Genomic DNA, 72,089 nt, shown 5'->3' with positions numbered 1-72,089 from the left:
CTCTATAATGGGAACAACACCTGTTTCTTAGCTTTAGGAACAGAACAGGAGGGTTTTGAGGTAGAGGGAGGGATAGGATCATTTTGTGGTGCTAGGGTAGAGGGTGAGGCAGATTTTTGTGGAGATGGAGGAAAAGGAGGATTGGTTTCCATGGGAACAGGAGTCGGTTCCCTAGAAGGAGGTAGGTTAGATTCATAATCTTCCTATCAATCACCTTAACTTCATCTTCCTCAAAATTTTCCTCGGCATCAAGCAAAGGAAAATTAAGCACTTTCATATTTTGAACCCTTTGACTAGCTCTAGTGCTTTTCAAACGTTTTACCACCTCATCAACCACCTTCTTCCCTTTCTTCTTAGCTTCTTCTTTTTCTTTTTCAATTTTCTTTTCTTTTTGATTTTTCTTTTCTTTTTCTTTTTCGCCTTTTATTTTTCTTCTCTTCAACTTCTTTTTCTTCTTCTTCTTCTTCTTCCACTTCATCATCATCCTCATCATCATCAAGGTTAGCCCTACCCTTGATAACTTCTCCATTCACAACACAAACATTCAAGTTATTCAAGGCACGCACATTCAACATATTTCCCATAAATACTCCAATGGACTGAGTTCCCGAAATTTTCACATTAAACTTAAGTAGAATTTCGGTTACTAAGCTCCATATCCAACAACAAATCCATTTTCAATGCAATGACTCAATGTTGAATCATTAAAGAGGGAAAGTTTATGTGTTTGTGAGAGGCTAAACAATGAATGTAAATTAAATCCAACATGCTAACTTGAGCACGTTTGAAAGACGAGGCAATAAAGCTTTCTTGAGGATGTGAAACAAAATTTTGTGATAAGGGGAAAGAAGATTATGATCAAGAAATGTTTTTCCCTTTTGACCACCATACTTAACAATCAATTGATCAAAAGAAATGTCCGAAAAGGATATGAACCACGTTGTTTCTTGAAATAAACATCTGTTCCTCTCACGGGAACATCAAGCAGTTTACCCAAAATTTTGGCATTAAAATATATTTGAGTTCCCTTTACCAAGGTGGAACAATTTCCTTCTTCATCCATGGAAAAGTTTTCACAAAATTCGTCCATCAATTTAGGAATCAAACTATTTCCATAACATTTCACAAAAAGATTTTCCACCCTTGAAACTTAATCATATTAAGCAATTGACGAAAATTTACTCGTTTGCACCATGAAACATCAATAAAAAGTCCATGCACATACCTAGTTGCCTGGAATTTTTTCGAGCAACACGATTGTTCCTCTCTCGGGAACATCTGATTCCCCCTCACTAGTTGCATGAGCTTCTTCAACCTCCATTTCAACCGATTCTTCTATTTTCTTCCTTTTCCTTAGAATTCTAGATGAAGAATTGGGAGAATATCCATGGGTGTTGGTGATTCAATTTTAGTGGAGGAAGGAGAGGGTTTTTCGGCTTTGTGGGAGGAGAGAGAGTGAGAAGTGTTTTTGGTAGTCATGTTTTGTGGAGAGATTTTCGGTTTTATGAGAAGGAAGGAAAAAAAATTTGTTTTGGTTTAAGGAAAGAATAATATAAAACCGTGTATGTACACGTTTTTATGAAAAAATATCTTCTATCTAAAAATATCTTCAACTAACTTGAGAGATATAAGGAAAAATCAGATTTTTAGGAAATAAAATCTGAACAGAATATTTTTGGTTTTTTCGAATTTTGAAAGAAAAAAACTAATCAGAATACCGTTGGGAACAGCGTTTGGGAACAATGAATGGAAACAATGAAATTTTGCTACTTTGGAACTCCATTAATTCTTTTAATCCTTTGTCATCACTTAAGGCATAGAATTGTCTTATGAACAATAAGGGGAATATTATTGGACATTGGTGAGCAGTTTTCAGACATTTTTACTTATAACATGAAATAATCATATAAAGGATTGTGATGTATTTAAGCAAATAAAAACATCGATATGCACATCCAGACATAATGCCAAGAATTAACACAAAGGGGAATATTGTAGCAATCATTTCAACTTGATTAAGCCAAGTTCAAGTCTCAATTTCTCAAACCTATCTCTATTTAAGGGCTTTGTGAAAATGTCTGCAATTTGACGTTCAGTCTCACAGAATTCCATTTTAATAAGACCCTTTTAACATTATCTTTCAGAAAGTGATGCCTAATATGGATGTGTTTGACTCTTGAATGATGCACGGGATCTTTAGAAATACTAATAGCACTAGTATTATCACAATAGATGGGAACACATTCAAAGTAATTCCATAGTCACGTAGTTGTTGTTTTATCCATAGCATTTGGGAACAACATGCTGCTGCTGCAACATATTCAGCCTCTGCTGTAGATAAAGCAACTGTGTTTTGCTTCTTGGTGCTCCAAGAAACTAAACTATGACTAAGGAACTGAACCATACCTGATGTACTCTTCCTATTGACCAGATGATGTGATTTTTGTTGGCGGTTCGAACTCTTTTTGTGTTTTTATAAATTTATGGACGAACAACAATAAAAATAAAAGGGATAGGTTCTTAAATCGCAGTTTAAGAGGTTCTCTTGTGAGTCTCGGCTCCAAGATCACACAAAGTCGCGGTTTGTGTATTTGAACACTCAGTTCTATGCAAGCACAAGCTTAACACTTTTCTTAAACTCAACAAACTGATTTTATTAATGAACGAAATAGCCTTTATATAGTACAAGTAGTAAAGCTTAAAGGATAAACAAAAATAACCAACAAACTTACCTATCTTTATCTTAAAGGATAAAGATAAATAACAACCTAGAACTTATCTCTAATTCACACGCCTATTTTAAAGATAATTATAAAAATAAAACTCCTAATTAGACTCAATGACAAAGGAATTAGACTCCTAAGTATAATAGGATTCCTTTATCACTCACACCACTGAAATTAAACTCCTAATAAGCAACTAAATTACATAGTCTCCTAAAAGAACTAGGACACTACGTACAAATCCTAATAGAACTAGGACTCCGGCACATTCTCGCTCAGTGGTTGGCACTGTCTGGCTAACAGCGACCTATGCTTTTGAACTTGATGCTCCTCATATGCATCACCAGATCCGCAAATCCTTTCAATTCAAAGGTATCACTTCTCGAATAGAATAGGCTTAAATCATCTGTTCCCTTGAGGTATCTTAGGATTCTCTTCACAGCAGTGAGATGAGATTCCTTTGGATTGGCTTGAAACCTCGCACATAACCCTACACTGAAAGCAATATCAGGACGACTTGCAGTTAGATATAGTAATGAGCCAATCATACCTCGATACTTGGTTTGATCCACACTTATTCCTATAGAATCTTCATCCAATCTGGTTGAAATTCCCATATGTGTATGATTTACTTTGGATGCTTCCAAACCATACTTTTTCAATAGTTCCTTTATGTATTTTTGTTGATGGATGTAGATTCCTTCTTCTGTTTGCTTGATTTGCAACCCCAAGAAGAAGTTGAGCTCACCCATCAATGCTCATTTCAAATTCTTTACTCATGAGATTAGCAAAGTCCTTGCACAAAGATTCATTAGTGGCACCAAATATAATATCATCAACATATATTTGAACAACTAATAAATGTTTACTTTTTGATTTTAAAAACAAGGTTCGATCCAATTTTCCTCTTTTAAACTCATTTTCAAGAAGGAACTTAGAAAGTCTTTCATACCATGCTCTTGGAGCTTGCTTTAACCCATAAAGAGCTTTGTCAAGCTTAAAGACATGATTAGGAAATTCTTTATTTTCAAAACCTGGAGGTTGTTCTACAAATACCTCCTCATTAAGATAACCATTTAGAAAAGCACATTTTACATCCATTTGATACAATTTGAAACCCATGAAGGCAGCAAAAGCTATGAAGATTCTAATTGCTTCCAATCTTGCAACTGGAGCAAAAGTTTCTTCATAATCAATGCCTTCTTGTTGATTGTATCCTTTCACAACTAACCTGGCCTTGTTTCTTATGATAGTTCCGAATTCATCTAATTTGTTTCGAAACACCCATTTTAAACCAATAACCTTGTTATTTTTAGGCTTAGGTTCAAGGTGCCAAACTTTGTATCTTTCAAATTGATAAAGTTCATCCTGCATTGCGACGATCCAATCAGCATCAGTGAGTGCTTCTTCATGATTCCTAGGTTCCAACATAGAAAGAAAAGCATGAAAAGCACAAAAGTTTTTCAATTGAGATCTCGTTTGAGTTCCCTTATTTATGTCACTGATTATTAGTTCCACATGATGGGAACGATGAGTTTTCCAAGGCTTAGGTTGGAAATCCTGGATGGAAACTTGGTTTCCTTGATCATCTTCATTTCCCTGTACTTGGGAACCAGGTTCAACAATAGTGGATTCATTCACTAGTGCATCGTCACTTAGTTCCTCTTCTTCCTCATTGGGAACAGGAACAGAATGTTGTTCCCTTGGCTTTGTTCCCATGACTTCGTCTTCCAAAGTCTCATCAATGAGACTTAGATCTTTTGTCAATCCTATTTCGAAGTCATCTTCATCCTGTGTGCTTGCATCACTTTTATCTGTTTCATCAAAAATAACATGCACACTTTCTTCTACACACATAGACCTTTTATTATACACTCTATAAGCCTTGCAACTAGAAGAATATCCTAAGAATACAGCTTCTTCACTTCTAGCATCAAATTTTCCTATATTTTGTTTCCCATTATTATGAACAAAACATTTACATCCAAATGTTCTGAAATATGTAATATTGGGCTTCTTACCAAAATACAGCTCATAGGGCGTTTTATTTAATAAAGGTCTTACCATGGCTCGATTTATGATGTGACAGGCAGTATTCACAGCTTCTGCCCAAAAGTTTTTAGGAAGACCACTAGCTATCAGCATAGTCCTAGCCATCTCTTCTAGTGTTCTATTCTTCCTTTCAACTACACCATTTTGTTGAGGTGTTCTAGGGGCTGAGAAATTGTGATCTAATCCGTTGTCTCTGCTAAAGTCATCGAACTTAAAATTTTCAAACTCTTTGCCATGGTCGGATCTAAGGTGAAGTAACTTATGACCACTCAAATTTTGTACTTTCTTTGCAAAGACAAGGAACTCATCATAAGTCTCGTCCTTGCTAGAAAGAAAAATAACCCAAGTAAATCTAGAGAAGTCATCTACAATTACTAACACATATTTCTTTCCACTCCGGCTTTGTATCCTCATAGGTCCACATAAATCCATATGAATTAACTCTAAAGGTCTTGTGGTACTTACCACATTCTTGGACTTGAAAGAGGACCTAACATGCTTACCTTTTGTGCATGCATCACACACATGATCTAAATGAAACTTAGTAGAGGGTAAACCTAAGACTAGTTCTTTAGAACGCAGTTTGTCAAGCAAGGAAAAGCTAGCATGACCTAGATACTTGTGCCATAAATATGAATCATCATCAATAACACTAAGGCATGTGAATTTGTTTTTTGGGAACAAGGTTGAGATCCACAACATATGTGTTCCCTTTCCTTGTTCCTTCCAAAATGATATCCTTTGTGCTATTGTTGACAATTAAACATTTTTCACTATTAAATTTCACACAGTTCCCTCTATCACAGATTTGGGAAATACTTAACAAGTTATGCTTTAATCCATCAACTAGAAACACATTATCTATGGAATGTGACGATGACTTACCAACTTTGCCCATGGCAACTATTTTACCTTTCTTGTTGTCACCAAAAGTCACACTTCCACCATTATAGGCTGAGAGTGAGAGAAATCTTGATTTATCTCCAGTCATATGCTTAGAACAACCACTGTCTAGGTACCATGTGTTGTTCCCCCTCACTCCAACCTGCAAGAAAACTAATTGTTAGAGTTAGGAACCCAATCTTTCTTGGGTTCCTTTCCTTCAGGAACAATAGATTTCTTTTTCCAAATTACTCTACTTGTTTCCAAGTTCTCATTAATGCGACCAAGTCTTTTAGGACAAGGGTTCCTAACATGACCAGTGTTCCCACAAAACATACAAACTTTATCACTTGGTAAATCAACTCTCTTTTTAGGTTTTTCAAATTTCTTTTTGTGATTAAAACCAAGACCTTCAGTTCGTTTTGTTTGAGGGTTCTTAATCCAGTTTGGAATTGGTAGCATTTTCTTTTTCATTTCTCATTTGGTGCAGTTCCCCTACAAGTTCATTATTTTCAATTTCCAAAAATGAAACATGATTTTTCAATTCGTTTATTTCAGATTTGAAACTTTGCAAGGGAACTGACTTAATGTCAAATGAACTTACTTCAGGAACAAACTCTTTTAGTTGTGATAACTCAAGACTTAACAAGTAGTTCTCATTTTTAAGATTTTCGAAATCCTCTTTTAAGATCTTGAACTCAACAGGGTTTCCTGAATATTGAACTCAACAGGGTTTCCTGAATATTAGAGTTCCCGCTCTGATACCAATTGTTGTATAATATGAGCACTATAAGAGGGGGGTGAATTATAGTGAGAGAATAAGCTATACTTTTTGCGGAATTAAAAGTAAACTTGGGAACAAACAATGGGACATACGAGAGATTTTACGAGGAAAAACTTCTTAGGCCTAGTAGGAAGAAACAACCTCGACCACAAGGGATTTTAAACAACTTTCCACTATAATAGGCCAAAACAACTTTGATTACAACCTATTACTTTTCTCTCTATTCTCAACTTAAGTCACTCAACTCAAGTTCCCAACGACAGTTCCCAACACCTGACGTTTTCTCTCAAACTTCACTCGAAGTTCCTTTCTCTTTCTCTTTCTCTTTCTCTTGCTTCACTCAAAGCTTTCTCACACTTACAAGAGTTCACTCAAACCCTTTTTCTCAAAAATACACTTTATAAAATAATGGAAGAGTAATAAACTCGATTAATGTAAGTATGAATTCTCTTAAGGAAAAGGCACTGACACTTTAGATAACTTAGGACAAATTAACTAAGTCAGACACAATTTTACTCAAATAAATTAGGCGCCTATTTATAGACAATTAAGACAAGACATGATTTCCACTAACTTAGACCATTATCACATGTTCTCCATGATGTTTAATTTATTAATTAATTAACTTAAATTAATTATTCCATGTCATGTAAAGCATCCACTAATCCACTACTTCACTTCATAGAAGCAGTAACACATTACGTGGTTTTTGCAAAACTTGGAGAATATTAAACTTATTTAATTTAATTAAATACTTGGAGGATAATTAACTTAAGCCACTAAATCCACTAACTACATAAAACGTGTAGCAGTAAACCTTAGGCGTGTAATCTAGATTTTAGGAAATAAATAAATAAAATACTTTAGCTAGTTTTTAGGAAAATATCTTTTTCAAAACCTTTTATAAAACCGGAAAACAGTTTTACAATTTAAAAAATCCGAAACGTTTTGAAAACCGGAAATAATAAATTTTTCGAAAACTAAATCTTTTAAATAAAATATAAAAGATAAAATATATATTTTAAAAAGATAATATTTGAAAATCAGTTAATTTAAAATCAGAAAATCTTTTTAAAATCTTTTCCTAACAAACTTAAACTAACTTCCTAAAATAATGGATCTTAGTCAAAATATCCCTAAAAACTCTAACAACTATATTGGGCACACAATTAACTTAGGCGCACAACATTAGTCACTTAGAAGTTCCTGAATTAGTTTTAAGTCTTGTTCCCTAATTTTTAAGTCTTGTTCCTTAGCCTTGTTCCTATAGTGCCAGATATGTTCCCTTCGTGGGAACAGAACCAAGTTCCTTTGAAAATTCACCACGAACTTAATAAAGCTTTTACTCAACCTCAACAAGAAGATTAATAAATACCCTAATGTATTCTAATCTTCATTCTATGCTTGATTCTTCATATCTCGAACATCTTTACTTCGATCTTGATTAATTCTCCGCTTTAATCTTCAATCAAGTATTCTCTTAGCTCGAGCATGAATTACCTTGCAACAACATAAATAAAATATACTATGTATTTTGTGGTTAGGTCATCTTCAAAACTCAAGGGTCAACAAATTTCTTTTGGATCTCTCTTTATGTGTCCTTTTTGCGACACATAAAGCACTTTTATTTCTTCTATTTTTCTGCTTCACTCTGCATATTGCTACATATCTGCTGTCCATATTGTTGCTTTCTGCCTGCTTATTTTTTTGTCCTTAAAATGGCTAATATTATGAGATCTGTGTTCGAGCAACTTGTTTGATGCCTAGATTGTTGACTCTCTAGTGCTGCAGGGTCATTTCTTGGTTTTGATCATGACAAAGGGGGAAGAGATATTGTTGTATAAATTTTTTATTTTTTATCTTCTTTCCTACTTAGTTCCTATGCATGTTTTCTCATCCCAGTTCCCAGTAGAGCCTGATCCTGTTCCCAGTCTTAGTTGAGTCTACTTAGGTCTGTTTGTGTGATTTTTTTTGTGAGTTATAAAAAAAAATATAAAAATTTTCAAATTATTTGTCATAATCAAAAAGGGGGGAATATTGTTGTTTCACTATTTTGATAATGACAAATAATTAACTTTGTTTTACTTAGTTTCGTTTTTTGTGTTCTTAGTTTATTTTATTAAAACAGGTTACTCGTGTCTTAACTTAGTTTATAGTTTAGATTTATTCTTTTTATTTTATAAACTCTTAGATATCACAAATAATATGTCTAATAACTTATGAAGAATTGATTAGGAGAATAATCAAATTTAAGTTGTTAAACTTTATTTTGACAAACCGTTTATATTATGGATGTAAAAATTATGATATGTTGTGATTCCATAATATTCTGTTAAGTTAGTTTGTGTGCAGCCTTTTGGATATTCCATAACAAAGGAGCCGTCAAAATCTAACCTAAACAAGCGCCTAAGAAGGACGCATTGTGGTAGTTCCTAGATTTTAGGAACCACAACAACCCACCTACTAACAAGGCGTGAGAAAATGGGAACTTATGTGTTAGTGGTTGAACTTGTGGAAATTAACCAACTAACTCCCAATGGATATTTGCAATGGATAGATCATGGTAGAAGTGGCTGAATACAAAGCTTCATTTTGATCGTGGAGAAGATCGTGGAAAAGATCGTGGGAAGATTGTTCTCTACAAATAAGTTTTTGTAACAATCTTTCTAAGTATGCTATCAAAATTTTAAGTGTAATATCTTAGTGAAAGTGTATTCGGTTTTACTCTTCTTTCATTATTACTTAGTGCATTATAGATTGGGTTGAGTGAATCTAAATCTATAATCATTTTAAGAGAAAAAGAGAAAGAAAAAGAAAAGAGAGAAAGAGAAAAGACTTTGAGTGAAGTCAAGAGAGAAAGTCAACTGTTCAGGTGGAACAAGTTGACTGGGAACCAGTACCTAGAGGAACAGAGTAGGTCCGAGTTTAGGTTGTACAAAAGTGAGTCTTTTGGCCTAAAGTTATTAAAGAGAATTGAGTCAAAATCCCTCGTGGTCAAGGTTTTTCTTCCTTTTTGGCCTAGGAAATTTTCCTTGTAAAAATCTCGTGTTTTTTTTTCTTTCTTGTCTATACATTATTTCTTTCTTAGCAAATCATTCTTTTATTTCCGCAAAAAGTTTGATAATCTCTCCAACTACAATTCACCCCCCCTCTTGTAGTTGCTTAAGTGTTCGTACACGACTAACAAGCACATCCCACTGCACCTGCACACGTCGCAACGCACACATTGCCACTTTGGCATTCCAGTCTCTAAGTACAACACCCACCCCGACGCCCTCTTCTCCCAGCATAGCAGCATCAGTGTTACGGCGATAACACCCTTCTTGAGGAGGCATCTAACTCGCTCGAGACAAATGGAATCCACTCGAACCACTTCTCCTCAATACCGCAGCAGAATAGGAGTTATAGTCTTTCACCAACCTCAAGAAGCCGACAACACCAATTTCTACATTCACCCATGGCTCGTTATGTACTAATGAATTCCGGAATGACCAAGCGGCCCAAGCTAAGGCAGTGAAAGAAAGAAAATATTGAATCTCTAGCTTGGACTTCATCCATACCAACAACTCCAAAAAAGAATTTTTCGAACCATCTACAATATAGTGAGCAAAAGGGGACTATTGCCATATTTGAGCATCTATAGAACACTCAAAAATAGCGTGTATAATGGACTCCCTAGCATGAGAACATTGTTGACAGACGCCATCATCTAATATGTGTCTATCCTGCAATCTCCCTCTTGTAGCAAGCGCTCCCACACAAGCTCTTCATAAGAAGTGGATAATTTTTGGAGGGCCTTTCAAATTCCACACCATATTCTAAGCTTCACTGTACACCCCACCAAAACACACAACCCAACCACGCAAATGCCCAAGTCGGCCTAGCTAGTAACCAAATTTGGTTGTGAAAACATCATCCTTCGTCGGCCACCAAAACTGGACATCAAATGACCTCCTCTCACTCAAAGGAATTTGTCTAATTAAGCTAGCATCATGCCGTCATGCGCAGTAAATTGAAAGTTTAGAGCATCGTTGTTCCATCCCCCCTCAATGTCAATCAGATCCGTAACACAAAGAGCAGTCGGACTCTCGATGTTAGGAGTGGGAACCTTCGACACATCTTCACTCGGTAGCCACGCTTTATCCCAGACTCTAATTTTGGTACCATCTCCAAATCGCCACTTCGAACCTTCTAACAACAGAGCTTTTGCCCCCCATATGCTTCTCCAAACAAAACTAGGATCATATCCCCTCAAATCCTCAAGAAAAGTCCCATTCTTAAAATATCGAGCACTAAGCACTTTATAGACAAGAGAAGTATTATCACATAATAATCTCCAGCCCTGCTTAGCTAACAGTGCTTGATTAAAAATTTTAGGATCACGGAAACTCATACCTCCAAATGACTTGGGCAGACATAATTTTTCCCAGCTCACCCAATGCATCTTCCGCTCTGTCACACGCCCCCCTAAAATCTGGCACACATAGAATTAATTTCATCCAAAATACCATCCGGAATGCCGAACATTCTCATCATATAAGTGGGGATCGACTAAACAACTGCTTTCAACAACACTTTCTTGCCGGCACAAGACAAACACCATCTTCTTCGATCTACCAATGACAGTGGGAAGCCCTAGATATTTTTCATGACATTGTACTTCCCCAACACCAAACATATTTTGAATTGCCAACCTCCTAGTATCATCAACATTCTTACTAAAAGACACTTCATATTTATTGAAATTAATTTTCTACCAGATGCTCTTTCATACAAACTGAGAATATCAACTATTGTAGAGCATTCCTGAAGTGTAGCTCTAGTAAATAATATACTATCATCCGCAAAAAATAAATGAGAAATTCTAGGAGCATTGCGCATACCTCGGCACCATGGATCTCCCCATTCTGCGCTGCCTGAACCAACATAGTAGAAAAAGCTTCGGCACACAGGAGAAATAAATATGGGGACAACAGATCTCCCTGCCGAAGTCCCCTCGATGGAATAATATTGCCTTCAATGCCACCGTTCAGCTTAAAAAAAATATGACACGGTAGATAAACAAGTCATAATACGCTGAATCCATTCATTACAAAAACCCATTTTCAACATGACCTATAAAGAAAAGAGTACCAAGGACCCTTGGGTCCAATGGTATGGCTTCATACCTCCCACATAGGAGACCAAAGTTCGAATCTTGGTGGAAGCAAATTTCAATATCATAGAGGGCCCAAAAAAAATAAAAATAAATAAATAAAGAAAAGAGTAGATAATGTAACAAATAAAAAAAAAACTAAAAATGAAAGTGTAATAATTTGAAAAAATTGGAGTAAATACTTCCATATTTTAGCCTAGGGGCCAGGAGAAAGACGCGTATCGAGTTCTCTAATTACCCGATTGCGCCCTATATGTCAATTACTGTGTTTCTGGAATGTGCACAGTGTTGAACCTGAGCCTGAGCAGCAGAGATGGTGAGTACCTTAGTCCGCTCCTTTGCTTCTTCCATGTCGCAAATTGGGTTTGCTCATCATTCCTCCAATCGTAGTATTCCTGTTCCTATCATAAAATTCAACCATGCCCTCAGCTTTAATTTCCCCCAGCTGTATGCCCGCAAAAAGACTCAGAGATTTTTACTTCAGGGTCAGTCAATTTCTTCTATTTCTATATATCTTTCTCGTACTTTTAATATTCTTCGTTATTATAATTTACCCAGTTTATCTATCTTTATTGGTTTGATTTAGCTGTGTTTTTCATACCTTTTTGAGTTGGGTTTCTTGTATTTTGTTGATTGTGGGTGTTGTTCTTTTGTTTGGTAATTTGGGTCAAGTACACTTGCGTCCATTAAACAAGACTTGGGGTTTTGGGTTTAACTTTATTAAGGAAAAAAAACCGAAATGGAAGTTAGCTATTTTCTGTGGTTGTGATGCAGGATCGAACTATCGTTATTTGCTTTCTTAGGATCATCGCATAGTTTTACTTTACTCTTAACCTTTACAGGTAACCAAAAATATGCTTTTATTGTTATTGTGAGTTAAGTTAGGGCTCTCGTTATCGTTTTTTGTTTCCAGTTTTGAGTTATTTTGAAAACCAAAAACAAAAATATGGAAATTAGAAAAGGTAGTTTCCAGTTTTTAGTTGTCAGTTTTTAATATTGATATGTTTATTATAAGTATCACTAATTTTAAGTTTAATATCCATATATATATCATGACTTTATATTCATAAAACCAAAAACTGAAAACTTACCGTGATGGGGAACAGACCCTAGTTAGTTAAAGTAGCTTAATTGAATAAAGGTCCGAAAATCAGCTTGTAATTCATTTACTTAGCCTCCAAGTAGATTAGTTGTCATGAGTTGTATTAAGGATGGAGTGGCCATGTGTCTTTTAAGGGTTCATGGAAAGATTTGTATATCTTTCCATAATTCTATACTTTCCTTATTTTGTGTTAGATTCTAGGTTAGTTTTAAGGAAAATTTCCGCTTTGTCTCTTGTAATTCGACCACGTTGATGCTTGGGAGAGCAAAAATTTTCTTGCTCATGCATCCTCTATACATACACGCCTAGCCTCCAGAAAAGCTAGAATTTATTTTGATAATTGTGAGCGTTGCTTATTTCGGTTGCTAGCCAAAACCAATACTTGTTTCGACTTGTATTCGTCTTCTAATTATGATTAGGAAGAGACCCTCTAATTCTTGCAAGAATTAGAGTATTATTTTTGTTTTCACTTCTTATTTTCAGTTTTCCTTCATAAAAAAAACATAAAAATGTCACGAGATTCTAGAGCAACCATTGTGAATTTTTTGGACTAAGATTCACATCAACGTGGTATCAGAGGGCGCATGGAAGTTTGGATCGTGCTGAAATATTATACGGTGAAAGTAGACATATTAAAGTTTGTTGTGTTAAAATTTTGTGTGAATCAAAGCTATGACGAAGTCACAACAACCAGAAACATTTGCATAAATATTCTCGCAGATTCAATCAGTTGTAAGGTAAACTTTGGGTAACTCGTTCTCCTAGCATGTAACGAAATTTTGAGTGTTTCTGGGCTTCAAATTGGACTGCATTATGTCTAGTTTCATACATTCAGAATTTTTGAAGATCGTTTGCTAATGAACATGTTTTGAACAGTTGGTCAAAACTGAGCTATTCTGGACCAGTTTTCAAAGAATTGAAACTGGGAAGAATTGGCTTGGTATTTTTGAGTGAAATTTTAGTCGAGTGTTCCACACACACATAGGACTACTTGCTCACAAAATTTCATAATATTTTGAGTAGTTTTGAGTGAATTTCGAAGCCTGAACTTTCAACAGAATATCTGGGAAGTTTTGTCATTTAACGAAATTTTGCTCTTATGATGGATTTGGTATGCAATGATGTATCAACTTCCTTTCAAGAAGCTTATCATAAATTAAGATCTTAGATACCCACCAACCCTTGAAGAAAGATTGACAATGTAATACCCCAAAATCCATACATGTCTAAACTACTTTGCATCGACTTTGAGAGTGTTACCGCCGCGGTGAAACACAAGGCTTATTTAAATTAAAAATTAACTTACTTTTTATTATAAAAACTAAATTGCAGCGGAAATAAAATGTTAACAAAACTCGGGAATCACTATTGTCCCTTTTTTATTTAAAACCATTAACTAATAAATCATAAACAAACTTTAGAAGGTTCAACCAAATCACTATAAAAGGTTATAGACCAAATAGTATCCCCGTATGCCCGAACTCATGCAGCATCATCAGCATACCTAATCTCATCTCCATTGAATATCAATGGTTCATCACACGTCAACAAACAAACACTATGTTGAGTACGTACTTAAACAGTTAAATAATACACTAAGTATAAGGAAAATAATAAGAATCATTACTAGACATAATACTACGTGAGTTAATATTTCATTACTTTTATAATTTAATTGGCAACGAACGGGCACCGTCATCTTTCTAGAATCATACGGGTTATTTAATCCTTAATAGATAACTTGTCTATTAGATCGAATATAAATGCGGTTTCGTTTCGCTTCACAACCATCACCTTAGTAATGCATACCCCCAATATCGTACGGAACCTTCTGCCTACTTGAGTTATCAAAATTTATAAGGACACTATTGTCAACTGTATTCTTTATATTTTCTTACTTACAAAATTGATTTCCAAAAATACGGAGTATTAAATATACGACGTCAAAAGGGTAAAGTGGAGATTGAGATGTTGTTTTAACAACGAAAAGGAAAAAACATGAGGAAAACTCTAAAGGTCTAATTCTTATTGATGATGAAATCACGGAATAGGTGTTAAAATTTCTTCTTGATGTTGAAGAAGAAAAGATTGAATCTTTTGATCTTGGAGGTTCCAATCATTCAAGAACAATTACATATCTTATATTTTCCATCTGATTAAAGTTAGATAAAGTATTGCAGAAACTAGTTAAAGTTATATTCATACGAATGTAAGTTTTGGAGACATAGGGTTGTTTGATCAAGGTCGCGTGAGTCGTTGTTAAATCTTTGATCTACTGTAGTTGGTGATCTTATTGGTGTCCATTCGTCTTATATAGATGATCTCTTGGTGGTTTGTTGTACATGGCAAGAACTTGAGGTTAAGTTTTTTTTTTATTAGGAGGAGAATGATGCAAGATCGAACCATCGTTATTTGCTTTCTTAGGGTCGTTGCATGGTTTTACTTTACTCTTAAAGTGAAGGTTGTACACGTAACTAAAAATATGTCTTCTATTGTTATTGTTAGTTAAGTTAGTTCGTTAAAGTAGCGTAATTGAATAAGGGTCCAAAAATCAGCTTGTAATTCATTTACTTAGGCTCCAAGTAGATAAGCTGTTCTGAGTTTTATTAAGGATGGAGTGGCCGTGTGTTTTTTAAGGGTTTTTAATGCGATTTGCAAATCTTTCCATTAATTCTAGACTCCCCTTATTTTGTTCTAGATTCTAGGCTAGTTTCAAGGGAAACTTTCCTATCATTTTTCTTGTAATTCGGCCATGTTGATGCTTGGGGGAGCAATTATTTTCTTGCTCATCTTCTATATATAATACATGCCTAATCTCCTAAAGAGCTAGAGTTGGTTTTGATAATTGTGAGCATTAGCTTAATTCGGTTGTTAACCCAAACCAATACTTGTTGCGACTTGTATTCATCTTCCAATTGCTGTTAGGAAGAGACATTCTTTTTCTTTCGGGAATTCAGAGTATGATCCTTGTTTTCACTTCTTATTTTCAGTTTCCTTCACAAAAGAAACATAAAAACGTCACTTAGATTCTAATTTTTCGGACTAAGATTCACATCACGCTGTTTTCTTGGAATTCAAGAGGGAATATCCTTTTGTGATTTTAAGACAGTGACAAGTACATAATTGGGCCCGTAGACACAGGCCTACACCGGAGGAGAGAGTGACCACACACAAACCTAGATGAGGTTCCATCCTAAAACCAATTGGCAATAAGAGGAGTAGCCTATTAAACTTATATGTGGGCAAGCTCACTTGTGAGTTAACACTTTAACACTCCCCCTCACATTCGAGCTCATTACACCCCTACATGGGGTAAACACTATTGTTGGGCTACATGCTTCAAAAAAATTTCTGGGCCCTCCATACATGGGAACAACAATGGGTCATGATTGTCTAGATACCATGACAAATATTGAAATACATCATTGGGCCTATACACATGCCCACACCGGAAGAGACAATGACGAGAGACAAGCGTAGATGAGGTTCCATCCTAAAACCAAATGACGATAGAAGGAGTGACGCATTAAACTTATATGTTAGTCATCCTCTCTCTTTTTCTTCAATGTTGGACTAGCTCACATGTGGGTTAACACCTTAACAAACAAATCACTATCACTATTTTTGCTTTTCTAGTTTAAGTGTTTCGTAGGTTTCTTTCAAATTATATTGCTAGCTTTTTCTATAAATGAAACAAGTTGTAGTTTGCGAAATCTTACAATGTTCATGGCTGGTTATAGAAATTTGCATCCCTTTCGTGAGGATAGGGGAGCTTATGAGCTATTGGCTCATTTGTATAGGGTGATAAATTTAAAGGAAGAGTAATGAAGATTATGTGGAAATTCACATGCACGTTCCAATTCTCAAGCGAGCTTCGATCTACTGGGTTGTACTTTTCGAGGACAATCATTCATTGATTTTCATTACCACCTATTACATTCTAGAGATATGAGTCAAAAGTGATAGGATGATTAAAGAAAGATAAATTAATGTTTTATAATGGAGATGTTTGATGTAAAAAGTTACACAACCTTCACAAACAAGAAATCACTACCATTGTTTTTTTTTTCTTTTCTTCCTTTGCAGTATGCAAGCTAAGTGAGCCCACTTTTGTTCTTGGGGCGTTGTTTCACATAGAGTTTAAATTAATTACCTATTAATTATTTTTCTCATTGGGAGATGGTGTTTCGGTTTCGCCTTTGGCAGTAAGGTCAATAGCTACTCCAGTTGAAACCACAGCTGGATTTGATGAAATGGCCTCAGGGACCAAGAGGAAGTATTACATGCTAGGTGGGAAGGGAGGTGTAGGGAAAACAAGTTGTGCAGCATCACTAGCTGTGAAGTTTGCTAACAGTGGCCATCCTACCTTGGTGGTTTCAACTGATCCAGCTCATTCATTAAGTGATTCTTTTGCACAGGTTTGCTACTCTGCCTCTTTGACATATTACATTTTGATGCAAATATCTGGTTATTCTTCACTGAGCTATGTTCTACTTGGATCTATGTTTTTTTATGTTCTTAGGACTTGACTGGAGGATCATTGGTGCCTGTTGAAGGGCCTGAGTCTCCACTATTTGCTCTTGAGGTATATGTTACTGCCGTACTTATATTGCGACTGATTGTTTTTAATGTGATTGTTATACTGTGTGTATGATTCTAGTTGTTACCTTAAAAACATTTGCAGTGGATACGCACTTAGAAATTTAATTTGTTTAGCATATAACAGATCAACCCAGAAAAGGCAAGGGACGATTTCCGTAGCTTGAGTAAGGAAAATGGAGGAACTGGAGTAAAAGATTTCATGGACGGCATGGGACTTGGCATGCTTGCAGACCAGGTAGATTTCATTATATTACCTGTCGCAGGGAGCTATCAACCTTGCGTCTTGTCCTTCTATTTTTGCCGTGCAATGAATTGACATTACTATATAGGGTGTTTCCAGTACTATTAGTCGTTTTTTCATTTGCCAGGCTGGCTTTGACCTGCTGTGTTTATTTTGATTAACAAAGCTAGGGGAGTTGAAGCTCGGGGAGCTTTTAGACACACCACCACCTGGCTTAGACGAAGCTCTGGCAATATCCAAGGTATGAGTTTTCTACCTGTTCTTCGTAATGACTTTTGGTATTATTCCCGTTCACGAGTGTTGATATATTTTAATAAAGTCTTACTGAAGGTTATATTGTTTCTCTAGGTGATGCAATTCCTAGAATCTCAAGAATATAGTATGTTCACCCGAATAGTTTTTGACACTGCTCCAACGGTGAGATATTGTACCATTTTTAACTTAAATTCTATTTCAATATTTTGATTTAGAGAGTAAATGAAGTCAGCTTAGTCTATAGTGTAACGTAAATTCAGTTTGTATAAGTACAATTAAAAACTGTGTGGATCACCAAAATTAGAGGGATGACAATGTCCGAAACCTTGACTAGTCTAGACTAGGAGAGTGGCGGACATACCTGAAAATTAGTTAACATAAGAACAGTTTATTCACAAATTTCTTTTGAAAAGACGCTTATATCTTCTGAATTGTTTTAGATAACGTTTGAGGATTCATCGCCAAAGTTTAATATGTTTGCTACCGAAGCTGAAAGTAAGTCATTGCCCTCATATCTCTTCTTTTCCAAAATATTTGCAACATAGGGGTAGGCACAAACCACAATGTTTAAGGATCCATGTGATAAAAGAGAGATAGAGAGACAAAAACAAGGATCCATATGATGAAGATGGAGATAGAGAGAACAGGTAATGTTGCAACTATTTTGAAACTTCTAGAAAAGGGAAGTGTTACACTTATATCGGAACCAAGGAAGAAAACTGGTGATGCTTTCTTGTTTGTGGTAATAGATGTGATGAAGTGGAAGGGAGCATTGTTGTTAAAATCCCGATCCAGATCTTACGATTCTACGATTTTACGATCCTGGAGGACCTCACCGATCCCGATCCTACGTAGAATCTTAATTTTATAGGATCTTTTGATCCTGCCCAACCAAAAACAATCACATGGTAGAATCTTAACACGATTCTACGATCCTACGACTCTACGATCCGATCCTATCGTATAAAAATCATAAAGTAATTTCACATATTATATTTCTCCTATTAGATTTTGGTCGCATGTTACTTCAATCTTATACTATTGAAAAACTATCATCATTTGCTAATTAAAAAGTTCATTATTACTATGTGTAAATTTTTAACATGATGTTCTCACCATATTTTAGTATAATTATCTCTATTTCACCGAATCGTAGGATCTTACGATCCTACGATTCGATCCCACCGATTCGATTCTACCAACCCCTACGATCCAAAGTAGGATCCCGATCCTGATAACATTGGAAGGGAGTTCTAAGATATGAATGCAATGTCGCAGTTGGCGTGGGGCAATTTTAAAGAAAATCACAATAGTGGATTTTTTATTTCAACTTTTTTTATTCTTTTTAACATAATATTACCAAACTTATCATATTGGCCATATTTGGCAATTGACGGATAGCTAATAGCTGTTAGCTGATTTAACTAGCTAATTGCTGTTTGTATAAAGGTGCTTGGTAAGTAGCTGATAGTTGATTGCTTCATTATTGTAAAATGACCATAGGATGTGCTACATCATGTGCACAATAGTGGATTTTGATTTCAACTTTTTTTTATTCTTTTTAACATAATATTACCAAACTTATCATATTGGCCATATTTGGCAATTAACGGATAACTAATAGCTGTTAGCGGATTGTATTAGTTGATTTAACTAGCTAATTGCCGTTTGTATAAAGGTGTTTGGTAAGTAGCTGATAGTTGATTGCTACATTATTGTGTAAAATGACCAATAAGGACATGTGCATAATCTAGTGTTGTACCTTTTATTATTTATTAATGTAATTTTTATCAAGTTGAGGACATAAATGTAATTGGTCTATTCATTCTCAAACCTCTAATGTCAATAAGCTCATGTTAGAAGATTTGACTAGTCAATCCGCTTATTTGAGTGTTTGATTAAAAGAGGTTTGAATTTGATTGTTGAGCTGAAAAAGCTCTTTTAGAAAAATTTGGGGGGAGGAGCTTTTTGACATTAGAGGTTTGGGAATGAGTGGAGCAAAATACATTTATGTCGTAAAGTTGTTAAATATTACATTAATAAATAATAAATGGTACAACAATAAATTATGCACATGTCCTTATTAGTCATTTAACACAATAATGTAGCAATTAACTATCAACTACTTACCAAACATCTTTATACAAACAACTAATACATTAGCTATCCGCTAATTGTCAAACAGGGCCTAAGTCATACGTTGCCCAACTTGAAAGCGCATATCAAATTCTTCTCGCTTCTTCGTGTGCATATTGTTTTTCTAGTTGGAGTAAATGTTTTCCCTTTCTCTTTATTGGCCAATTCTGACAATTGACAAACGTAATGGAAAAAATAGCGTTCTAATGTGGCAAGTTGCATTGCAGCAAGAAGACCTTGAATTTTATCTTGGTGTTAGGTAATGACATTTTGCGAAACGGCAAATTCAAAATTCGTATAATAATGGCCGTTACGTAATTACATTGCTAAGTTTAAATTCCATGTTTGAAACTGACGAAATGTTATTCAATGACCTATATTTTTAATTCCATTTTGCTTTTTTTTTTGTTTGTATCAGGGTCACACGTTGCGACTCTTATCATTGCCAGATTTTTTAGATGCCTCTATTGGTAAGATACTAAAGGTATGTTACTAATTCATTTATCAGTATTTCATTGGAAAGTATTGACACCACCAATGCTGGCACAAATTGTCTGACTTAAGTTATACAATTCATCTGGTCTCCAGTAGGATATAATTGTTGTCTGTCTAGTGTCTATTATATTCTTTTTATTTCACTTGTGTGTTTGGCCTAGGTCTTCAAAGCTTCACTTTGCTAGATAAAAGTTATGGAACACAGACTGTAAATGAAAATTGTGAACACTAGACCTCTCTGTTAAGATATGCATGTAAACTTACTCTCTTCCTACTTATTACAAGTATGAAATTTTTTTTTTTTAAGGAGAAATTTCATTAATTGAAGGCCAAACGGCATCTACAATAGATATTAAAGAAAAACAAGATACAATCAAACAAGGTTAAATCAAATTCGTCTTTGAAAAAACTACAATGAACGATTGAGCAATACACGCAACCCCCTTGTATTTGCTGAAATCAAACAACTATTGATGAGGAAGTCTATCGTTCTGACATAGTTTGGGAAGAACAATCTTGATCGAGCCATGTTTACCGCATCCGAGATTCCAATACCTTCATGTTGAGTCTCGAACTTCAACCAATGAGAACAATTTCTCATACCCAAAAACAACAAAACCATACTCAGAACTCCCATAGGGAAGAAGGAGATCTCCACAACAGAGAGTACAAAAAAAAATCCTATAAAGAGATACTAATTTATTCAACAAAAATAAAAACTGAAAATAAAAGAGGAATAGGGGCTTACCATGGATGAAAACATCCATGGCAGCCCCCTAACTGATGAAGAAAGGGTAAGGGAGGCTAGGCTTTAGAGAGAAAAAGAGAGAGAGGGGGAAGGGAGCTGCTATTACAAGCACAAAAGTTTAACTCTGTATAAGTTCAACTTGTAATGTAGGTTTTGCAGCTGGGTGTCTGCTGATTAGATAATATGCTGATGCCCAATGTTTTATGTTCTGTCTCTATAGATTGAGAGGAAACAAATTTTGCTTTCCATAGCAAATATCATGTGCTAAGGAGGGAATCTAGAGTGATGGACTTTGTGTTTTACTAGTATTTTTTTTTTCTGTTATGGGAATTGACTGAACTGAAGCTGCTCAGGATATGCCTTTTTTCCGTATCTTGATTTCTTTTATTTAATGAAATGTTTCTCTCAACTTTATATTTTACTTCCAAATTTTCCTTTTCTTGGTATATTGCCTGATTTTTCTTCTCTCATTTAGTTAAGATCTTCATACATATTAATGACTCTTAATTTCATGTTTAGCTTGCTTGTAGTATGACAAGTGGAAGCAAGTTTACCAATTATAAGAGATTTTTGGGACTCCACGTTATGTTTAGTTCATTGTCAGCATACTGTCATCTGTACCTGAGGGTGATGCAGCATTCAGGCTTAAGCCAAAATTTATGAGGAATCGCTAACGCTTGATAAAGTGAATAAGCTGGTGGAGCACCATGATCTGAAAGCGATGTAGATTTGTTATTGATGCTCTATTGTCAATTTCTTATAAGAATGTTATTTTTAGTGTTTCTAACCTGTAAAAGTACTTGAACAAAGTAAAGTATCAGTATGGGATCAAGGTTCAATAGGTACACCTGTGATTAGAAACAGGTTAGAAAGATCAATTTTGGGAGGGGATACAACAAAGTTTTGGTTCACTTTTGGTCATTTTGGCAGCTACAGAGCCCTGCATCCCAGGGAAGAAAAACTCGCCCGTTCCGTTCTAGAACGGGCGCTCTGTAACGGGTTTGAGAGTTGCCGTTTCGAGAAAACCCGTTCTAGAACGGTGCAAGGAAATTCACACCAAACTCGGCCGTTCTGCCGTTACGTAACGGATTCGCGGTGTTCTAGAACGTTTTCTTGGCCGCTTTGTGTAAAAACGTGAGGGAGAGAAGGAAATATGAGAACAAAAGCATAAATCTGACTTAAATTTCTCAAATTAAACCTTACCTGGCTTCTTTAAACTCTAATTCGACACAAACCCCTCAAGTAATTGCATTGAATTACTTCAGATTGCAGTCTAAAATGGAAACCCTAATTTTATAGAAAACCCTAATTTTATAGAAAACCCTAATTGCCTGTGGGAGGTAAATGACATCCCCTACCTCGCCGGTCACACCAAGCAATGTCTTTGACATACCTGCGGCTGCCGGTGGACGGCGGTAGTCGTTGAAGCAGGTTAGTGATCTATTTCGCTCTTTGTCGATCTGATTCTTCCTCTTCTTTTCTCTCTCTTCTTATTTCTTCTCTTTTTCTTTTTATTCCTGTGACTGCCAGACTCACGTGAGAATTGAGATAAAATATCTCTTTCTCTGTCTTCTTTTCTTCCCTTTTTTATTTTTTATTCTCTTTTCTTTTTGTTCTCTTTTTCCTTTTATTCCCAGCCTCAGTCACACATTTACTATTTTTTAATTGCACTATTCTTTTTGGTAGTGGTTGTCTTCCATTTTACTTATACATGAGCTCTTGTAAAGGATTGTATGCTCAAATATCATCAAAAGTACCCCCAAAGAGTGTATTTAAAACTGTTTTGGACATGATATAGTATAAAAATAAAATATAAGAAAAACAAAGTTAAAACAAAGCTTGTGTGAATTTTTTAAAAAAATTCACGCCGCGACGGCCGCGAAACGTTCTATTCCCCCGTTACAGTCCGTTCCCGCGAAAACGCGACCGTTCCCGCGAACGCGACCGCGACCGCGATTTTTTTCCCTGGTGCATCCGCATCGTTGTTGCAGCTCGAGTTGACGAATTGGAAAAGTTGAGATTCAACTTAATAATATTGACCAGGTGTGATATTAAACTGGGTCAGTACTCCAGTTATTGTTCAAAGTAGGACATAGATGCTGACAGCCATGGCCTGTACTTTGAACTGCAGTGACATCAGATAGCAAGAACCATTCTGGTTGATTCGGAGTCAAGAGATCTGAGATGAGAACTGGGGGTTTTTCCTTTTATTTTTTTAAGGGTGGGGGGAGGATGGGAGGGTCGAGGAAGTGTTGAAGGACTGTGGTTCAGTATGAGAGATACAGGCATTGCCACTGCTTACTATAGCAGCCTTATACTAGTTACTGACAAATATGATAAATAGTCATCTGAGAGCAAGTCTAGCGAGCTGATGAACGAGTTGGGCAATTATCTCCTGCACCTTGTTCAACAACGAGGTCAACGCTGAATGGGATTTTCTAGCATGTTTGTTGGTGATCTGTCAATTACTGATAATTTGGCTGGGGGTGGTAGTGGAAGTTCAGTGGGTGATGTTGATAATGTGACACGGACAATTTAAGAGGGGAAGAGTGCTTTGATGAGTCCCTATGATATATTATAAGCTTGTTGTCCTTGCTTTTCTTTCTTTTATAAGATGTGTTAAACCATTTGTGTTCTTATTGTTTCAATAATGAGTATACCAATTAAGTTGTAGTAAAAGGATCTAGGTGTGGTTAGGTTGAGTAAAATGAACAAAGATGGAGGTCCTGTTGTAGAAGACACCTCTGTTAAATTAAGTATATGATACTTTCAAGTTCTCTGTGTTGAATTTTTATGATCGTTCTGAAATTAGTTGTGAATTATGATGATTACAAACACAATGATACGTTTTTTTTTTTTGCTTCAACTTTTTTTATTTCATAAAGTCGACATGAAATTCGGATATGTTATATATTCTATGTATGAACATTCTGGGCTCACAAAATCATTCTTATTATGGCAACGACACCTTGCAAAATCGCTTTGTAGGGATCAAGCTTTTGAGTAACTAACTTAGAAAGTAGAAAACAAAAGGTCAACCATGTGAAGGGCAACTATGTGTCTTGAACATAAAGCTGAAGCAGAAAATGCCATGTTTTTGCAGGGCTTCTAAATACAGAATTGTTTTCTTTTCCGCAATGTCCTCCCCTCCCCCTCTGTCTTGGTTCTCTCTACATAGCTCTTTCTTTCCCTCTTAATGCTTTGTGCCTCTCTTATGCAGCTAAGGCAAAAAATTACATCCGCTACTTCAGCGCTTAAATCTGTTTTTGGGAAAGAACAACCACCACAACAGGATGCTGTAAGCTCGACCTTTTTTGTTCTCAGCTGCCATTTTTACAACCTACTTACGCAAAGTCATATTTAGGTGCATTAGCTTTTTTTTTTTCAGGCTGGCAAACTGGATAAACTACGGGAAAGAATGGTGCAAGTGCGAGAGCTATTTCGGGATACAGAGTCAACAGAGTTTGTCATAGTTACTATACCGACGGTAATAGGGATATTACTTTACAGGCAGAGTGACAGTTATAAATAGGATTTGGATTTATTTTCGAAGTAAAACATTTTTTTGTTAGTTTCAAACTCACTTTTCCTAGAAGAATCTTTCATTTTACCAGCAAAATCATCTTCTCCAGTGACCTACTATCCTTGGTCACACAATTGGAAAAATCGGCTACCCCTTATCTCTATCTCCTCTCTGAAAATCCCTCCTGTACATTTGAGAAATTCTTTGAATATTGTCAAATCTTGCTGCTCCGAATTCTGTAGATTTGATAACTTCTTTGAATATTGTCAAATCTTGCTACTCCGAATTCTGTAGATTCGAAAACTTCTTTGAATATTGTCTAATCTTGCTGCTCCGAATTCTGTAGATTCGAGAACTTCTTTGAATATTGTCAAATCTTGCTGCTCCGAATTTCTGCTGTCGCTGCCCATTTTACTGGAATCTCTTGCAGTCTTTTCCCTAGGCGTCTTTTTCCGGCCAAGTGTTCTCTATTGCTGCTTTTGACCTCCTTTCTGCTCTCTTCCACCATTTCTCTTTATGTGGTTTGACTATCATTTGTTAATATGTGGCAGTTCTCAGACCGTGTTTCCCATTATTGATTCTATTTCTTTGCTTGGTTGAGTATTTGTGTATTGACAGACCTATGTGTGCTCCCTCCATACTTTTTTCTCTTTTTCCTAAATGAAAATCTCCTCTTTGGGAAATTTTGTTTCCCTGTTATCTTGTTTCAACATTTCCATCTCCTGCTTTCATCTGCCTGTGACATAATCCGTCTTTGTCGTATTTGTTTGTTTTAATATTTATGATACAGACATTAAGTCTGGGGCGACTGATGAGTGGTAAGTAAAGAATGTAACCTGTAGGAATCTTGTGCTACAGTATTTGAGCAGTGCAGCTTGTAACCCTTATAGCTATTCTTTTGTCAATGTAGGTTATGGCTATCAATGAATCAGCCAGACTCTGTGCTTCTCTGAAGAAGGAAAATGTGCCTGTCAAGAGGCTTATTGTGAATCAGATTCTGCCACCATCAGCATCAGATTGTAAATTCTGTGCAATGAAGAGGAAGGTACCAATGAAAGTTTATCAGTTCTTCTGTTTGTGTTTAACTTTTGAATTTTACCAATGGAGCTAACATCTTGTATTAAAATGAATGGAAGTCTTTTCACCAAACTCACGCTCTATATATAATTTTTAAAAATCTGACAAGTCATAAAATAAAACAACGTCAAGTTTGACACACTCTCAGAATAATCCTAAGTTCGATATGGCCGCCACATGGGTGATCTTTCCCTCACTTCTCCAGTTTTAAATTCCTAAAAGAAACCTCCTCTGTTCATATTGTCCACGCCCTCCACCACTATATATATCACACATGGTAATATAGGGGTTTTTCTAGGGTTTTAAGTCATGAAAGAATAACAGAAGAATAAAGTCCATTCATCATTACTTTACCCATGTAAGTACATAGAATTTTTAGATTTCTTGAGTGTTCATCAAACATGGGATTATTTTTGTTTAGGAAAAAATGACATGCATAATCCCAACTTTCTCCATCTTCGCAAAAGGATCTCAACTTTTGATTGTTCAGTATCAATCCTACTTTCTTGGGAGGACTTTGTAAAGAAATCTGAAGTGTTTACTTTTCTTGTCGTTGTTGAGCCCTATTCGGTCTGTTATACATAAGGAAAACAACACTTCAGGTTAACTTGAAGGTATCCCCAAAACTTGGATATTTTTCTAAATAGTCAAAAGTTGGATGATTTTGAGAAGATGAGTGGAACCTGAGGTGTTTCATGTCAATTTCCTTTAACGTCACGTAAAAACGTAAAACCTCGCCAAATTTGGTGCCATCCCCAAATATTTGCAGCAGCAGTTGTGCTAATAAGTTTCTTTTCTTTTGTGTATTTCTATATACATATGAATCCATGTTCTAACTTGGCAATGTTCGTGTGCAATTTAAAAAATCTCCAGGATCAAACGCGTGCTCTTTATGTGATACAGAGTGACCCTGAACTTGCTCCCTTGACTTTGATCCAAGCACCACTTGTTGATGTCGAGATCAGAGGTGTTCCAGCTCTTAAATTTTTGGGTGACATTGTGTGGAAGTAAAGTTGCACGCCAGAAGTAGAATCACAGAATGATCTCCTCAAGCCTCACATTGGTGACATCTTCTCCATTAGCTAGTGATATCAAATGGGAAAGCTTAATACTTGCATCACATTTAATGCGTGCTAATAGTGATCACTGAACGTTCATTTTAGTTGTCTGCAGGTCCAGCAATTTAAATTTTCAAATGCCAACTTGGAGTTTTATATCATAAACGCCATATAGTCTTCTGTATGCCATAGAAATCTGTCCTGCAACAGTGATGTGAGGTTTTGTTTCATCTTATTGATCTAAAATGTTCTAGTTAATTATAGAAGATAGAACTGAGCAATTCCTTGAGAAAGCTTCTAACTTGTTTGGTCCCACAATATTTGCATACATTTCAGTTTCTTACAAGCGTACCTTATTATTGAGGGTGATTTGAGGGGCTAGATCTGGGTTTGTTCATCCAGTTGGGAATGAATGCAATTTGAAACCTTAATTAGGTAAGAGTGGACATACGAAGAGATCTTTAGTGCTTTTCGACTTGTAGTAAGGAGATATCGCTACACCTACTCACTGGGTAGATGATCATAGAGCATTAAAAGAATATTAATTATATTGAGTTAGATTTCATTATCACAATCCTCAACAAGTCTTTATTTTTTTTGAGGGGTGAATAGGCAAAGTTTTGTTTGTGGTTATTAGGCTTGTTAGCGTTTTGTTTATATCATAGGGAAAGGAGAGTGGTATTACAATGTTTGAAACATAAGCCTACATTAGTTTTAGTTGCAGCGGAGTCCAATACTGTCACAAGACAATTATTTTAAAGTCCTTATATGTGTAAAAAATCGTATACTTTTAACTTTTTTTTTCAATGACTATCTTGACCATAGTTTTCATGAAATAGAGATTTGAAAAATAGATCTTGTGGAGTATCGTTATCAATCTAATGACAGACTAAGTTAATGGCTAATGGCACAGGCCATAGAGTAATCATTATAATGCCATCTCATGAATCCATTATCATGGTGTTCTTTTGAGAAGTGGAGGATGAAGAGGTGCTATAAACTTACTTCCCATGGCAGAAGAGTGCTGGGACGCACGAGCAACATGTGCACACGTCGGTAAAGGAGACACGATGCGAGTCTAGTTTCTGTATTTCGCGGGCAATATGTGCCCTTGGGTACATTGTCTCGAATAATTCTTTTGCCTCCTTTATTAGGTGCCAACTTTACATACTATAGGTTATAAGGAAGAATTCAAAGAAGACCATCCTTGAGAGAGTAACAAATCAGAAATTGCAAGAAAGCCAAAGAGAAAAATGGGGAAATTGAGGAGAGAAAATGAGATAGAAATCCATCCTAGAATAGAAATTAAACAATTCATTTATGAGATGTACAAAGAGACAAATAGATTACATCATATATCATTTTCACGAACCATTACAAACTTAAATATGTTACACTCCACCTTGACCATCTTTTTGATCACAATAACCTTCACAACTGGTTTCACAACTGGGGATACTTGCACCTTCGACTCGTAGGCAATTTGGCATACAATCTTTCGCACAATCTGAAATTGCTTCACTCATGTTGGGGTGATTAGCTAAGATTAATGTAAATGCAAATAACAAACCCACATATTTTATACAAGCCATTTGGTTGCCTTTCATGAGTCGGGCAATTGTTCTTCCAACAAAAAGCTTAGTAATATGTTGGTTAGGGAATAATTTTTATATATAGTTCCAACTAAATTAATGAGGAGATTTATGATCCCTACGTTTTCGATGGTTTAGAGTGAAACTTGCCAAGGGTTAAGATTGGATCTATATTTGGGCTACACAATTCAATGGCAAGCTTTTAATATTGACTAGTGATTTTCCTCCTCTCAAAACATAGATTAGATTGATGAATACGAACTTGTTTTGGACAATGCTTGAAATGAGCAGAGTGATTTAGAAAAATAAAAATTTATTAGGAGTTAATAGACAAAGGAGTATGTGAACCAAGGCTCCGTTTGGTAGGGTGTAAAACGTTTTTTCCGGAAAACTGTTTTCCTCTATTTTCAGTTTTACATCGTTTGTTTGGCAAAAGAATGTAAAATCATTTTTCCTTGGGGTAAAATTACTCTCCAATGATGGAAAACCATTTTCTCTTCAAAATGAAGGGAAACCTGTTTTCCTTATTTCTCTTGTACACTCCTCTTACTACCTCCTTACTTTCCCTTTCATTTCATCATTTTTCTTACATGGAACCAAACAACGGAAAACTAATTCTGGAATTGTGTTTTCCATTGTAAATTATTTTCCATGAAAATCATTTTACACTGAAAATATTTTACGTCCTACCAAACGGAGCTCAAATGTGACCATTTACAATAATATATTACCCTCTCTAAACATTTTAGATCACAAGATCTTTTATATTGTTACTAGTCTTATATGCACGCGATGCGTGTATTAATTTCAAAACTTGTTCTTTTATTATAGATTTTTTTGCCAAATGCAGCCCTTCAAAGTAACCAATTTGTTAATTGCAGTCATTTGATTGCAATCTCTTCAAATTACAACATCAAATAAATCACACACTTTTATGTTGCAATCTAAACCCAACTTATCATCACGCATTTTGGACTACAACTTAAAAGTGTTTGCTTTATTTGAGGCTGCAATTGAAGATATTGAAATAAAAGGATTGCAATTAACGAAGTGATCACTTCAAAGGGATGCATTTGGCAAAATTATTATATATACTCCATTCGTACTATAACTATGATTACGCTTAAAATGTCAAAGACTAATAGTTAGATGAATTTAGATATAGTAATTTGTCAATATAAAAAACTAATAAAGATTGTGAGTGATTTTTAATATTTATTTTTTTGTGATTGAATTAAAGAGTATCAAAGGTAGTGAGTTTTCATACTTTTCAAGTGGACGTCATGTATATCATATTCTCTTATTAAAAAAGGTCAAAATATTTTGTCCATTTAATTTTCTGATTGAAATATTTGACATTACCATTTTTAACTTGTTTAGAATGACAAGTTCAAATGAGAAATGATTCTTAAATTGTTTTCTTTTGTAATTTTCTTCCCTTCCCTTACATAATAGAGATAAGACCACATGGTATCATGTTTTGTTTTTTTTTTTACCATGGGAAAACAAATAGAATAGGCAAAAGTCCGTCGCTCTCTTCTTGCTTTGGTAGCAGGAACATGAGCTTGTTGGACTTCTTTCCTTGAAACTTTATTACAGTCTAGTTTAGAAGCTAGGAATCTAATTTCTTCAATTATGGACTTGATCTCCTTGTCTGTTGTCACAGGGTCCCGAAGGGCTGAAATCACCTCCTTGCAATCTGTTTTGATTCTTATACAGATTAGTATTGAGGTGAGCTTTGATTCCTTGGAGAACTGCGTATGATTATGTTTGAATAGGGGAGGAAGCAAAAAAAATTTCCATAGCTAAAGAGCTCAGGAGTAGAATCATTTATCCAAGCTATTGCCGCTTTCCATCCCTTCGTTCGAAGTTTACTTTTCCTAGAGCCATCAACTTGTATGATTTTTGGGCTGCTCGAGTGAGGTGTTCCTGCTATCCATGTATCTTCAGCTTGAGGGGCCATAGTGAGAGCCACTCTTTTTTTTTGGATATTTTTTCTACTTGAAACTTCTTGTTGTCTCCTCTGTAGCCCGGTAGAACGGACAGAAGTCTATTTGGATTGGGGTCGACGATCCTGAAAATCATCTCATTTCTGTGTAGCCAGATTGCCCACAGGAAGCTACGAAAGAACCAGCTTCCTGTTACCCTTCGTTATCTTTCTTTTGCAGCACCAATTCACCAGACATTGTTCACAGGCATTCTGAATTCACTTGCTTCTCCCCCACTCCCAATAAAGAAGATGGAGATTTCCAAAGCTTGGAAATATATGCAACAAATGTGACTTATTTTTTCAGCTAAGAGAGAAGATTACAACTTCAACTTTTCCCGGAGCTAAGTTCGTTAAGGCACAGACATAAAAAAAACTAAAAACCTCTAATGCAATTGCATATATCACGGTTCTGTACAAAAAGAACTCAAGACAGTTTCATCACTGTATCTCCACGTCCTTTTCAATAGGATTATGGAGCTCATTGTCAGATACGCTCTCACCATTTTTGTGTTTAAATGATCTTTGACTCAGGAGCCGACTAATTCTACTTGTCCTTGAAGCTGATCCAGATCCATTGCTTGAATGGTCTCTGCCACTCTTCTTCACCATATTTTCCAACATGGATTTGGTGAGGGTTTCAAAACGGCGTCTAAAAGTTGGATATCTTGAGATTGATTTTGTGATCCCTCGAAGCCTTCATCAAAGAGAAGAAAAAGTTTAAGATGCCGAGAATACAGTTGCATCATAAGACTCCAAAGTAGTTATCATGGATAAGCTAAATGATGAGATAAATGCTTAATGGCACGCATGATTATCACCTAGCGTTTTTTAAGGTTCGGTCTTTCCTAAAATATCACTTAAGAAGTGCCTATTGTCATGGTAAAAACATATGATTGAGGAAAGTTATATTGTTACCTTCGAGCCAATGCTTCAAGTTCTGCTCTTTTGACTTCATATTCAGGAATGTTTTCAATGCACGAACTGGGAAGTCTCTCGGGAATGCCGCTCAGTAAAACCAATTTACCGAGGTAATCGGCCAACTCTGGTGAGAGATTTTCTGCTTTGATCTGTTCCTTCATGATCAAAAGCGGGTTGAAAAACCAGTCAAAGAATGTATCTTTGGGTCTATTTGTGCTAGTTATTTCAGTCGAGTTATCTCCTGCACTCCCAACAACAACGGATAAACACGGGCTTTCCCAATTTTGCTAAATGCAAATAGGAGCATAATAAAAAAGGTTACTTACCTAACAACAAACCAAGAGAATTAGCTTTTGCCGAGCTTATAAGCATCTGTAAGATGCAGTAAGCAGGTAAACCAATACTAATGACACCCTGGTTATCTTTGCCGGACTTTGCATCTTCAATGTCCTTCAAAGTTATTATCCCTTCAGATACCAGTACTTCACCACGGCGACGACACTCCTTAAACAAATCATCTAGTAGCTACACGAGTGGCAGGTAAGTAAGAAGTGTTCGATGAACTTAGACTAGTTGAACACGTCATCACAAAGGAAGATTAACAAAATTTGTGATGCCAGTATGGTTCATCTAAATATTATACCTCAATTGGCTTTAAGTCAACCATAGGACGCTTCACAGAACCATTTTGTGAGGGCATCTTCTGAATAGAATTGGGCCTTGACAAAGAAGGTACACGGGATTGAGGCTGTAATGATGCATCCTTGTTCCGGTAAGAAGGCCTGTCGAGAGTAAGATAGAATAATATATAGTCATAGAGATATATTACAAATATGTATTAATCTTTTGATTAACAATTGACCCAGAATAATCTCGTGAAAGTAACCTTGGAAAACAAGTTCCCTCTGGCATGTCAAGGACATCATTGCTGTATTCATCATAAATAGCCAGGGCAGCAACAACATAATGAAGCCCCATAGAGAAAGAAGACTCCTGCAGTTGAAAAGAATAGATTAAGCTCACAAAAAATTTGTCAAAAATAAACACCAGATACAAGTTACAACCATGACTTCTTACCAACAACTAAAGAAGTTGCGGAGAGGTAGTCAAGACTCGAGCATATATTGGTGGTTGAAGCTACAACGTACAGCAAGGGTGAGGATTTAATTAGCAAGACTTGTGGTCATAGAGGTGACGTTGCAGAGTGGTGTTGGAAAGTTATTGAATGTCCTAAGTAAAACCCAAAATCACAGAAATTTCCTCAGAAAGCCAAGGTTTGTAATGCTAGGCTAGAGTCTTGGTCCAAAGGCAAATACAATTCCAGTAACAATTTAGTTGCTAAGCTAATACTGTTCTTATTTTCATGAAATGTTCAAGTTCCAGAGTTTTCAACAGCACAACCATTTATATCATTCTGAAAAAAGAAAAAAATATCCGATCTGCCTAACTGGAATAGATGCTTCCTTCCAGTAACTTCCACTCCTCACAGTTTGAACAGCTTATGTCTAGATATACAAGTATGACCAGATGTCTAGCATGTTTTAGTCTAACCGGACTATATACCAATTCCTCAACATTGTGTAGGATGCCTTTTCACAGCATAATGTAACCATTACCGAGTATACAAGACAACCAGAGTCAGTGCTCAAGTATACACAGACAAGTATTTTTCTCACCAAAACTTAGACTGGTTGCAGAAAGTTTCCAGAAGATCTAAAAGTGTAATAAGAAATTGACAGCTTGTGACTAAATTTGATGCAGATTAAAAAAAAAACAATAGCAAGATCCAAAAGTGAACCTGGTAAGCAACCACCCCTGCATAAGCACCAAGGAAAACACTGGAAACTATGGAACCCAGTACTGCCCCGATAACAGCTAATGGCCAGAGAAGAATTGCCAGACCAGCAAAAGGGACACATATAGTCTCAAGGAAAGGACCTTCACGTCCAATCATGTCATGCAACAGACGTTTCCACCCCTTAAAGAGCATGTAAGGGCTTTTGAATACAGCAAGAATTGAGATGACTGGTACATCAATGAAAAGACCAAGAAAACCAGCTAAAACAGCTCCAGGAAGATGAAGTAATCTGCACAATGTGACTATCATCATTTAAAAAACTTGACAGAAAAGAATAAAAACAAGAACTCCTCAAGATCTTGAACTCAACCTTTTAAAAGTTTCCAATATGCACAAGAAAAAGAAAGCACATAAAATTGCCTCAAAGCCTAATTGCACAAATCACATACGTGTAGCTGTATGGATAGTGCTCCAGAAAAACACATGCTGAATGTCTTATCAAGAGCTATATGTATTTAGAAATATACTAATGGTATCAACGCTATGTAACTGGCATGATTTATTGTCCAATAGAAAAGAAATCACATCTCATACTCCACTATTTGTTTTTTCCGAAATACCCAAATGAAGTTAGATATATACATTCATTTTATGAAAACCGCTACAAACCTAATCTCATAATAATCTGCATCTGGAGGACCACGATCTCGCAGATCGTCCATAATTGAGAAATACGAATGAAAACAAACATCACTAAAATCTCTGGTGACTGTAAAGCAACCCTGAATAGTACTCCAAGTTCCGTCCTGCAGGTCAGGTGGAAAGCATGTCAAAAATTGCAGGGTTGAGCAAAACTTTAGAGGATATTAGAAAGGGAAATTCCAATGTTGGTATAAAATTTCTGTATACATGTAATTTTCTTTGATCTTTTCAGTCGCGGTCCTGGTGGATTCATAAAACAGAATAATGGAGTACATACATAGATAGTGTGATAAAATTCGTTTTCCTTTCCTTCCCCCACAGCATCAAAAGTGGCAAATACTGGTGAAAGAAAGCCATATGCTGCACCTCCTATAATGGTTGCAACAATGCCAACCACTGGCCAGAGAATCAAAACAGCAAAGATCAATGGGCACAGCACAAGCTTCAGAACAGGTCCTACTTGCTTAGCTCTGGCATTAAACAAAATAAATGAAAAACAATGGTAATAAAGTGCACTCCACTCGATAACTATCAATACAAATGTTAGACAGCATTAAGAGCTGAATTCAATGTCTCAGAAAGCACCTTACAACACAATAACATGTCCAACAGAAGTGTGCTGGCCACAGACCCAAGATGATTGCACCGTTCCCCACAGTCATCATTAAGCATACCAAAGGGCAAAACAATATACCTGCAAGAAATCTCGAAGTCTAAGTATTCACAGAATTAAATCACTTATTACTTTCAGTCAAACCTGTAGACCTTCTACTGGCACACAATTTGGCATCCAGTTTATTTGTTTCCCCTTCAAATCTTAGGTTACAATAAAGAGAATTAACTCAGATTATCCAAACCATGAGATTCTAGTCTGCTGAATAGAAAGTGAGAGCATGCTTTGAACAGGATATATATAAAAAATAATTTAGGTATAATAGTAATGGCTTATGAGATACAGCGATGACAACAGCTAGCAATTCCAACCTATAGATCAAAAGTTTAGTAGTTCAGTTCCTAAAAGTAGCCTTTCAACTGGCTATAGAAAACCTATACACCAACTTCCAAGTAGTTCAACTCGCAAATATTTACTTTCTGGTGAAAATCCCAAAGCTTGTTAACATTAAAAACTAATGGGACAATGTCACGCCTAACGGCAGATGAACCTGATATCCCTGGTTCAAGATGAAAAACTATAGGGTCCGAAATCCATACTGTCCCAAGCCAAGTCCCATGAAGAGTTAAGGAACAGCAAGGAGATGCCATGGCATCAACAAGCAGATAAAGTGATGAAGAACATGGCCCTCTTTGTATAGAAAAATGTTAGGATTTAGGAAGATGGTTAATTTAGCATAAACCAATAGAGAACGATTATGAGATTCCAAATGAAAAAACAAAATAGTAATGATAAAAAAACAAGAAACACAAGATTTTGCACGACGAGAACCCCCAAATCAGGAAAGATTACCTATGAGCAAGTTGAATATATTATTGCAAAGGAAAATGAGATATCATGACCCCGCAAGATATCCGCACACATATACTACATGTGAATTTCACACAACTTGAACAATCGTCCAAAACTCATTAAAATACAATGTCTAATACGAGCAACATCTACATAAGCAACACGGATTCAAGTAGCCATAGTCCAGATAGCTTGAACACACATAGCTTTACAATACTATCTCAAACAGCACATCTACATTAGTATTCTCCTCACTTGAATCCATACTCACTCTGCTTTGCCCACGACTACTCCCTCCAATTGATATTCTACTTCTAACAAGGGAAAAAGAATAATAATACATTCAGTTGCATGAGACCATATTACCATAACAGAGAGCAGCAAGTGATAGCCTAGTGGTGATGGCATCGCCTCCGATCCCAGAGATCCTGGGATCGAGTCTCACCACTTGCAAGAAGGGATCCTCAATTTCCCCCTCCTCCTTGCAAGACTTCATCTTACCTTAAAAAAATTTTTTTTACCATAGCAGAGGCCATATGCTTCAAAAAATACATACATTAATAATGCCCATTTTTCCTCCAAAGAACAATACCATGAATGGTTCAAGTAAACCTCAAGACACTTCTCAATTCAATCAAAACAAGTAAAAGGGCACAAGCCTAAACAAGGGCATTGATTGTAAATTCTTGTCCACCACAAGAAAACAACAATCTCATCAATCTTCAACATTCAAGAAAATTAAGTCTCAATAAAATCAACAGCTGCAACAAAAACACAAAATTAACAAAAAAAAAACTAAACCCAAAAACATGAAACAGAATTTAAACCAACAACCCAATCACATAATTGAAACTCCATGAACAAGAAATGACACACAAAAATACGTAAAACTCCATTGACACTAACCTTTGATTGTACCAAGAAGAAGAAGACCAATAAAAAATGGCAGAAAATATATAAACTGACATAGAGAAGCCCAAACTCCCGTTGGAGGTTCCATTTTGGTGCTGTTAATGACAGATAATGAATACAGATCTCACAGAACTAATACTAGTACATCTCATTTCAAAAACCCTGCTTTATTTATTCGCAGTAACCCATAATTACCGAGTAAAAAAACCCACATAACCCAGAAATCCAACTTTAGTGTTCTTTACTTCGTTCGACACGGAAGTGAGTGACTGATATGCAGATATGGTGATGTATTGTAGTATTTCTTTTGAGGGAAAAGTGATGTATTCTTTTTAGTTTTGTGTTTTTTAATGGGATTTGTTTATCTAATGATGTTAACGGTTGGACAACTGCTCCTGACAGAATGAGAAACGATGGATAAAGCAGTTGTGTTACTCTGCGCATTTTTAAAGCAAGGAATATGCAACTGATCTTGGTTTTTTAACTTTTCACCCTTCTCATCGAGCAATGCATGATTCAATATAGCTATTACTAGTTTTTATATGCACGCGATGCATGCGAAAATACGTATAAAATTAATTTTTTTTTAGAAAAATATAGAAAATTAAATTAATTGTTTTTTTTTGGGGGAAAAAAACAATTAATTTGGTTAATTAAATTAATTGTTAATTATACCTTATAGATTAGGAATATTTGAATTGTTGATGGTTTTCTTTTGTAATATCTTTTTCTATTTTTTAAATTAATTAGGTAGTTTTCTTTTTTATTTTTTAAATTTTTTATTTTTTGATTAAAGTAAGTAGTTAGAATAGAGATGTAATGAAGGTAAATAAGATTTCTAATATTTTGGTGTCAACCTCTCTTCCCATATAAAATAGAGATAAATGCTATAGGAATATTTGGTTGTATTGTATTTTTAAAAAAAACTGTCATAGGTAAGTCAATTTTTAGGTTGTTTGTTAAAATTAAGTCAATTTTTAAATACTTTAATACTAATTTCTTTAAACAAGTCATAACCGGTTATAACCTAAAGAATAGGTAAAATGGCCAGTGGCGGATCCAACGTAGGTTCGACTGAACCCACGTGGATCCGGGAAAAAAACAGGAAAAGCTAAAAAAAAGGAAAAGAAATAGAAATGTCATATTAACAATATCGGCATATTATTTCATTGACATTAACTTTGGCTTAGCAGTATGTATGGAATCCTTTGTTCAGGTCTGTCCAAGGTTATGGTTTCGAAACTTGCTGCAAGTATATTTTTTTGTTTTCTCTTTTCCTCTTGTTTTTTCATTTGTTTTCTCTTTTCCTCTTGGCTTTTTCTTTATTTTCTCTTTTCCTCTTGCTTTTTTTTCTTTGTCTTTTATCCCATTATACTTTTGTTATATTATTGGTATTTGTTTTCTCTTCTTTTCCTTTTCTTTCTTCATGCTTTTTATATTATTGGTTTTTTTTTCCTTTTTTTTTTTTGAATCTTCTCTTTATGTTTAGCTTACTTTTTATCTATAAATCTCTCCCTCCCACTGATATGATTACTAAACCAAGAAGTATGATAATCAAGTATGAATAAGAATCTTGAAAAATTAACTCCAAGAACTTCGAATAACCAAGCAATAAAGTCGAACAAGGATATGAATTTATTCAAGATCACTCCTGAAACTTGAATAAAGACTCTAAACACTCTTAAAACACTCCTGAATTAAGATGTTTAACACTAAATATTCAACACTCTTGAAGAATAATTAATGGTTTCAATTGTTAAGCAAACAAGCAAACAATCAAGAAGGGTTTTAAGCAAAATCTAATCTAAGTATTATTGACATGAATTCGTCCCTTATATAGGGTACAACTTATGCTAATCCAACTAGAACTAGCTATGTTTATCTAACTAGGAAAACATAAACTTATCCTACTCTAGTTATTATTAATCACACGCCTAAAGATAACATGAACAAGCCACGTGTTTATCTTGTAAAACATAAAATCTATCTATAACATAGCCATCCTAACATAACTAGGATCCTATGTTGTGTCCAAGAAGTAATTCTAACAGAACTAGAATTCTTCTTCACTCCATGCCACACCACTTTCCAAGTCCTAAGTTACCACACAAGCCAACACTTGATTCTTATGCTTCATTTCAAACCCCAAGGTGTCCATGATCAAGTCAATAGGCTCATGGTTAACAATGCCTTTGCATCCATATCATTCCCCCCCCACAAAAGAATTTGCCCTCAAATTCTCATCATCATAGTAAGGAGATAGATCACCCACATTGAAAGTAGCACTTACATTCCATACTCATCTGGTAAATCAATTTGTAAGCACTATCTCCAATGACTCCAATAACCTCAAATGGTCCATCAGCTCGAGGCATAAGCTTTGTTTCTCCTTTTGCTAGGAAACCTTTCCTTCCTCAAATGTATCCATACAAGATCACCAACCTTGAACCTATGTTGTTTCGCCCTTGTTAGCTCTTGTCTTGTATTGGATGTTCATCTTCTCAATCCTTGCCTTTACTTGTTCACAAGTTTTGTTGAATGCTTCTAATCTCTTCTTTGCATACGTATGTATATCATGCTTAGGCATTGCAACAAAATCAATAGGAAGTAAAGGATTAACACCATATACTACCTCGAATGGTGAATGAGATATAGTAAATGAATGTGCTCTATTATAAGCAAATTCTGCATGAGCAAGCTTGATATCCCAATCCTTTTGTGTCTTACTCACCAACTCCTTAGCAAAGTCCCAAGTCGATTTGTCACCTCAGTTTGCCATCTGTTTGAGGATGATGACTTGTACTAAAGAGTAACTTAGTACCTAGCATGCGCCACAAGCATCTCCAAAAGTGACTTAGGAATTTAGAATCCCTATCAGATACAATGCTCCTTGGTATCCATGTAGTTTAATGATTCTCTAAAGTATAAATCAGCTACAGTGTGGCATCATCAGTTGTGCATAGGAACAAAGTGAGCCATCTTAGAGAAACGATCCACACCACCATTATGGCATCTTTCCTCTTTGAGTTCTGAGGCAACCCTACTATAAAATCCATGCTCACACTATCCCATGGTTATGAGGAACTGGTAAGGGTATAGAGACCTTTATGGAAAGTACTCTTAGACTTTTGACAAGTAGCACAATGTGTAACCACCAAGTGAACATCTTTTACCATGTGTGGCCAATAGAATTTCTTGTAATGTACAAGAGTCTTTTGAACTCCAAAATGTCCAGCCACTCTTCCACTATGGACCTCCCTTACTAGAAGCCCTCTCACGCCACACTTAGGCACACATAGCTTGTTTCCTTTAAAAAGGAAACCTTCATGAAGCACATAAGGACCTTCTTGTCGAACCATCTTCTCTTGAAAATCCACATCTTCTTTGTATAGCTCCTTTAGGTGTTCGAACCCTATCACTTGTGCATCCACAATAGTTAACAAGTAAGAACGCCTAGATAATGCATCTGCCACAATTTGCTTACCTTCTTATACTTTGAAGAGAAGTGAATGATTGAAGAAACTCCACCCACTTAGCATGCTATGATTGAGCTTTTGTTGGCCATGATGTACTTAAGCTTCATGATCAGAATGAAGAATGAATGGTTTTGGTCTAAGATAGTGTGACCAATGATCAAAGGCACGTACAATGGCATAGAATTCTCGATCATAGTTAGAATAATTGAGTTTAGCACCACTCAACTTCTCACTAAAGTATAAAATTGGACGCTTCTCTTGCAAGAGAACAACTCCAATCCCCACACCACTTGCATCACACTCCACCTCAAATAGTTGTGGAATTAGGTAATGCTAAAAAGGCGCACAACATAGTTTACCTTTATGTCTTCAAATGCTTGTTGTGCTAAGGAAGTCCAAGTAAACTCTCTTTCTTCATTAGCTCTGTGATAGGTGCCATAATGGAAGAAAAGTTTCGAATGAATCTCCTATAAAAGGATGCAAATCCATGAAAACTTCGACACTCAGAGACATTCTTGGGTGCTAACCAAGATGAAATTGCTTTTACTTTCTCAGGATCAACATGAACTCCTTCTTTTGACACAATGTATCCCAAAAACGCCACCCTATGTACGAGAAACTCACACTTCTCCAACTTGCCATAGAATTTTTGTTCTCTTAATTTCATGAAGAGGCTACATACGTGTTGCAAGTGCTCCTCCACACTCTTACTATAGATTAGGATGTCATCTAAGTAGACAACCACAAACTTGTTAAGGAAAGGACGAAGTACCTCATTCATCAATCTCATAAAGGAATTAGGCGCATTACACAAGCCAAAGGGCATGACCGTCCACTCATACAACCCTTGCTTTGTCTTGAATGTTGTTTTCCACTCATCTCCTTCCCTAATTCTCATTTGGTGATAGCCACTTCGAAGATCAATCTTAGAAAAGATTGATGCACAATGTAATTCATCCAACATATCCTCCAATCCAGGCATAGGGAACCTATACTTGACTCTGATGTTGTTGACTGCCCTACTATCTATACACATCCTCCATGTACCATCCTTCTTAAGGAATAGCAATGCTGGCACAACACATGGACTTATGCTTTCCCTCACATACCCTTTCTCAATGAGGTCTTCAATCTGGCGTTGTAACTCCCTAGAAGCCACTGGATCACATCTATAAGCAGGTTTGTTAGGTAATGGTGCGCCAGGAACAAGATCAATAGCATGTTCTATCCCTCTCAAAGGTGGAAGCCCTTGTGATAACTCCTCAGGGAAGACATCTTCAAATTCGTGCATCAAAGCTGCAAGTTGTTCATTGTTAGGAGCTTTGACACTTGTGTTCACTTGTCTCACAACCAAAGCATAAGCAAAACCTTCTTCCTCCACCTCATGTTCGAACTCCTTAGAATTTAGGAAGTAACTTGGTGTTTTAGGTGGTGTTTAGGCGCTACTTGATTAGGAGCTCGGGGATGTAATCGAACCCTCTTTGAGCCAACCAACACAGAATACACATTAGAATCTCCCTCATGGATGACCTTCCTATCAAACTGCCATGATCTTCCAAGTAGAAGATGGCATGCACTCATAGGCAACATATCACCCCATAGTTCATCTTTATAGCCTCCTATGGAGAATGAAATAAGGGCTTGCTTCTTCACCCTCATGCCAGTGCTATCATCCAACCAACTCAATTTGTAAGGTTTAGGGTGTGCTCTTGTGGTTAAGTTGAGTTTAGATACCACTTCAGATGCAATAACATTAGTGCAAGAACCACTATCTATTATCACATTGCATGTATACTCACCCACCTTGCATCTAGTGTGGAAAAGGTTCTCCCTTTGCGCCATATTAGGTGTATGATCCACATGTAAGGTGCGTCAAACCACCCCTATAAGCCTTGTATCATCCTCTGCAAAAGAATCCTCTTCTTCATCATCTTCTCCCATGTTTTTCTCTTCTTCAGGGATGAACTCATACATACTTTCTTCTTCTTGTAAGGCTAAGTATTGCCTCATGGTGAGATCTTTCTTGGTAGGACAGTTGCTTGATATGTGTCCTCTTCCTTGACACTTGAAGCACTTCCTCAACTCCTCAAACCTTTCCTTAGGTACGGCCACTTTGGTCTTCTCACTAGAAGTGTCCTCTTTAGGTGTATTGTTAGTTTTGAACCTTCTGTCCACTTTGTGTAAGGAGTAGTAGTCTTTCCCTTTGCATTAGGGTCATACCTAGGTGTGTACGTTCCCTTAGGCATCTCTTCCTTGTCATGGTCTTCAAACTTCTTAGCCAACTTAGTTACATCCGCAAAAGAGTGATAAGTAGAAACTTCGACCCTCTTGGCTATGTTCCTATTCAAGCCTTTAATATACCTTGTTGTTTTGTGCATCTCTTTCTCTTCTATATCACATATAAACCCTAGCTTCTCAAACTCCATGGTGTATTCGTGTACGCTTAGATTGTTTTGGCTTATGGATGTGAGTTTTATGAACTGCTTTTGTTCATAATCATCAGGCAAGAACTTATCTTTGAGTTTCCCTTTCTATTTGTTCCAACTACACAGCTTTGCTTTGCCTTTCTTGGCTCTTTGTGCGTGCAATCCTTCAAGCCATATCCCAGCATACTTCGTGAGTCTAATAGCAGCCACTTTGAACTTCTTTTTATCATCAAAGCCCCTATAGTAACTCACCTTTTCTAGTTGGCGAATCCACTCCAACAAGTCTTCTGGATTGCCTTCTCCAGTATAGTCATCTAGCTTCAAGCCACGATCATCTTGGTAAATATTCTTTGATGATCTTGCCTCACTTTCCTCACCTTCATCTTCTGAATTTGCACCCATATATGTCGCACTATTTGGATCCAGGTTCTTGGTGATTATGCTAGCAATGGCATCTAGGCGTGCCTCCATCCTTCCCATATGGTTGCGTGACTCAGTTTGAGAACGAGCCAATTCACTCATAGCCATAGCAAGTTTATCCATCTCGGATGCCATGGTTAAGGTGTACTCGAGTGCTTCCTACTCCTTTCTTGATCTTAAAATATGGATCTTGATGAAATCTTTGATGTAAAAACACTTCCTGAACTTTGTCCTAGCAATCTTGAAGTATCAAGATTGGTTCTTGATAGCAAAAGATCAACTCTTCGACAAGTAGCAATTTTCGAACCTTGTTGGTAACCCTCGGATCTTTATTGATCAAAGAGAATCCTTTCTATCCTCTCCTCCCTGGAAAACTGATACCACTTGATATGATTACTAAACCAAGAAGTCTAATAATCAAGTATGAATAAGAATCTTGAAGAATTAACTCCAAGAACTTCCAATAACCAAGCAATAAAGTCGAACAAGGATATGAATTTATTCAAGATCACTCCTGAAACTTGAATAAAGACTCTAAACACTCTTAAAACAATCCTGAATCAAGATGTTTAACACTAAATATTCAATAGTCCTGAAGAATAATTAATGGTTTCAATTGTTAAGCAAACAAGCAAACAATCAAGAAGGGTTTTAAGCAAAATCTAATTAATCTAAGTATTATTGATATGAATTCGTCGCTTATATAGGGTACAACTTATGCTAATCCAACTAGAACTAGCTATGTTTATCTAACTAGGAAAACATAAAATTATCCTACTCTAGTTATTATTAATCACACGCCTAAAGATAACATGAACAAGCCACATGTTTATCTTGTAAAACATAAAATCTATCAATAACATAGCCATCCTAATAGAACTAGGATCGTATGTTGTGTCCAAGAAGTAATTCTAACAAAACTAGAATACTTCTTCACTCCATGCCACACCACTTTCCAAGTCCCAAGTTACCACACAAGCCAACACTTGATTCTTATGATTCATTTCAAACCCCAAGGTGTCCATGATCAAGTCAATAGGCTCATGGCTAACATGTGCCTTTGCATCCATATCACCCACCAAGTACAAACACAATATAAGCTAATGGCTTTGGCTTCTTTCCCATCCTCTTCCCATTTCCCTTGCTTAAACAATCAATTAATCATGCACTAAGTATTTAATTAGTTACTATATTGATTACTAGAAATTTACGATATTGATTACTTGATTCACTATTCAAATATTTATATGATATACAATGAGAAATTTTTTAAATGAAAAGGACTGATGTTCATATATTAATAATTTTGTTTATTAATGTGGTAATATCAATTTTAAAAATGGAAGAATTTGATACATCAATACTTTCTAAATAATTTTTTGACATCAATAGTTTCTAATTAATTTTTTGACATCAACAGTTTCTAATTGTATAGTTTTAGCTTCTAACGCTTAATTAGTAAGTTGATTCAATGAAAAATTTCTTAATAATTGATAAATTGATTTGATGATATTTTTTTTAAAATAATTGATAAGTTGATTTAATGAAACATTTCTTAATAATTGATAAGTTGTTGAAAAATATAGTTGTTGAAAGTTTCCGATTTCTTTTAAAAATTGTAACTCATTCATTTGGAATTTATATTCAAACTAAAATTGTAACTCATTAATTTAGAATTTTTATTCAAACTATTGCGAACCCACGTGACTCAATTTGTGGATCTGCCACTGTAAATGGGACACGTGCTCTAAGACTAAATCAAATTATTGGTTATGTTACTTAAACTCCTCAAATCTAGTTATTAGTTGTCGTAGCATGGTGGTTTATTGAGTTTTGGAGGATAATACGTTTAGTAAAGAATAAGAAATCAGAAGTACGAGTTGTTCATTTGAGAAGGTCTTTATTACAGTACAGTGTGAGTTCAATTGGTAATCTTATGATAATGCGTTTTATTGTAACTAAAATATTTTGGTTTATTTATGAGAGTCCATGTTATTAGTTCTAAAAGAGTTTAAAATCTTATTAAAGTTGTTATGTGGTGTTATGATGAAGAACTGCTTTAATAGAGTCTAAAACTGGACTAGTCTAAGTAGTTTCCTTACATCAAGGTAGAGAAGGGATTATTTAATTATTATTAAAGATATAATTGTTGATTATATTGTATGTAATTATGGACTAGATCTATTGAGCTTGTGTTTAAAAAGGGATTTTAATGTAGTAAAGTAAGATGGTTTAATTAGTGTTATATTACAAGTAAGTCAGTGAGGTTCATAATTACTTTAATGAAGCCTCTATTATAAGTTTGAGTAGTTTCCTATTATATATGAGTTTGACTCACTCTATGTAATCATGAGTTTGGTCAGTTGATGGATTGTTATTGATAACATTAAATGAAACCTAACTTATGATATACTCCCTCCGTTCCAAAATATAGTTCCCATTTCCCTTTTTTCACGATAATTTATGCAAGTAGAATCCAAGAGGAATAGTGAAGATTTTTTGTTTATTTAAATAAATGTTGTATGGAAAAAGATGATTTTAGGAGAGATAATGGGTGAAAGAGCATTAATTGTAACATTTTGGTTGAATAAATAAAGGAAAAAATAAAATTCAAAAAGCAAATAAATGATGGGACGCGGTTTTTCTAAACAAATTACGGAAAAATGTGGAACTAAATATGGAAATGAGAACTATATTTTGGGACACCAAAAATAGAAATGGGAATTATATACTGGGACGGAGGGAGTATCATGAATCATATTACAATTTTTTCTAATCAACTTTTGATCGATGAACCTCAAATCTCTATTATATAAGGCAACACATGGGGGACACCAAAAAATAAAAAAGGGAAAAAAAGAAAAAAATAATTAGAGAATAACTAATTGTTTCATTTGAATGAAGAAAGGGGGGAAAGTAGGACATTAAAATTGAGCATCAGTTTTTTAGAAAATAAAATGTAAAGACAGTTTTTCTATCCAATTAATTTTATTTTTTACTTCATTCGTTATCACACGTTATCGCACGCATTGCGTGCATGTAAGACTAGTTGTGAAGTTTAAGCTAACTCTCCTTAGTTAATTCTAAGAGTGAGACTTATTGCAAGTTTTGTTGTTGGTGCTTGATAATCGTTCTTATTATGGTTGAGGTGAATCAAGATTGATAATTCTGAAATGAAAAATTAAATGACCAATTGTGTGCAAAAACATGCATTATGTATAGTTTAGTAACTCTTGTTAGTTAAATCTAACTCAGAGACCTTTTGTCATCGTTGTTGGTGTTTTACTGAATATAATTGTTTATTCTTTGTGGTAATTAAGTTTTATGATTGGAATTTAGTTGAATCTGATTCCATAAATGTAACACCCCCAAAATCCATACACGTCGATGACTACGTCGCATTGACTCTGGAAGTGTTACCGCCGCCGTGAAACGCAAGGCTTATTGAAATAAAACATAACTTAATCATTATTATGAAAACTAAACTGCAGCGGAAATAAAGATGTAAAATACAACTCGAGAATCATCAACGACCCCTATTTATTTAAACCACAAACTAAATAAATCATAATAGTTCTATAGTGTTTAACCAAAACGTTTTAAAGTTTAAAGACTAGAAAATATCCCTCGTATGCTCAATCTCATACGGTATCACCAGCACACCTAGTCTGCTACCCATTGTAGCATCAATGGTTCATCACATGTCAGCAAACAACAGAATAACTGTAACAGCCCGCACTTCTGAGGTGCTAGCTAATTACATTTAACATATATAAATCTTAACTAACACTTAATAACCTCGAATTTACATTCACTCGCAGCAGAAATACAATCTATAAAACGATCCTGGACCTATGGGTTATGGGCCCACAACAATATCACAAAATAGAAATACAATTACATGAATTGATCAATCAAATCTCCGATATAATACATTAAAACACCATGGCATTTCTAACCTATAACACTATATAATCTCCACCATAGCTCATCCGAAAAGCATCTCTTATTGTACCATAATCCTTAAACCACACCGGAGCTGGATTCCACATTCCCTGAAAAATTTATTAGCATTGAACGCTGCCCCCACCAGGATAGGTTCCAAGAACAAAATCAGCGAAACTGAGTACACACTGTCCAACCAGAAAATCTTTTCGGTGGCTTTAAACGTATTTACAGATTTAAGTTTATCTTACGAGACAATTGAAATCAAGATACAGCGAAGTCATAAATAAAGAATTATATAACAATTATTTTGAACACAATTTATAATGTTATTTCTATAGAACTAATACGATCTTCCGAAGTCAACTCTAACATACTTTACGTCAGTAAATATCTCCCACTTCTGTTGTTCATACACAAAAACATTTAATCCATATGTATATCGTAGTTAACTCCTTCATAAATTCCTAACAAGTTTCTTGGTAAATCATTTCCATAATCGGTGCATGAATTCCATAACTTGGGTGAGTAAAACATCATTTCAGAAATTAAAGTTTGAAATAACTTCCACGAAACCACTCGAATATTCAAATGCATATTCTATTTTTTTTCAGAAATCATATTACATTGGGGAAGAGAACACGAATAGAGTTGCCTTCTAGGCGAATTCTCTAAGCTTTTCACAAGGGACGTCTCCCTCTTCCATTGTGTACTGCTTGCAACCCCACATAACGGAGCAATACCCGCTCCAGAGCAATACCCGCTCTAACACATAATGAGCAATACTCGCTCTACGAATGTTGTTCGTCACTGCTTTAGCAGCTTCTTCCCCTCATAAAAACAGAATCAGAATACATAATTTCATATTTTCGAAAATTCAGATTCATAAATCTCAAATTCTCATAACAGAATCACTCTCGGGTATTAAATATACCCAAATTAAATTGCTTGCATACTATAATCGAGTTTCTAATAACATGGTATAAATCAGCTTTTTATAAAAATATTCTTTGGCTAAATCCCTTTTAAATACGAACTTTAAAGAAACTATGCTTCAATTCCATAAAGGATTCTCCAGAACAAAACATTGCTTTCCAAAAGGTCATAACTCCAAATTAGAGTTTTCTATTTTATATAAACTTCAATCTAAGACACAAATCCATCAAACTCACAACCATCTCGAACATATATTTCCTATCTTACAAAACCCATTTTCAAGGATTCAGAATTCTCCAAAGACTACCTCTGAATAATGTGATATATCTTTTAGTCTGAAGTTCTCTTCCTCCCCAAAACACATTCATAAAGCTTACTTATAAGTTTACAGATGCATACTAAATCTAATATCCCAAATGATTTATTGCTGGCTCCAATAGTATTATACGTTTAACCAAAGTTTCTTCAAGAGAATATCTAAAGGTGCTTCTAAATAATATACTTTAATTATAATATGGACTTCTTCCCCTCGCAAACACATAACCCGATATTTAGTTTATGAACTTAGAAACTCTTATTCCCCAAAGCCGAAGGATAAAATCCTCAAAATTTATATCGGAAATTGAAGACTCATCTTATAGTCATAATGAATTGCATCACAAGCATCTATCTATAATTTACATACACAATATAGATTCATAATTTATCTAGTAGATATATCTATTATACTTGATATCTCACTCTAGAGTCAAATCCATTTATAGCTTACATGTACTTGAACTCATACGCCTAATTTAGTGAAAACACAGTCTAGTTCATAAGCTTTGTTGAAACCTAGTTTTGATGATGACAAAGAAACAAAGATGCAAATTAAGTAGTGAACTAATGAGTTATTTAAGTGTATGATTTTTAAGGTATCAATGAAAGGAACTGGGAGAATACGAAGTCAAGGAAGAAGTCAAGAGAGGATTTCAAAGGCTAAGTAAAGAAGTTTCTAGATGTTAATACTGGAGCAGCATTGGATCAAGAAGAATAAAAGCAAGGCGTTTTATTTTCTAGTTCCATTGTAAAGGAGCAAAGTAAGGATGGTAAGGAACATTGTCAGTCTTATTTGAGAATGAGAGTTTGTTCCTTGTTCAAGGAACAAACTAAGTGGCACTAAACGAATCTGTTAAAGGAACTTGATATATAAAAGGAACTAGACTTAGGCGTGCAGTAGTATAACGGTACAATTATGAAATTGAGTAAGTCATGCCTAAATAATAGGAAATCAGTTTTACCTAAGTGAAAACCAGTTTTAATAGAAAATCTTTTTAAGGAAAAGATTTTGTTTTCGAAAAAGATGATGTGATTCTTTATGCAAGATTCACTTAGTTAGGCTCTTTTATGTAGTTTAGTGGCTTGTGTTTATGAAAGTTTGTATTTTTGTTTGTTTTTATTTAATTAGTAACTGGATATGATGAACTCAGGCGTATTTCGACTCACAGTTCAACTAGGATTTTTGGATTTACTCCTAAAACAATGGTGGATTCTCTCCTGAAACAAGAAATAACTCAAACTACTCTAAATTATTATTATGGCCGAAATCCCCTTATATAGTACAAGATTTTCCTAAACCTACTAGAACTAGTAAACACATAAACTTATTTATCTTTATCTTAAGGATCAAGATAAATAATTATCCTATACTAAACACACTTCACACGCCTAATAAGACTCCTAGTTCGACTTTGATAAGGAATTAGACTCCTAAGTATAATAGGATTCCTTTATCACTTAAACACTTAATTAAAATAAAACTGAAATAAGACTCCTAATTTACATAGAATCCTAACAGAACTAGAATTCTATATAATGACTACCATTTCCATATCAAACTCCCCCTCTAGAAAAAAACTTGTCCACAAGTTTTAGTCTGGAAAGCATGGAACCAAATCACAGGAAGGAAATGTTGCACATATTCCATTTCCTAGCAGCACTTTGAACGTTTCATAGCCTACTTTTTCCACAATTTCAAATGGTCCTTCATCCATAGGTTCTCCATCCTTATGATTCACATGAAGTTTTTGAGCAGCAAGTGACAACCATACTTTGTCTCCTAAGTCCATCTTAGAACCTTGGCGCAATTGTAGAACTTGTTGTCTCCCTTCCTTCTTGTTTGTGCAGTCTTTAGAACTTCATGATGACATGAACTTATGCATACATGAGCCTTTTCTTGGTTATCCTTTTCCTTCTCCTTGGGGCGCCTAGTTTTAGGTGGTAAGGATTGCAAGATCATTCGTTTATCCCCCATCAAAACTGAGTATGCATTAGTTTTCCCATTATGCATCACATGTCTATCACTTTGCCATGGTCTTCCTAATAATAATGAACATGCAGTCATGGGCAAAGCATCACACCATAGTTGATCCATGTATTTACCTACACGAAAACCAACTAAAGCTTGTTTACGTACCCAAATTCCTTCATCATTTAACCAACTGAGTTTATAGGGATTTGGATGCTTGCGCGTTTGCAGATTTAATGCTTCAGCCATAGACACATCACAAACGTTAGTACATGAACCACTATCTATGATAAAAGGACAAACTTTACCCTTGATGTGCAGTTTGAATGGAATAAGTTGGTACGTTGCTCATCCACAGAATCATCAGAGCTAGAAGATAACAAAGAGCGACGAATGAGTAAGGAAGGATGCTCTTGTTCTGGTTCACATATAGGCTGATTCGACCAAAAATCATCCTCATCCATAGAAGTAGAAGGATGGTGCGCTTCTTCGGCCAAATAGAGGACTAACTCTTCGCGTGTGGTGATAGTTGTGTTAGGGCAGTGCTTGGCAATATGGCCGAGGCCTTGACAACGAAAACACTGAGTTTTCTTACTTCGAATCGTGGCACTGGCACTAGGAGTGGTGGATGTCGTGGGTTCTTGAGGTGGCACACTCGGCACTTCAGTCGGGGCCTTAGAAGGAGCGTCCGAAGGCGTGGCCGAAACCGGTGGGGCAGCCCATGGAGTTCGTTTGCGATTTTTGCTTTGTTGACGTTTAATCTTAGTAGCTAAAATACAAACATCATCAAAAGTAACGTATTGCTGTAATTCAAGGAGATTGGCAATGGACCTATTGAGACCAACAAGAAAGCGTGCATTTTTTTGTTCCTCATCTTCTTGAATGTCGCATGCCATATGTAATCGTTAGAACTCCTTAATGTATTGCGCCACAGGCATAGCAGTTTGACGTAAAGAGTTGAGGCGCACAAATAGTTATTGGCGGTAGGTGCGAGGCACAAATCTTTTGCGCATCTTAGTCTTTAGGGATGACCAACTATCGATGGGAGGCTTTTCTTCTCTGGCACGCCTAGTTCGGGTAGACTCATACCATAGGGAGGCATATTGGGTGAGTTTGAGAAGAGCGTAAGAGAAATGAGACCCATCACTGAGGTTCTTGTGATCAAAGAGGCGTTCCAGCCTTTGTTCCCACTCCAAATAGGCTTCGGGATCCAGGTCTCCCTCGAAGGACGGCAAATCTGCCAAGCGGAGGTCATCGTCACGCCTGGGTTGATGGGGAGGTGGACGGGAAAAATTATTGTCCCGCTCGACGTGGTTGACCTGCGTGGCCAGGGCATGGAGTTGGGCCATGAGTGCGTCGACCTTATCGTTCGTAGCCTGAATGACAGCGAACACGTCGGCTTGATTATCGGGCATGGTGCACAAGAGTAGGCGAGGGGAGGGACGCGCTGTGATGCGCGAGGTAGCAGGCGAGGGCTGGGCGAGTGTGGGCGATAAGGATGCGAGGGGATAGGCGATGTGGTTGCGATGAATGTGCGAGGGACGTGGCTAAATTAGGACGTGGAGGGAAGTAGCAGCAGCCACACCACTTGATGTGATTCTTTATGCAAGATTCACTTAGTTAGGCTCTTTTATGTAGTTTAGTGGCTTGTGTTTATGAAAGTTTGTATTTTTGTTTGTTTTTATTTAATTAGTAACTGGATATGATGAACTCAGGTGTATTTCGACTCACAGTTCAACTAGGGTTTTCGAATTCACTCCTGAAACAATGGTGGATTCTCTCCTGAAACAAGAAATAACTCAAACTACTCTAAATTATTATTATGGCCGAAATCCCCTTATATAGTACAAGATTTTCCTAAACCTACTAGAACTAGTAAACAAATAAACTTATTTATCTTTATCTTAAGGATCAAGATAAAAAATTATCCTATACTGAACACATTTCACACGCCTAATAAGACTCCTAGTTCGACTTTGATAAGGAATTAGACTCCTAAGTATAATAGGATTCCTTTATCACTTAAACACTTAATTAAAATAAAACTGAAATAAGACTCCTAATTTACATAGAATCCTAACAGAACTAGAATTCTATATAATGACTACCATTTCCATATCAAAAGATAAAGAAAATATTTATCCGGTTTTTATGAAGAGTTTATTTAAAAGATAATATTTTCTGAAAGATTAAAATTCATTTTTAATAATAAAACTGTTTTGATATTTAACTGATTTTCGGATAAAGCTCAAGAAACTCCTAATCTTTAGGAGTTGTGGCTAAAACATATCCACGTTCAAAAAGAGATCATGGGATCATGGGACATGATAAGGAACTGTTCCTTAGGGGAAGGAACATCATGGGTTAATGGATTTAACATGAACTCGATTTTAACTCCCATGTTCTTTGTGTTAGTCACTATAAATATTGAAGTCTAAATAAGTTCCAAAATGTGTCTGACTAAGTAATTAAGTGAGTTTAACTAATTAAGTGTCAGTGCCTTCATTCTCTCATAATAGCCATTTGTTCTTTGCTTTCTTACTATAATTCCACTAAGCTTATTTCGATCAATTGTATTTTGGTTTTTGGGGTAAGGGAACTTTGAGTGAAGTTTTGTAAGAGAGAAGCTTAGAGTAAAGCTTGTAAGAGTGAGAAAACTTCGAGTGAAGTTGAGAGGAACTACTGTTAAGGGAACAATGGCTCAGGAACTTGAGTTTAGGAACTCAAGGTGAGGCTCGAGAATAGAATTAGGTTGTAACAAAGTTGTTTGGCCTAATTAGTGAAAGAGTTGAGTTTAAAATCCCTAGCGGTCGAGGTTGTTTCTTCTTGTTGGGCCCAAGAAGTTTTTCCTCGTAAAAATCCCTTGTGTTCCTCTAGCTTGTTTATTCGTTTAAGTTTAAATTTCCGCAAAAAGTTACGTTTATTTCTACACCTACAATTCACCCCCCCTCTTTTAGTGTTCCTGGGGAAATAACAATTGGTACTAGAGCTAGAACTCATGAAGATAGGAAACCCTATTGAGAAAAAGATCCAAGGAACAATGAATACCACCGAGAAACTTGAGGAAGGTTACTCCACTCAAAGGCCTCCTATGTTCAATGGGAAGTACTACAACTACTGGAAGAACCGCATGGAGATATTCATCAAAGCTGAAAATTATCAGGTATGGAGAGTCATTGATGTTGGTGATTTCGAAGTCACAACTACAAATGACAAAAATGAGGTAACTCTAAAACCCCTCTCTGATTATGACAAATCTGATTTTGAAAAGATGGAAGTAAATGCCATGGCTATTATACTATTGCATTGTGGACTTGGACCCCGTGAACATAATAGGATCATGGGATGCAAATCCGCAAAGCAAATATGGGATTTACTTATGAATCAATATGAACTGTTCTCCATGAAATCTAAGGAAAGCATTCGAGATATGTTTACTCGTTTTACTAACATTATTAATGAGTTGGCTTCTCTTGGAAAGTTTATTTCATCTGAGGAACAGGTTCGAAAGGTTCTTAGGAGTCTTCCTAAGGACAGATGGATGGCTAAAGTCACTGCTCTTCAAGAAACAAAAGACTTCACTAAGTTCAACTTAGAACAGCTGGCAGGGTCACTTATGACTCATGAGCTTCACCTTGATACTGAATATGGTGAAAGCTCCAAATCAAAATCAATTGCTCTCAAAGCAGATGATGAAGATGATTCGGACTCAGAAGAAGAAGAAGCCCTCATGGTTCGAAAATTTCGAAAGATGTATAGGAACATGAAGAATGGAAACTTCAAAGGTAAAACTAAGAAATTTTCTAACAAAGCTGCTTGTCATAAATGTGGTAGTACAGATCACTTCATCAAGGAATGTCCTCTTTGGGAAAATGACAAAACCAAAGAAAGGAACAAGGAACGCTTTGCTGAAAGGAACAAAGAATCAAAGCACCTTTCTCTAAGGCAAATGTGCGCAAAGCTATGATAGCTGCTTGGGGAGATTCAGAGACGGAAGAAGAAGAGGAACAACAACTGAAGAAACAGCAAACCTTTGCCTCATGGCAAACACTGACGAAAAAGAAGATGAAGAAAAAGTTGAGGTAAGTCAACATGGTCTTGAGTCAGACTTAGTTGTAAAACTAGGCTGAAATATATGATCTTCTTTATGATGCAATTCTTGAATGTAGAGATGAACGTGAAAAACGTAAACAAACGGAACAAGCCTTAAAGGTCTGCAAGGAACACATAGAATGGCTTAAGAAAATGAGAACAGATGTTGAAACAAGATTCTTTGATTTATTTGATAAAAACTTAAAAATCAAAGAATGTTATGAAAGTTTGAAAAATGAAAATTATCTAATTAATTTAGAGATTTCACACTTGAAGGAGTTTGTCCCTGTTCTGAGTTCCTTTGATATAAGATCAACCCTTTGAAAGGATACAGATCTGAGATTGAAAAATTGAATAAAGAGAAAAAATTTTAAAGGAACAGATCTGTACTATTAAAAAGGAACTGGTTGTCGCAAGGAACAGAGGCAAAATCATGAAGTTCCTAAGTGGATTGAGAAACCACAGACCAAAAGGAAGGAAGGTCTTGGTTTTGAAAACTACAAGAAAAGGAACAAGACAAAGAAATATGTTGATCTACCTAGTGATAAATTTTGTATGTATTGTGGAAGGTAGGTCATTACATAAATCAATGTCAACTAAAATCTGAGATGATTGGAAAAATGTGAAATAAGTAAAAAAAATGGGTTGTCAAAACAAATCCTAGTCAAGAACAGGAACCCACGAAAGATGGGGTTCCTACAACTAACAACTAGTTGATTTTTGCAGGTTGGAGTGAGGGGGAACAACACATGGTATCTCGATAGTGGTTGTTCCAAGCACATGACAGGAGACAAAACTAAGTTTCTCTCACTCACAACCTATGAAGGTGGTAGTGTAACGTTTGGTGACAATAAGAAAGGTAACATAGTTGCCATGGGTAAGGTCGGTAAGTCACCACTACACTCCATTGAAAATGTATTTTTAGTTGAAGGTCTAAAACATAATCTATTAAGCATTTCTCAATTCTGTGACAAGGAAATACTGTAAAATTTGATAAAGAAAAATGCTTGATCATCAACATTAAAACTAAGAAGGTTATCTTGGAAGGAACAAGGAAAGGGAACACATACATTGTGGATCTGACCTTGTTCCTCAAATCAATTTAACTTGTCTTAGTGTTATTGAAGATGATTCACTTCTTTGGCACAAGCGTCTAGGACATGCTAGCTTTTCATTACTTGAGAAACTTAGATCAAAAGATCTTGTTTTAGGATTACCATCCATAAAATTTCATATTGATCAAGTTTGTGATGCATGTGCACGAGGTAAGCAAGTAAGATCCTCTTTCAAATCTAAAACGATTGTAAGTACCACTAAACCATTAATTAATTCATATGGACTTATGTGGACCATGAGAATTCAAAGCAGAAGTGGAAAGAGGTATGTATTTGTATTGTAGATGACTACTCTAGGTATACTTGGGTTATTTTTCTCACTAGTAAAGATGAAACTTATGATGAGTTCCTTGTCTTTGCTAAAAGAGTTCAAACACTTAAGTGGTCATAAAATAATGCACATTAGATCAGATCATGGCAAAGAATTAGAAATTATAAATTTGATGACTTAAGCAGAGATAATGGCCTAGATCATAATTTTTCTGCCCCTAGAACACCACAACAAAATGGTGTTGTAGAAAGGAAAAATAGAACTTTGGAGGAAATGTCTAGAACCATGTTAATTGCTAGTGAACTTCCAAGGAACTTTTGGGCTGAAGCTGTTAATACTGCTTGTCACATAATTAATCGTGCCATGATGAGACCTATCATTAAAAAACTCCTTATGAACTTTATTTTGGAAAGAAACCAAATATCACTATTTTAGAACATTTGGTGCAAATGTTATGTGCATAATAATGGAAAAGATAATCTTGGAAAATTTGATGCAAGGAGTGATGAAGCAATATTTTTAGGATACTCTCACATAGTAAAGCTTATAGAGTATATAACAAGAGAACTATGTGTGTTGAAGAAAGATTCACGTAATCTTTGATGAATCTGACAAATACAATCCAAGCATACAGGTTGATGACTATGAGATGGGTTGGTAACAACCAAGTAGAAAAAGCAGATTCACAAGAAGAAGAAGAAGTGAAAGAGGAAAGGAACGAGGAATTGAAAAATTACATCATGATTTCCTGTTCCTCAAGGAGGAGAAGATGCTCTGTTCCTCAAATGAAGGAACTGAGTCCACCGAGGCTAACAGAGGAACAACTGACAGAGTTCCTCATCTACTCAAGGAACTCATGAGGAACAACATGTTCCTATAAGAGAGTTTCAACCAAAACCTTGGAGACAACAAAAGTCACATCCAATGGAACTCATAATCAGCGACATATCCAAAGGTACGCAAACTAGATCTCAGTTAAGGAACTTTTGTGCATTTCATGCGTTCCTATCAATGATGGAACCAAGAAATCATGAAGAAGCCTTAACTGACTCTGATTGGATTACTGCAATGCAAGCTGAATTAAATGAGTTTGAAAGAAACAAGGTATGGCATCTAGTTCCCTCATCTAAACAACAAAAAGTAATTGGCTTAAAATGGGTGTTTAGAAACAAACTAGATGAATATGGAACCATTGTGAGGAACAAAGCTAGACTTGTAGTAAAAGGTTATAATCAACAAGAAGGAATAGATTATGAAGAAACCTTTGCTCCTGTAGCTAGATTAGAAGCCATTAGAATTTTAATTGCATTTGCTGCTTACATGGGATTTAAACTATATCAAATGGATGTTAAGTGTGCATTTTTAAATGGCTATCTAAAGAAGATGTATATGTTGAACAACCCCCGGTTTGAAAATAATAATCTCCCAAATCATGTCTACAAGCTTAAGCTCTTTATGGGTTAAAACAAGCACCTAGATCATGGTATGAGAGATTATCAAAGTTCCTTTTAGAAAACAATTTTAAAAGAGGAAAGGTTGATAAAACCTTGTTCCTAAAATCTAAAGGAACTGACATTTTGCTTGTTCAAATATATGTTGATGACATCATATTCGGAGCTACTAATGAAACATTGTGCAAAGAATTCTCAAGTCTCATGAGTAATGAATTTGAAATGAGTATGATGGGTGAGTTAAATTTCTTTCTTGGACTACAAATCAAACAAACTGAAAAAGGAATAATTGTTCACCAACAAAAATACATAAAGGAACTATTAAAGAAATATGGCCTCGAAAATTCAAAGATAAATCACACTCCTATGGGAACTTCAACTAGATTAGATGAAGACTCCATAGGAACAAGTGTTGATCAAACAAAATATAGAGGAATGATTGGTTCACTTTTGTATCTAACTGCTAGTCGTCCAGACATAGCTTTCAGTGTTGGTTTGTGTGCTAGATTTCAAGCAAATCCAAAGGAGTCTCACCTTACTGCTGTGAAGAGAATTCTTAGATATCTTAAAGGAACAGATGATCTTGGACTCTACTATCCAAGAAGTGATACATTCGAGCTAAAAGGATATGCAGATGCAGATTATGCTGGAGATCTTGTAAATAGGAAAAGCACCTCAGGTATGGCACAATTCCTTAGTCATAGTTTAGTTTCTTGGAGTACCAAGAAACAAAACACAGTTGCTTTATCCACTGCTGAAGCAGAATATGTAGCAGCTGCTGCATGTTGCTCTCAAATGCTTTGGATAAAACAACAACTTAGTGACTATGGAATAAACTTTGATGTGTTCCTATTTATTGTGACAATACAAGTGCTATAGTATTCTAAAGATCCAGTGCATCATTCTAGAGTTAAAGCATATACATATCAGACATCACTTTTTAAGAGAAAATGTTGAAAAAGGTTTGATTAAACTTGAGTTTTGTCAAACTGAGAATCAGATTGCTGATACTAACTAAGCCTTTGCAAAGAGATAGATATGAAAAATTAAGGCTTGAGTTAGGGTTAATAAAAATTAAGTGATTGTTCCTATGTCATTCCCCCATGTTTGAATCAATTTGAGTGACTTTGTGTGCTAAAAATAATTGTGTTTAATTGCCTAAGACCATTGCAAATTGGAATGTTCAAAACATAAACATGAATTCAAAGAAATTAAACAACTCACAAATGTCACATAATACTCCCCTTACTGTTCCTAAGGTAAGAAACATGCATGATATGAAGGACATTGATATGTAGCATTAGTTGTTCCTATAGCACAAGTTCCTTAGCATTTATTTTCTTTCAAAAATTAAAACTCATAAAAATCCGAAAAATCCGAAAAATCCCAAAAATAAGGGGAATCAGATTTAATTAAATCTTGATTCTATTTATCTTCTTTTCGTTTTTTTTTCTTTTTCTTTTTATTTGTTTTATTTTTTTCCCGCGTGTCAAAACACTGTTACATGCAATTCCCTCTTTAATTCATCATTCAAGAAACGTGTTCCTCCAACCTTCATCTTCGCCATTAACGAAAACTCCTCACACCTCTTCACAATCCATAAAAACCCCAATTCTACTTCAAATTATGGCAAGAACCTCACGAAACTCTCCTTTTCCAACATCAAAAACTACCAACTCCTCTAAAATGGAAAATTCTCTTTCTCCTATCAAAACCCTAGAAATCGACACAAATCAAGAAACCCCATAAGTGAGCAACAGTTCGAATCTCCAAGAAGGAGTATGCGCAGAAGAAAATTAATTGGGGAAGATGATGAAGAAGAAACCCCAGAACAAACTCAGGGGGAAGAAGATGTCACTCTTGTTCCTTCGAAAGGAACTGTTCCTTCTTCTTCCAGGAAACGGGTTGAAAGAAGCGAATCACGGTATGTTCTAGGTTTTTGTATAGATCTAGAATGGGCCAATAAAGTAGAATTTCATGAATTAACAAACATTCTAAAGGAACAGGGTATGGAATTCTTACTTGAATTTGCATTTAACAATGCACTTGTTCCTTTAGCAATGGATGAATTTTGTGCGAATTTTACCAATATTGATGGTCTTTGCACAACTGAAGTTAGGGGAAAGAAAATTAAGTTTAATCAAGCCACATTGGGAAAGGTTTGGGAAGTTCCTTGCAAAGGAACAAATTTGTATTTTAAACGGAAAGGAACTGTTTCTTTCCCTAATTTTCCTCAGGGTAAAATTGTTGAATTCTTTGGAGGAACTGCTGGTCAGAACAAGATAAATCATAACCTACTCTCTCCTCTTCACAAAATCTTGTTCAACTTAGTGTGGAGAGCACTCATTCCTCGCACTGAAAAGAGGAATGAAGTGGGTCTCTTAGACATGTGCTACATGTTTTGTTTAGACCACCACATTCAAATCAACTTCCCTTCTGTAACAGCCCGAATTTCCCCACCAGCTTACAAAGGATTAAGCACAGCGAAAGAGACTCTAGTCGAGGTAACTCGGACTATTACCATCACACTCACCGAACAACATCGGAGAGTGTGGAACTCAATTCCCAACTCTATTCAAATAAATTAACTATTATAACTACGCTCTGATTCTCATACTCTATTCTCATAAATTTCTACAGAAAATCCGGCAGAGTTTCCTTTGAAAATAGGACAACGCTAAAGCGAGAAATAATATAAACCTGTTGCAATTTCAATTTATAAAATATTTCCAAATCCCAAAGCTCAACAATTTCAACGCTTTCGCGGAGCAACAACAATAGAGAATCAGGAGCACTAACTAGCGACTCTTAAATGTAGAAATAGATTATAGAAAATAAACAACTAACTATTACAAAGTCAAGCGTCCTCACTTCGATAGCAACTATAATACTACTCCAGCTTGTATCAGCTTCAACTTGCAAAGGTTAACTTTCGGCTTCAACCTGAAACATTTAGGAAAACTGCCACCCACCAAGTGACAGGCCATAGAAATGACAAAACAACATATACACATCAGCAAAGCTGAGTACTAACCAGTAAACAAGAGTAACACATGCTTTGGTGGTTTTTACTTGAAAACGACTCTCACACAATCAATATAAGTTCAACAATCACACCAATCATAGCATACTTAGCAGCAATATTCTTGTTGAACATACATATTACATTTCCAAATTCCACGTTCTATAATACTTCATCAGTCATATAGTAACAAAATTCAATAAGAAGACTCGCAACAATGACACGTTTTTATATTCTCATTTAATCAACCTTTCAACTCAGTTACTATATTTTCACAAAATCCGATCGTTTGGCATGAACGCGAGTGGAGAGGGGTACAACGCAGTACCAGCTGTCTCCAAACTAGTGAGGGTCGTCACCCAGCCTTTTATTAATATGCTTGCAAGACTTACCCGGACATGTCCTATAACGCCAGGAATTAGCCCCTCCTGGAAGGCAACAGCTAGGGACTCTACCCGCCCTAACTCGGGGTGCCTATTCATGCCTCACTTTCATATTTATAAAATAAGATATTTAATGATTCATACTTGAATCCTCAATACTCATAACATAACACCATATTCGACCTTATCTGGTCTTAACTCATATCTGAATCATTTCTCCTCGTTATCATACCAAATCATATTTTGAGAAATATAGTATTTTCGAATGATTTCGATAATTGAACAAAATGATACTTTTATAACAATCCAATAGCAATTCACAACTAACTCACAGAGATGTATCTATGATCATGGGCATTACTATAAACGATATATGATATCTAATATTCATATAACGCACACATGAGCATTTAAATATATATTGCTAAACATAAAGGTTACATCCACTCTATAACAATTATGCGAAACCTCAAAGCATGATGACTTGATTTCCCATGTCATCTTGAATTATATACGTCTACATAGCCATCCTCCATCAATCACCTCAAAATAACATTGATAATCAATAACCAAAATTAGACTAATCTAAACTATAAAAACGTAATCGTAACTTATTCCCAATTCACAAATGATCAACCTTTAACATTCTAATTTCCTTAATCCTTAATTAATATCTATAACTTCGATGATATTAGCTACATCGACTTGCATCCCAATTCATAATCACAATTCTAAATTATATAACTAACCCAACTAAACATAACTCACAACCTTACCTCAATCAAGAACATAATTTTGCTACCACAAATATATTGAGAATATGAAGCTAGCTCGACTCATAAATAAACCTCAATAAACTGATTTCTATCTCGCACTCAAATCCTTAACCAATCGTATAACAATTCTAACATTACAATCTCCTTCATAATTCCGAATGATAGTCCATTCCAAAATCATCCTCCAATAATCAAGACTATTAAAGTAATTAGCAACTTGTATCCAACCTAGTGATTCCCCTGATAACCATAATCGTCTAACTCTTATAAATACATATTTCAAATCGATACATATATGCTTTTCAATTCCAATTACCAACATAAAGATTGTGAGCCACAACTAGTAGTAATTAATCATGTCAATAAATATCCACAACAATATTACTAAGTCTCTCAGTTAGAATTAACTAACGAGAGTTAACCAAAAACACACAACTCCAGTTTCATCGATCATAGGTTGATTATAAGTAACAAAATATGATCCAAGTTATACCATTAGGTGAGTTCTTATTAACACAAACAGTAATAAAACCAAGTACATATCATACTCATGGTCATACATAGCGAGCTTATCTCATTAAAACAATGTCATTATCTAAGTGGGACTTCTTTAAGGTAATTCTTAACTCACTTTAATTTATGTAGTTAAACACACACACTAATTCGCTTTAGTGAATCACTAGTCAAGTAGTCTGACTTTATCATCTTATTTCATTTATAGTTATCAAACTAAAATACTTTATTAACCACATTTTCATTAATCGAATCCATAGTTAATAAAACTAACTCATTAATAACTAAATTGCCACAATCTACAATTAATTATACGTTAACCACTAATCCCACTAAATTAAGGATTTCGTTAAATTAAGTTAAGGACTTAAAGTTGACATCTTTCTCCAAATTATCAAAACCACACTTAAGATGATCACTCATCTCTAAGACTTACCTCAATTTGGGCTTCCAGTCACAATGAACAAGCATTTACCATGAATGAACAAAGACAACACTTTCATATTGAACCTTCAATTCACAATGATTGATTTAACATCACTATAATCATACCCATATAACCAAGCATCCTAAATCCATGAATTTCACAAGCCAACCAACACAAACATCACCAAGTATTTCAAAAACCAATAGAAACAATTCAACAACAGTCATTCTCACACTCAACCATCAATACATAATCATTAATCGAATTGTATTCTAAACTATAAATAGGATCAACCCAATGATATATAGAGGTTAAAAGGATTAGTACCAACAAGAGGAGACCCACGCCACGACAACAACAACGCAGCAACATAGCAACGCGAGAAGAGAAAAAGAAGACCAACAATTGCAGCGGCAGTGTGCGTGGTGGCGGACCACCACCCCGCAGCAGTAGCACCATCAACAACGACAGCAGCACGGGACATAAACCTTGGCAGCAACAACAACAGGAAGGGAGAGAGTGACGGCAAGTGGTGGTTCAACAACCACAAGAAGGGCGCCGCAACGATGACAACAACATCAACAACACCGCCACAGACCGCGGTGGATGACAACAGCGCCGACAAGGCAACGCCATGAAGCTAGGCTAAGCCAAAAGTTAGAGGAGAGGAGAGAGAAACATTGGGCCTCAACAACAGCAGCGACGGAACAATAGTAGCGGTGGTGTTCGGGTGACGGAAACCGACAACAGCACTGCGGTGGCTCGCGAGCAGCACCGCACACACAACACAATAGAGGAGAGAGAAAACGCGAGCAAATGGGGAAAAGGTTCTGCCAGCAACGACTCCGGCAGCATCACCGGCGAGTAAACGCCGTAAAATACCGGCGAGGAGGAAGGAAGGGAAAGAGAGAGAATTTGGGGTTTCGAAATTTTTCACGGGGGGGTTTGGGTTTTGAGATTTCTAAATATATCAACAATCTCTAATTGAAATGAGATAAATGGGGTTGAGGTTTACTGATTTAGTTGAAATTTGACAGCTCAAGTTTGATTTTTTTTGGCTGAGAGACACGAAGAAGGAAGGAGGAGGTGTCTTTGGGTTTTCAGTTTTGAGAGAAATGTCGAGATAAAGGTGGAAGGGTTTGAGGTTATGTTCTATCTAAACAGACCGACAACAGGGGAAAACAAATTAGAGAGGAAACCGACTTTGACTTCCTATTTGACCAAATATCGCACAATTTAGTCGCACATAAAACCCAAACTAATTTTAATAATAATAATAATAACAATAATAATCTCATATAATTAAATAAATGAATATATTACAAATACGACAATATAATTCACATTCCACCTCTCAAATAAAATAAAAGTTTTCGGAATATAATTAATTTAATAAATATATTTAACGTTTAAATAAACGCTCTTAAAAACCAGGGCTATTACATTCTACCACCCTTAAAATAAGTTTCGTCCCCGAAACTTACAAATAATTATTTTCATAAAACTAAAATCTCAAGCTCCAAAGACATGAATGGCCAGCCTCCATTCTACCATCATATTTCGTATCTCTACTTCAACTTGATTCGCGAAATCAAGGAGCAAAGAAAACAAAAGGGCAAATTTGTTGGCATTGGATTTAAATCATCTCATCGACAGAGATCTCCTTTGAAATTCATTTACTTAAGCAAATCATACAAGTTTTCTCGAAATACACACTTTTAAGTAAAATAATATCATGAACAATCTAGTCATAACAAGATAATAATATACACGTTAGCAAATATACACACACGTAATACCCATTTAAATAAATGGATTCATATAGTACACGCGTAAGCGCAAACACTCATACGGCTTGATTCATTTATACCTAACTCTTTAGCCAATTCATTAGACCTATATTCAACCCCTACACTATGATGTGGAGATCATAGTGTATCCAAGAACTACTCAAGCTCTGATACCACTTGTAACAGCCCGAATTCTCCCACCAGCTTACAAAGGATTAAGCACAGCGAAAGAGACTCTAGTCGAGGTAACTCGGACTATTACCATCACACTCACCGAACAACATCGGAGAGTGTGGAACTCAATTCCCAACTCTATTCAAATAAATTAACTATTATAACTACGCTCTGATTCTCATACTCTATTCTCATAAATTTCTACAGAAAATCCGGCAGAGTTTCCTTTGAAAATAGGACAACGCTAAAGCGAGAAATAATATAAACCTGTTGGATTTCAATTTATAAAATATTTCCAAATCCCAAAGCTCAACAATTCAACGCTTTCGCGGAGCAACAACCAATAGAGAATCAGGAGCACTAACTAGCGACTCTTAAATGTAGAAATAGATTATAGAAAATAAACAACTAACTATTACAAAGTCAAGCGTCCTCACTTCGATAGCAACTATAATACTACTCCAGCTTGTACAGCTTCAACTTGCAAAGGTTAACTTTCGGCTTCAACCTGAAACATTTAGGAAAACTGCCACCCACCAAGTGACAGGCCACAGAAATGACAAAACAACATATACACATCAGCAAAGCTGAGTACTAACCCGTAAACAAGAGTAACACATGCTTTGGTGGTTTTTACTTGAAAACGACTCTCACACAATCAATATAAGTTCAACAATCACACCAATCATAGCATACTTAGCAGCAATATTCTTGTTGAACATACATATTACATTTCCAAATTCCACGTTCATAATACTTCATCATCATATAGTAACAAAATTCAATAAGACGACTCTCAACAATGACACGTTTTTATATTCTCATTTAATCAACCTTTCAACTCAGTTACTATATTTTCACAAAATCCGATCGTTTGGCATGAACGCGAGTGGAGAGGGGTACCACGCAGTACCAGCTGTCTCCAAACTAGTGAGGGTCGTCACCCAGCCTTTTATTATATGCTTGCAAGACTTACCCGGACATGTCCTATAACGCCAGGGATTAGCCCTCCTGGAAGGCAACAGCTAGGGACTCTACCCGCCCTAACTCGGGGTGCCTATTCATGCCTCACTTTCATATTTATAAAATAAGATATTTAATGATTCATACTTGAATCCTCAATACTCATAACATAACACCATATTCGACCTTATCTGGTCTTAACTCATATCTGAATCATTTCCTCTTATCATACCAAATCATATTTTAGAAATATAGTATTTTCGAAAATATCGATAATTGAACAAAAATGATACTTTTATAAAATCCAATAGCAATTCACAACTAACTCACAGAGATGTATCTATGATCATGGGCATTACTATAAACGATATATGATATCTAATATTCATATAACGCACACAGGAGCATTTAAATATATATTGCGAACATAAAGGTTACATCCACTCTATAACAATTATGCGAAACCTCAAAGCATGATGACTTGATTTCCCATGTCATCTTGAATTATATACGTCTACATAGCCATCCTCCATCAATCACCTCAAAATAACATTGATAATCAATAACCAAAATTAGACTAATCTAAACTATAAAAACGTAATCGTAACTTATTCCCAATTCACAAATGATCAACCTTTAACATTCTAATTTCCTTAATCCTTAATTAATATCTATAACTTCGATGATATTAGCTACATCGACTTGCATCCCAATTCATAATCACAATTCTAAATTATATAACTAACCCAACTAAACATAACTCACAACCTTACCTCAATCAAGAACATAATTTGCTACCACAAATATATTGAGAATATGAAGCTAGCTCGACTCATAAATAAACCTCAATAAACTGATTTCTATATTGCACTCAAATCCTTAACCAATCGTATAACAATTCTAACATTACAATTCCTTCATAATTCCGAATGATAGTCCATTCCAAAATCATCCTCCAATAATCAAGACTATTAAAGTAATTAGCAACTTGTATCCAACCTAGTGATTCCCCTGATAACCATAATCGTCTAACTCTTATAAATACATATTTCAAATCGATACATATATGCTTTTCAATTCCAATTACCAACATAAAGATTGTGAGCCACAACTAGTAGTAATTAATCATGTCAATAAATATCCACAACAATATTACTAAGTCTCTCAGTTAGAATTAACTAACGAGAGTTAACCAAAAACACACAACTCCAGTTTCATCGATCATAGGTTGATTATAAGTAACAAAATATGATCCAAGTTATACCATTAGGTGAGTTCTTATTAACACAAACAGTAATAAAACCAAGTACATATCATACTCATGGTCATACATAGCGACTTATCTCATTAAAACAATGTCATTATCTAAGTGGGACTTCTTTAAGGTAATTCTTAACTCACTTTAATTTATGTAGTTAAACACACACACTAATTCGCTTTAGTGAATCACTAGTCAAGTAGTCTGACTTTATCATCTTATTTCATTATAGTTATCAAACTAAAATACTTTATTAACCACATTTTCATTAATCGAATCCATAGTTAATAAAACTAACTCATTAATAACTAAATTGCCACAATCTACAATTAATTATACGTTAACCACTAATCCCACTAAATTAAGGATTTCGTTAAATTAAGTTAAGGACTTAAAGTTGACATCTTTCTCCAAATTATCAAAACCACACTTAAGATGATCACTCATCTCTAAGACTTACCTCAATTTGGGCTTCCAGTCACAACGAACAAGCATTTACCATGAATGAACAAAGACAACACTTTCATATTGAACCTTCAATTCACAATGATTGATTTAACATCACTATAATCATACCCATATAACCAAGCATCCTAAATCCATGAATTTCACAAGCCAACCAACACAAACATCACCAAGTATTTCAAAAACCAATAGAAACAATTCAACAACAGTCATTCTCACACTCAACCATCAATACATAATCATTAATCGAATTGTATTCTGAACTATAAATAGGATCAACCCAATGATATATAGAGGTTAAAAGGATTAGTACCAACAAGAGGAGACCCACGCCACGACAACAACAACACAGCAACATAGCAACGCGAGAAGAGAAAAAGAAGACCAACAATTGCAGCGGCAGTGTGCGGTGGTGGCGGACCACCACCCCGCAGCAGTAGCACCATCAACAACGACAGCAGCACGGGACATAAACCTTGGCAGCAACAACAACAGGAAGGGAGAGAGTGACGGCAAGTGGTGGTTCAACAACCACAAGAAGGGCGCCGCAACGATGACAACAACATCAACAACACCGCCACAGACCGCGGTGGATGACAACAGCGCCGACAAGGCAACGCCATGAAGCTAGGCTAAGCCGAAAGTTAGAGGAGAGGAGAGAGAAACATTGGGCCTCAACAACAGCAGCGACGGAACAATAGTAGCGGTGGTGTTCGGGTGACGGAAACCGACAACAGCACTGCGGTGGCTCGCGAGCAGCACCGCACACACAACACAATAGAGGAGAGAGAAAACGCGAGCAAAGGTGGGGAAAAGGTTCTGCCAGCAACGACTCCGGCAGCATCACCGGCGAGTAAACGCCGTAAAATACCGGCGAGGAGGAAGGAAGGGAAAGAGAGAGAATTTGGGGTTTCAAAATTTTCACGGGGGGTTTGGGTTTTGAGATTTCTGAATATATCAACAATCTCTAATTGAAATGAGATAAATGGGGTTGAGGTTTACTGATTTAGTTGAAATTTGACAGCTCAAGTTTGATTTTTTTTGGCTGAGAGACACGAAGAAGGAAGGAGGAGGTGTCTTTGGGTTTTCAGTTTTGAGAGAAATGTCGAGATAAAGGTGGAAGGGTTTGAGGTTATGTTCTATCTAAACAGACCGACAACAGGGGAAAACAAATTAGAGAGGAAACCGACTTTGACTTCCTATTTGACCAAATATCGCACAATTTAGTCGCACATAAAACCCAAACTAATTTAATAATAATAATAATAACAATAATAATCTCATATAATTAAATAAATGAATATATTACAAATACGACAATATAATTCACATTCCACCTCTCAAATAAAATAAAAGTTTTCGGAATATAATTAATTTAATAAATATATTTAACGTTTAAATAAACGCTCTTAAAAACCAGGGCTATTACACCTTCTCTCTTTATCCAACATCTTACCCACTGTATTGAGAATCACTGTGTTATTGGTTATGGAGCCTTGATCACATCTCTCCTTCACCACTTTGAAGTGAGACTAACTGGATGGCCTACTTTAGGAGTTAAGCAAAGGAATATCCTGAATGAGAAAACCCTTAATGGATTGGATCTTTCTGTCCAAGAATGAGTACTCATTCAAGGAAGAACAACTCCTAGTTCCTCTAGCAAGAGGAAACTGTCTAAGGTAGAAATTGAGGAACAGGATGATGATGTTATTTTGGAGGAACCAATTCCTAAGCCGGAGGAACCTAAACCAAAGAGGCGCAAACACATAGCCAAAAAGCCTACCCCTCCTGTTTCTAAGAGAGTGAGGCAGAGCACTCGTTTGAAAATAGCTCATTCTGCCTCTGTTCCTTCCAACAAGGACTCCCCTTTAGTCCTTTCTGATGCGGAGGAACAGGAACACCCCACTCTCAAGGAACCCACTCCCCCAACGTCTCGAAAGCTTTATGTTCCTTTCACAAAACTCACCTCAATCTCCCCCTCATCCTTTTCTGTTCCTTCCAGTTTTGAACAGATTAAGGATGAAATAACTGGACCTAACCCTTTTTCTTCCATCTCCACAACTCTTCCACCAACACCACCATTTCTTCCTCCCATTTACCAACCCTTCTCCATCTGTTTCCACCCCCGAAACTGCTGATCCTTCAAACCAACCTACTCCAGTTCCTCCACCAAACCCTACTTCTGCCTCTGGTTCCAAGGGTAAGGAACAAATTGTTCCGGATGACTGTAGTTGGGTAAATGATGTCTGTCTTCTTGCACAACACATGATCAAATTCTATAATCACCTACACTGGACATTGGATGCTAAAACTGACAAAATGCTGGGTCTTACGAAGCTTCTAAGTGATACGGTGATTGAGCAACAAAAGAAGATGGATACTATGGCCCTAGCTTTGGAGGAGTTGAAGGAACGAGTTGGTTCAATCATGGGGAGTAATAAAAGAACTGGAGGATGTGGTTGAAGAAGGAAATTGTTGAGGAACACCATTCCCCTTCCCTTTCTTATGTTTTAGTTCCTGTTTCCTTTTCGAGGAACAAGACTTTTTTTAGTTCTTTTCTTTTTTTTCTTTGTTTTTTTTTGGAACAAGTGCTATATAAACAATGACTTTTGCTATTATGTCTGTGTTTGTGAATATTTATGCATAATCTCTTCCTTGGAATGGCTAGTATTATGTGATTGATGTTTGAGCAAGTTTACCCTTTGCAATTCTAACCTAACCTACAATTGGTGCTTGCTTATGGTCTTAAGGTGTTATAACCAATTCATCAATACACGCAGAGTCTACTCTTTTTGAGGATGACAAAGGGGGAAAAGTATTTAAGGAACAAATTGTACATAATAAAAGTGAAGGTAAATCTGAAAAATCAAAAAATCAAAAAATTAAAAATTAGGTTAAGGTAAAAGAAAAATAAAAAAAATAGGTTAAGGTAAATGAAAAATCAAAATTCAAGTTACTTACTTTTGTTTTACTTTCCATTTTCTTCTTTATTGTTTTATCATCTTCATTCACTTATATTATTTGCTATTTCCTTAGTTTGTACCTTTGTTGTCATCATCAAAAAGGGGGAAATTGTTGAACCCTAGTTTTGATGATGACAAAGAAACAAAGATGCAAACTAAGTAATGAACTAATGAGTTATTTAAGTGTATGATTTTTAAGGTATCAATGAAAGGAACTGGGAGAATACGAAGTCAAGCAAGAAGTCAAGATAGGATTTCAAAGGCTAAGTAAAGAAGTTTCTAGAAGTTGATACTGGAGCAGCATTGGATCAAGAAGAATAAAAGCAAGGCATTTTATTTTTGATAAGAGGTTTTTAGTGTGTCGTTAAGGCACTAAGAACCGCTTTCCAAACAATATTTATAAGTCTTAACAAGCAATTACTAAGAGAATAGTAAGGGCAAGTCAAGGGTCGATCCACAGGGAAAATGGGATTGATTAAAGTCTATCAAGTCCAGACTACCTAATTGAAAGGTATTTGGGGGTTTGAAAGATGTTTGGTAACAATTAAGACAACTATCAACTAGAACAAGCAAATATCGAGAGTTTAAATATCAAATAAAAGACACTAGAGTTAAGGTTACTAGTATGAATAAGAACGGATGATGATTGTTAATGCGATTGTGAAGTAACAAAGACGATTATGCAAGGTTTAGTTACTCTAAAATACTCGAGTCCTCTCTCGAATGGTCCTCAAGAGTAATCACTTAATCAATCAACTAAATCCTCTCTCGAATGGTCTTTAGTTAATTGATTAAGAGATTCAATAAGTTTGGAAAACCCTAATGAAGGATCCCTTAATTTCCATCCAATATCTTGGTATAGAAATTAAGTTGATTCTTGGGGATGATAAAAGAGTTAAAATCCGATTTAAGAACATTTGAAATCAAAATACCAAAGTATAAATGTGATCAATATCTATCCTAAGGTCTCAAAACACGATCAATGCATAAACTTCTCATACATCACAATCACATCAACATCAATTTAAAACCCTAATTCATACTTTCACCCTAACCCTATATTATGAAACTACTCACTAATCATGGAGTTAAAGCGATTAAACAATAAATCTATGATTAATCTAAGGCTAAACATGATTAAGTAATGATTAAACTAATGTAAATCGCAATTATGGGACTAAGAGAATAAAGATCTAGAATAATCAAAAGCAAGAACAAAGACGGAAAGAATGAAATAAAAACTAAAACTTTGAATTGAATTGAATGAAAAATACCTTGAATGTATTGGGAACACTACAAAAAAAACTACATATAGAGGCAAGCCAAAATTGCATCTAAATATATATTTGTAGCCTCTAATGGTGTTTAGAAGCAATTTTCTTTCTGCCTCTAATTAGTCCGTCGCTAATTATAGGTTCCCCTAATGCCACCTTTTAGAGACAGACAAGTTATGGTGTTGCTAAAGACACTTATGTTTAGAGGCAACCATATGCTTGTCGCTAATTGTTGGTTGCCCCTAATGCCACCTTTTAGAGACACACAAGTTATGGTGTTGCTAAAGACACTTATGTTTAGAGGCAACCATATGCTTGTCGCTAATTGTTGGTTGCCCCTAATGCCACCTTTTTCAGGCACAAAACTTGAAGTGTTGCTAAAGCCACTTACATTTAGAGGCGACCATCAGTCAGTCGCTAATTATAGGTTGCCCCTAATCACTAGTCACTACAAGAAAAACTGCTATTTAGACCAGGTTTCTGGTCGCAAAAAGCTGAAATCTGGTCGTAAAAAGCCTTTTACGGCCAGAAACGCATGTGGTCGCGAGTGGTCGTAGAAGGCTTCGTCGCAAATAATATTTAAAAAAACTCGTCGTAAAAACCTTTTGCGACCAGATTTAGATCTGATCGCAATTGCTAGTCATCGCAAATGTGATTAAAAAAATTAAAAAAAAAAAAGAAATTAACAACTAAACCTAGTTGCTAATTTCTTTTTTTTACAATCTAATGTTAATAAACTACATTGTCATTAAAAAAAATAATAAACAATAAATTAACAAACTATTAATAATTTTTATTATCTCATACAACTTAAAACAAATACAACTAAAAACTAGTTTCTACAACTTTAAACTAAAAAATACAATTCAATCAAAATAAATTTTACAAATAAATCAATAAATGCCAAAAATTCTAGTTTTGTAATTCCTGGAATTTGAACCCAGAAATTGAACAGTCCCAGCCTGACCACCACCGCCGCCGGTCTTCCCTACCACTGCCGCCGCCACCTTTATTTACACCTGCAACGCCAAAAAATCAGAAAAGGGCCTAAATTTTAAAAATAAAAATCAATGTAAGCAAACTCACCAAGTTAAAATGGAGATAATTATGCTGAACGCTTCCTTTGGGTTTTGCACATGAAGAATGTTTTCTAGAATCATCTAAAGACACAACAACATTATTATAACCTGAATTTTCATCAGTGCACACTTCAGTATTGAGGTCCAGTGGCATAGAACCACTACGGTCACCCAAAGGCACAGACACATTTATCGATCCTCCTTCTAAGTGTCTTGCTTCTGCATTTTCAACAGCATTCTTATCAAGAACTTGCGAACTTTGGGTCTCTACAATGTCCATATGTTCCTCGGTTTCTTCTAGTTGAGAAGCTCCAGGTTCGCTCATATCAATTACTGTGGAAAATGATCTTATAAATCTGTCTCAGAACAAACT

The 72,089-nt window shown here is 35.7% G+C and overlaps 2 protein-coding genes across 3 annotated transcripts; one reads left to right on the top strand and one right to left on the bottom strand.

Moving 5' to 3' along the window:
- Positions 1-11,797: 11,797 nt before the first annotated feature.
- On the top strand, positions 11,798-27,179 carry LOC104896812 (ATPase GET3B). Of its 2 annotated transcripts, XM_010683605.4 has the most exons (11): positions 11,799-12,081; positions 16,905-17,116; positions 17,221-17,283; positions 17,425-17,535; positions 17,708-17,782; positions 17,890-17,958; positions 20,351-20,416; positions 24,396-24,473; positions 24,564-24,662; positions 25,609-25,743; positions 26,649-27,179. In XM_010683605.4, the coding sequence occupies exons 1-11, from the start codon at positions 11,910-11,912 to the stop codon at positions 26,784-26,786; spliced, it is 1,218 nt and encodes a 405-aa protein (XP_010681907.2). In that variant the 5' UTR covers positions 11,799-11,909; the 3' UTR covers positions 26,787-27,179. The 2 variants fall into 2 exon arrangements, with proteins under 2 accessions (XP_048503555.1, XP_010681907.2); XM_048647598.2 differs by lacking the exon at positions 17,890-17,958 and having other exon boundaries at positions 11,798-12,081.
- A 3,511-nt stretch (positions 27,180-30,690) lies between these two features.
- Positions 30,691-36,648, bottom strand: LOC104896813 (uncharacterized membrane protein At3g27390). The gene is made up of 10 exons (XM_010683606.4): positions 36,205-36,648; positions 34,419-34,527; positions 34,111-34,303; positions 33,801-33,937; positions 33,132-33,420; positions 32,220-32,326; positions 31,977-32,115; positions 31,660-31,858; positions 31,331-31,574; positions 30,691-31,109 (listed from the first exon to the last, which is right to left on the bottom strand). The coding sequence occupies exons 1-10, from the start codon at positions 36,296-36,298 to the stop codon at positions 30,854-30,856; spliced, it is 1,767 nt and encodes a 588-aa protein (XP_010681908.2). The 5' UTR covers positions 36,299-36,648; the 3' UTR covers positions 30,691-30,853.
- Between the last annotated feature and the right edge of the window lie 35,441 nt (positions 36,649-72,089).

This window comes from Beta vulgaris, chromosome 6 (genome assembly GCF_026745355.1).
Source record: "Beta vulgaris subsp. vulgaris cultivar EL10 chromosome 6, EL10.2, whole genome shotgun sequence".
Classification (NCBI taxonomy): Eukaryota; Viridiplantae; Streptophyta; class Magnoliopsida; order Caryophyllales; family Amaranthaceae; genus Beta; species Beta vulgaris.
The sequence above is the reverse complement of the archived record's forward strand: the minus strand, read 5'-3'. Positions and strand labels throughout refer to the sequence as shown.

What these genes read in the sequence shown, in the direction of transcription:
- LOC104896813 (XM_010683606.4), bottom strand. Translation starts at nt 36,298, where the DNA reads ATGGAACCTCCAACGGGAGTTTGGGCTTCTCTATGTCAGTTTATATAT. An exon ending in CAGGGGTGGTTGCTTACCAG is followed by an intron (nt 32,327 to 33,131) that starts GTTCACTTTTGG and finishes TTTCAACTGCAG; the next exon opens with GAGTCTTCTTTCTCTATGGG. An exon ending in TTCTCTTGGTTTGTTGTTAG is followed by an intron (nt 31,575 to 31,659) that starts GTAAGTAACCTT and finishes TTGGGAGTGCAG; the next exon opens with GAGATAACTCGACTGAAATA.
- LOC104896812 (XM_010683605.4), top strand. Translation starts at nt 11,910, where the DNA reads ATGGTGAGTACCTTAGTCCGCTCCTTTGCTTCTTCCATGTCGCAAATT. An exon ending in TTGGCATGCTTGCAGACCAG is followed by an intron (nt 17,536 to 17,707) that starts GTAGATTTCATT and finishes TGATTAACAAAG; the next exon opens with CTAGGGGAGTTGAAGCTCGG. An exon ending in AACCACCACAACAGGATGCT is followed by an intron (nt 24,474 to 24,563) that starts GTAAGCTCGACC and finishes TTTTTTTTTCAG; the next exon opens with GCTGGCAAACTGGATAAACT.